The following is a 71,258-nucleotide window of genomic DNA, read 5'->3' as shown; positions in this document are numbered from 1 at the left end:
TATGGTCCCTCCTATTGTTCCTGCTATGGTCCCTCCTATGGTCCCTCCTATGGTCCCTCCTATGGTTCCTCCTATGGTCCCTCCTATGGTCCCTCCTTTGGTCCCTCCTTTGGTCCCTCCTATGATCCCTCCTATGGTTCCTCCTATGATTCCTCCTATGGTTCCTCCTATGGTTCCTCCTATGGTCTCTCATATGGTTCCTCTTATGGTCCCTCCTATGGTCCCTCCTTTGGTCCCTCCTTTGGTCCCTCCTATGGTCCCTCGTATGGTTCCTCCTATGATTCCTCCTATGGTTCCTCCTATGGTCCCTCCTATGGTCCTTCCTATGGTTCCTTCTATGGTCCCTCCTATGGTCCCTCCTTTGGTCCCTCCTTTGGTCCCTCCTATGGTCCCTCCTATGGTTCCTCCTATGATTCCTCCTATGGTTCCTCCTATGGTTCCTCCTATGGCCCCTCCTATGATTCCTCCTATGGTCCCTCCTATGGTCCTTCCTATGGTCCCTCCTTTGGTCCCTCCTATGGTCCCTCCTATGGTCCCTCCTATGATTCCTCCTATGGTTCCTCCTATGGTTCCTCCTATGATTCCTCCTATGATTCCTCCTATGGTCCCTCCTATGGTCCCTCCTATGGTCCTTCCTATGGTCCCTCCTATGGTCCCTCCTATGGTCCCTCCTATGGTCCCTCCTATGATTCCTCCTATGGTCCCTCCTATGGTCCCTCCTTTTGTCCCTCCTTTGGTCCCTCCTATGGTCCCTCCTATGGTTCCTCCTATGATTCCTCCTATGGTTCCTCCTATGGTCCCTCCTATGGCCCCTCCTATGATTCCTCCTATGGTCCCACCTATGGTCCTTCCTATGGTCCCTCCTTTGGTCCCTCCTTTGGTCCCTCCTATGGTCCCTCCTATGGTCCCTCCTATGATTCCTCCTATGGTTCCTCGTATGGTTCCTCCTATGATTCCTCCTATGATTCCTCCTATGGTCCCTCCTATGGTCCCTCCTATGGTCCTTCCTATGGTCCCTCCTATGGTCCCTCCTATGGTCCCTCCTATGGTCCCTCTTATGATTCCTCCTATGGTCCCTCCTATGGTCCCTCCTTTGGTCCCTCCTATGGTCCCTCCTATGGCCCCTCCTATGATTCCTCCTATGGCCCCTCCTATGATTCCTCCTATGGTCCCTCTTATGGTCCTTCCTATGGTCCCTCCTATGGTCCTCCTATGGTCCCTCCTATGGTTCCTCCTATGGTCCCTCCTATGGCCCCTCCTATGATTCCTCCTATGGTCCCTCCTATGATTCCTCCTATGGTCCCTCCTATGGTCCTTCCTATGGTCCCTCCTATGGTCCTCCTATGGTCCCTCCTATGGTCCTCCTATGGTCCTTCCTATGGTCCCTCCTATTGTCCCTCCTATGGTCCCTCCTATGGTTCCTCCTATGGTCCCTCCTATGGCCCTTCCTATGATTCCTCCTATGGTCCCTCCTATGATTCCTCCTATGGTCCCTCCTATGGTCCTTCCTATGGTCCCTCCTATGGTCCTCCTATGGTCCCTCCTATGGTCCTCCTATGGTCCTTCCTATCGTCCCTCCTATGGTCCCTCCTATGGTCCCTCCTATGGTTCCTCCTATGGTCCCTCCTATGGCCCCTCCTATGATTCCTCCTATGGTCCATCCTATGATTCCTCCTATGGTTCCTCCTATGGTCCCTCCTATGATTCCTCCTATGTTTCCTCCTATGATTCCTCCTATGGTTCCTCCTATGGTCCTTCCTATGATTCCCCCTATGGTCCTTCCTATGGTCCCTCCTATGGTCCCTCCTATGGTCCCTCCTATGGTCCCTCCTATGGTCCCTCCTATGGTCCCTCCTATGGTTCCTCCTATGGTCCTTCCTATGGTTCCTCCTATGGTTCCTCCTATGGTCCCTCCTATGATTCCTCCTATGGTTCCTCGTATGGTTCCTCCTATGATTCCTCCTATGATTCCTCCTATGGTCCCTCCTATGGTCCCTCCTATGGTCCCTCCTTTGGTCCCTCCTTTGGTCCCTCCTATGATCCCTCCTATGGTCCCTCCTATGATTCCTCCTATGGTTCCTCCTATGGTTCCTCCTATGATTCCTCCTATGATTCCTCCTTTGGTCCCTCCTATGGTTCCTCCTATGGTCCCTCCTATGGTTCCTCCTATGGTTCCTCCTATGGTCCTCCTATGGTCCCTCCTATGGTCCCTCCTATGGTCCCTCCTATGGTCCTCCTATGGTCCTTCCTATGATTCCTCCTATGGTCCCTCCTATGGTCCTCCTATGGTCCCTCCTATGATTCCTCCTATGGTTCCTCCTATGGTCCCTCCTATGGTCCTCCTATGGTCCCTCCTATGATTCCTCCTATGGTCCCTCCTATGGTTCCTCCTATGGTCCCTCCTATGGTCCTCCTATGGTTCCTCCTATGGTTCCTCCTATGGTTCCTCCTATGGTCCCTCCTATGGTCCCTCCTATGGTCCCTCCTATGGTCCTTCCTATGGTCCCTCCTATGGTCTCTCCTATGGTCCCTCCTATGTTTCCTCCTATGGTCCCTCCTATGGTCCCTCCTTTGGTCCCTTCTTTGGTCCCTCCTATGGTCCCTCCTATGGTCCCTCCTATGGTTCCTCCTATGGTCCCTCCTATGGCCCCTCCTATGATTCCTCCTATGGCCTCTCCTATGATTCCTCCTGTGGTCCCTCCTATGGTCCTTCCTATGGTCCCTCCTATGGTCCTCCTATGGTCCCTCCTATGGTTCCTCCTATGGTCCCTCCTATGGCCCCTCCTATGATTCCTCCTATGGTCCCTCCTATGATTCCTCCTATGGTCCCTCCTATGGTCCCTCCTATGGTCCCTCCTATGGTCCTTCCTATGGTCCCTCCTATGGTCCCTCCTATGGCCCCTCCTATGATTCCTCCTATGGTCCCTCCTATGATTCCTCCTATGGTCCCTCCTATGGTCCTTCCTATGGTCCCTCCTATGGTCCCTCCTATGGTCCTCCTATGGTCCTTCCTATGGTCCCTCCTATGGTCCCTCCTTTGGTCCTCCTATGGTCCTTCCTATCGTCCCTCCTTGGTCCCTCCTATGGTCCTTCCTATGGTCCCTCCTATGGTTCCTCCTATGGTCCCTCCTATGGTCCCTCCTATGGTCCCTCTTATGGTTCCTCCTATGGTCCTTCCTATGGTCCCTCCTATGGTTCCTCCTATGGTCCTCCTATGGTCCCTCCTATGGTCCTCCTATGGCCCCTCCTATGGTTTCTCCTATGGTCCTTCCTATGGTCCCTCCTATGGTTCCTCCTATGGTCCTCCTATGGTCCCTCCTATGGTCCTCCTATGGCCCTTCCTATGGTCCCTCCTATGGCCCCTCCTATGGTTCCTCCTATGGTTCCTCCTGTGGTTCCTCCTATGGTCCCTCCTATGGTCCCTCCTATGGTTCCTCCTATGGTCCCTCCTATGGTTCCTCCTATGGTTCCTCCTATGGTCCCTCCTATGGTCCTCCTATGGTCCCTCCTATGGTTCCTCCTATGGTCCCTCCTATGGTCCTTCTTATGGTCCCTCCTATGGTCCTTCCTATGGTCCCTCCTATGGTTCCTCCTATGGTTCCTCCTATGGTTCCTCCTATGTCCCTCCTATGGTTCCTCCTATGGTCCCTCCTATGGTTCCTCCTATGGTTCCTCCTATGGTCCCACCTATGGTCCCTCCTATGGTCCTCCTTTGGTCCCTCCTATGGTTCCTCCTATGGTCCCTCCTATGTTCCTTCCTATGGTCCCTCCTATGGTCCTTCCTATGGTCCCTCCTATGGTTCCTCCTATTGTCCCTCCTATGGTCCCTCCTATGGTTCCTCCTATGGTCCCTCCTATGGTTCCTCCTATGTTTCCTCCTATGGTCCCTCCTATGATTCCTCCTATGGTCCCTCCTATGGTCCCTCCTATGGTTCCTCCTATGGTCCCTCCTATGGTCCCTCCTATGGTCCTTCCTATGGTCCCTCCTATGATCCTTCCTATGGTCCCTCCTATGGTTCCTCCTATGATCCCTCCTATGGTCCCTCCTATGGTTCCTCCTATGGTCCCTCCTATGGTTCCTCCTATGGTCCCTCCTATGGCCCCTCCTATGGTTCCTCCTATGGTTCCTCCTATGGTTCCTCCTATGGTCCCTCCTATGGTCCCTCCTATGGTTCCTCCTATGGTCCCTCCTATGGTTCCTCCTATGGTTCCTCCTATGGTCCCTCCTATGGTCCCTCCTATGGTCCTCCTATGGTCCCTCCTATGGTTCCTCCTATGGTCCCTCCTATGGTCCTTCTTATGGTCCCTCATATGGTCCTTCCTATGTTCCCTCCTATGGTTCCTCCTATGGTCCCTCCTATGGTCCCTCCTATGGTTCCTCCTATGGTCCCTCCTATGGTTCCTCCTATGGTTCCTCCTATGGTCCCTCCTATGGTTCCTCCTATGGTTCCTCCTATGGTTCTTCCTATGGTCCCTCCTATGGTTCCTCCTATGGTCCCTCCTATGGTTCCTCCTATGGTTCCTCCTATGGTCCCTCCTATGGTCCCTCCTATGGTCCTCCTATGGTCCCTCCTATGGTTCCTCCTATGGTCCCTCCTATGGTCCTTCCTATGGTCCCTCCTATGGTCCTTCCTATGGTCCCTCCTATGGTTCCTCCTATGGTCCCTCCTATGGTCCCTCCTATGGTTCCTCCTATGGTCCCTCCTATGGTTCCTCCTATGGTTCCTCCTATGGTCCCTCCTATGGTTCCTCCTATGGTCCCTCCTATGGTCCCTCCTATGGTTCCTCCTATGGTCCCTGCTATGGTCCCTCCTATGGTCCTTCCTATGGTCCCTCCTATGGTCCTTCCTATGGTCCCTCCTATGGTTCCTCCTATGATCCCTCCTATGGTCCCTCCTATGGTTCCTCCTATGGTCCCTCCTATGGTTCCTCCTATGGTCCCTCCTATGGTCCCTCCTATGGTCCTTCCTATGGTCCTTCCTATGGTCCCTCCTATGGTCCTCCTATGGTCCTTCCTATGGTCCCTCCTATGGTCCCTCCTATCGTCCCTCCTATGGTTCCTCCTATGGTTCCTCCTATGCGCAGTCGCAGAGCTCCCTCCACATTTCCCTTCACTTCCTGGATCATCCCCTTTTCAGAATCTGAGGTCGATGTAACCACTGCTTTGGGTAACTTCTTTTACTCCAGTTCTTTCTTTGATTCTTTTTTGTCCGGCTCATTTCTTGGTTTATCTTCTTCCTTGTGGCCCTTGTCCATCTTCCCAGTTACTTTTTAGCTTGTTCCTCCTCTCTCCTTACTTCTCTCGTTTGGTTCCCATGTCCCTCGGAAGCCCCAGGTTGCTCTATGGTTTGGAATCGTGACTCCCGGCTGCAGGCCGCCTCTTTGGGGATTTCCTTTTAGATCAACAGATGCTGGTGCTTTTGCCACAACTCCAGTCTCCACGGTGTCTCTTGGTTTTCCTGCTTTTATCTTTTCTCCCTCTTCTGCAATATCAGACTTTTTTCAGCAATTGTTTGAGTCACGTCTTCATTGCTGGTGTTTTCTCCACAGTCAGAAACGTTCTTCGAAAAACTAACTTCTTTTTCTTCACTTTGAACATCAGATGATGTATTGCATTGCTTAGCTCAGGTCTCTTGACTTGAACATTTCACTTTGGGATCGTTATCTATCAAGTGCAAATCTTCAGCAAACCACTTCGTTTATTTGGCTGGCCATATTTTCCCTTATCCCCGGAGGCAGGAAATAGATCCTTTGGTCCTAAACATGCGGTCTCACGAGTGCCAATAACATAAAATAAAACTTGTGTGTTTTTGGTAGGTAGCTTCACAGTTCCATCAGGAACTTCATCTACTCGAGCTGGCGAATGAGGATCCCCTTTTTTCTTGGTTACAATTAGGTCTCCTGGTTTGAAATATTGGTAGGGAAAGGGGCAGTACATTGGGAATTGGGAGCTCAGAGAGCAGTCACAGCAGGTGGGAGTCCACAAGGTGAGAGTCCAGGCGCATCCCTGTAAGAGGAGGGGATGTCTTGGGGCATCTGGGAGCCTGCCAGGGGCCACAGGCACTGATGGAGGGGGCGGGTAGAGGGGGTGAGGGGGTGGAGGGTGGCGGGCTCGTGTACATCAGACCTCATCAGACACCTACCTCAGAAGCGTCTCAATCTCTGGAATCTCACCCACCTCTGCCTTTGATGCTTTCCCCTTCCAACTTTGTTTTTCCACCTTCTTTACTTTGGATCATTGCCTGCTCGTAATCAGAACTGGAGAGTTAGTGTGGAATCTGGCTATCCACCGGAGGGCGCAGCGTTCGTTCCTCGGTTCGTTCCTTGTATGAATTGCTTGGCTGCAGCCCGTGGCATTTTGCAGTGCTTCCACAAGCATCAGGCTCCAGACGGTGCGCAGCTGTCCTGTCTCCCAAGACACTGTGCTCCTTTGTGAGCAGAGCCAGCAGGGAAAGGAAGATCTCTGCTTGCCCAGTCACTAAAGACTGATAGTCCCGCTCTATATAGCTGCTCCAGGTAATAAAGGTCCGTTGAATTGCTCTAATAAAAATTGTTGTTGTGGTGATTAAGATATCATAAAACCGGTTATGACTCATCATGGCCCTATGCCTGGGCCGGATGTCCTCACAACTCTTTCTTTGTTTGAGCCCATTGTTGCAGCGACTGTCATTTGCTGAGGTCTTCCTTTTGGCTGCTGACACTGTACTTTACTAATGATGTCCTTCTCCAGGAATTGGTCTTTTCTGATCACACATCCAAAGTGAGTCATATCTCTCCATCATCATCACTTACAAGGAGCATTCTGGCTGTGCTTCTTCCAAGACAGATTTAGCTGTTCTTTCGGCAGTCTATGGTACTTTAAATAGTTTTCGTCAGCAACATAATTCAAATGCATCAATTCATCTGAGGTCTTCCTTATTCAATGTCCAACTGTCACATGCAGATGAGACACGCTTTAGCTGTCGAAGTGACGTCTTTGTTCTTTGATACGTTAAAGAAGTCTTGGGCAGCAGATAAAGATTAGAACCAAGCTGACAGTATGAGGCAGCTGTACTCTGTCACATGGGGTCACTGTGCTCCGAAATCTTCTCCACAACACCGGACAGCGTCTCTGTCGGGTCTGGCCAGTGTTTGGGGACCGCTCCTTTTTCTCAGGCAGCTGACAAGTTGCTGGGGTCGCCTTTGGGTCTGAAAGAGTCTTTGCTGTTTCTCAATGTTCTTGTAGAGAGGTTGGAAAGTTCACTCTTCTTAGCAACTGCCCAGAAGTCCCTCATTCATTCTTCATAGGGACTGCATGCTTTTTTATGATATGAATGTGCCACAATTTTTCAGCGGTCATCACATTGAATGTTGCCAGTATTTGAACAAACAAACACAAAACACACCCATGTACACATGTCCTTTATATTCATTTCTATGAGAAGCTTTCCCAGTGTGGAATTTATGAGGAAAAAGGCAAACATTTGTTTTGTGTTTTTTTTCTTTTAAGTTTTATTGATTGATTGATTGATTATATTGGGGAATCTTAAAGATACTGTAACAATCCATAAATCAATTACATCGGGCAAACTTGTACAGATGCTTCGATCATCATTTTCAAAACATTTCTTTCTACTTGAGCTCCTTGATATCAGCTCCTCTTTATTTCCTCCCTCCCCCACACTACCACCCTTGTGAACCCTTAATAAATTATATATTTATGTATTATATATATATTCATGTCTTACATCATCTGATGCAACATTCACCCAAAGTTATGTTATTTGTCTCCCTGGAGGGGGGTTATACATACATCATTGCTATCATTTCCCCTTACCCCCATTCCACATTTCCCCTCCTTCCTGTACCCTCACAGAATCATTACACTCATTACTGCTTCGGAGGGGTTTATCTATGCTGGATTCCATGTATCGAAAGCTCTTATCTGTACCATCTTATCTGGTGTGCTTCTTCCATGTGGACTTTGTTGCTTCCCTGATAGAAGGCCACTTATTTAACTTCAAGCCTTTAAGACCCCAGATGAGATATCTTTTGACAGCTGGGCACCATCAGCCTTCTTTACCACATTTGCTTATGTACCCATTTTGTCTTTAGCAACCATGTCAGGAAGGTGAGTATCATACAGTGCCATGCTATTAAAACAAAGTGGTCTTGTGTTGAGAGAAGCCTTAAGTACATGCCCCAAATCTGTCTGCTACTTTAGTGCTTTGCCATATAAATATATATACATAGCCCAATATTCCTATCTTTATATATCTATATATATACATATCTATATTTATACCTCTCTATAGCTTTTACCTCCCAGTTGAAAGGCAAAGAACCCTTAAATGTAATCTATTTCATTCCCCCAAAAGAAATAAAACTTCACATTCCTACCAGCAATTCACAAAGATTTCCTTTTTAATGCATCGACTACACCGTTAGATTTTTAAGAATTGTATAAAGTCTGATGGGCATTAATGTATGTTGTTGTTCCTTTTTTATTCCCCATGGATCATGGTTAGTTATTGTTGACAATAGATTCTCCAATATATTATAAAGGTTTGTAAAGGTTTGTTATGACTGAGGTAAGCTGACAACCTGGAAGCATTTCCGCAGTTACAGACAACTGAAGGAAATCCATTCCCCATCAAAAGAACCCCGTCTAGGGCTCTAGCACGAGCATTCACCCCCTACAACAGGGCTTGAACCTTGTTTGTCTTGAGAAAGAGAAGTTACCTTACATGGAATCATCACAGAGTCTGAGATGCAAGCCTGGCTTAATTGCATTCCTGAGTCTCAATATCAGCTGGTTGCCTTCCCCGCTTGCTTTCTTTGTTCCGTGGTCGAGGAAGCCTCTAGGCTGCAATCTTGGTCCACCTGCAGTCACAGACTTCATCCTGAAGTCTCCGCACAACACCGCTCTCCACGTGGGAAACGCCGCTCGTACATAATGGTCATGGCAACCTGGCCTATGGCGCTTGATCCAGACTGCTCCTTTCACTAGTGAACCTTACGATTGCATATTATGCCAACTGCAAAAATACTCCAGGCATTTTCATATTTGTGCATTCATCGCGACCTATAATACCTTTATTACAGATTAATTATAAAGTCTCAAAAGAACTTAAGAGAAAAAAAAACCTTAGCTTTGAATATACATCAAATCCAGAGAGTTGTTAAATATTTGCCATGGCCAGAGGTTCCCAGAGGGGGGGCAGGTATGTGGGGAAGTTTTTCTAGCCCCTGAATTCCACGTGAACACACTGGAGGAGGGATCTGAAGCTAGAGCTGGTGGCTCGAGGGGCCCTTTCAGTATTGAGAGAGAAGTCAATTGCACCTTGGTTTCCTACTGCAGTCTTGGTTATTATTCAAGATTGGGCGTATTGGTTACTGAAAGGAGGTACATTTACCACTATATATGAGCTGAGGATTTTGTCTCCCCGAGGATGACCAGGAAAGTTTTCATGCAAGGAAGAAATAGTGAACAGACTCAACGTCTTGAGTTTGCTCAAATTGATCAAAAAATGAAGAAGATGCGACATTATCACTGCTCCTGACGAGGCCTGCTTTTTACACGCCAGTCACCTAGAAAGTTGAACCTTCTAAAAAGGGAGATTAACTAGGCCTGAATCATCAATAGCATTCAACACAATTTAGGCTCCAGGAAATGTCTAAAGCAGTTGTAAAGAGAGCTGGACCAGTTGTCTATGCGGCTTAAGATGGGTTGGAGAATAACAGTTGAAGTCAGCTGCCAGGCATAAAACTGGTTATAAACTGATTAATAAAATGTTCTGTAAAGTATTTCTTATTGAATTGATATGATTGACTACATTCAATCATGTGGGTTGTCCACAGTGCTGAAACAAATCTCATGCTAGAAAATATAATTGTGAACAATCTTTGCCTCTTAGCCCTGTATCTCATTGCTTTCCCTCCTGGATATTTATGCATTCTCTTTAGATACTGAATGTTTCCCCAGGAGCTTCCGAAGAGCTGCTACTATGTCCTTGTTTCTGAGGCTATAGATGACAGGGTTTAACATGGGTGTGAGAACAGTGCAAAACACAGACACAGCCTGCTCCTGCTCAGGGGTGTGAGCGGAACCTGGTGTCATATACATATAAACACACGGTCCCAGATAAAGACTTACCACTGTAAGATGGGAGGAGCAAGTGGCCGAGGCCTTGTTCCTGCCTTGGGGAGAGTTCATACGAAGGACAGTGAGGAAGATGAGGGTGTAAGAAGTCAGGATAAGTCCAAAGGGGATGATGAGAAAAATGACACCCATCACAAAGACCACCAGCTCATATTTGGACGTGTCTTTGCAAGAAATCTTCATAATTGCTGGCATCTCACAGTAGAAATGGTGGATTTCTCTGGATCCACAGATCGGCAGGCTCATGGTGTAGGATGTGTGAGCTGTGGCCGCGAGGATGCCGCCAATCCACGACACTACGGCCATTTGTAGACAGACCCCATGGTTCATGATAGCTGCATACCTCAGGGGATTACAGACAGCTACATAACGGTCATAGGCCATAAGGGTCAAGAGGATGCATTCAGCACCTCCCAACGTAAAGAAGAAGAATATTTGGGTTCCACAGGCAAACCGGGTGATGCTCTTGGTTCCAGAGAAAAAGTTGATGGCCATCTTTGGAACAGTGCTACTAATGAGGGCCAGGTCGACAAGAGAGAGCTGACTGAGCAGGAAGTACATTGGGGTGTGCAGCCTCAAGTCCATCCATGTGAGGAGGAGCAGGATGAAGTTCCCTGTGACTGCAACAACATAGATGAAGATAATAGTGTATATAAGGAAAGTGACATACTTCATATTGGGGAAGAGTCCTGTGAGAATAAAATCTGTTGTTAATGTCTCATTTCCTCCTTCCATGGCTGTCACTGATCTGGCTGAATGAACAGAGGTGGGGGGGGGGGGGGAGAAAAGAAAGACAAAAGTCAAGTGAAATAACGTGTGACCTTTTCAAATCCTTGTATTGGCTGACTATGGGAGTCCCTAAGTGGCGCAAAGATTTAAGAGCTTGGTTACGAATCAAAGGACTGTTGGTTCAGAGCTATCCTGAGACACCTCAGGGAAAAAATGGTCTGCATGTCTACTTCCTACAGATCACGGCCATTGAAAGCCCCGCGAGGTACAATTCTACTCAGAAACAATGGAGGTTGCTATCATCAGAAGCAGCTGAATGCAATCGGCTTGTTTGCTTTTTCCCAGCACTGCAACAATGCTGTGCTGCAAACAACTTCTCATATCTCAGTGACTTAGGACAAAATTATTTCTTTTTCTTGCTCCTAGGTCTGCGAACAGCTGGGGCACTTTTCTTGTAGGCTGCTTGGCCAGGTGTTGGTATTTGCTACCTGTATCTCATTCTGATCTCAGTAGTTACCTAAGGCTGGCTCTTTTGATGGAGGGTAGCAGAAGCTAAAAAAGGGGTGAGAGGACCATGTAAAGTCTCTTAAGTCCTGAACTAGACCTGACACTGCCACTTCCACCCATACCCCATTGGCTAAAGCAAGTTACAGGTAGAGGCCCAACATCATTGTGAAGTGGAACTAAACCCACCTATGGTGAAGTATAATAAGCCTGGGAATGGAAGAGATAACTGGAAGCAACTAACATGATCTACTATAATGTTTCTCAAAGTTCCTGCCACCAATCTCTTCAATTTCATAGTGGGTCTTCAGATATTTCATGATCTGCATTCCTAACCCCCTGTTTAATGTATTCTGTTAAGCCTAAATAATGAAGACAATGTGTTTCATGCAGCTACAAATGTCCACTGTGGTCACCGATTTGAAGCTATGCATAGTCATTGAATTATATTTATAAACATATAATCAATATATACATTCTTATCTTATACGGGCTTTTTCCTATGATCTGATTTTGAGTACTCATGGAGGATATGAACCATAGATGAGCATAAAACGTAATACAGTAATAAAAGCCCATGATTCCTGTAAAAGAGTGTATCCTCAAAGGTCATAATCAGTGTTTTCAATTCATTGAATATAGTCATAGCAACCTAATGATGAACCACATCAAGATAAATTCAGAAATTTTTAATTGTCTTCCTTACACTGTGGATGAGAAATTAAACTGAATCACTGAACAAGTATAAGAATACCATTATCACCACCATCCACCATCAAAAAAATAATAAAGAGAAAAGTGTAAATGGAGAATTTTCTACTCTAAGTCATTCGTGGCAACCTGGAAGGAATTGAACCTGTTACTTACGCATTTAGGAAAAATTAACACAAACAAATGTGAAGGTTATAAGAATGCAGGGGAGAGGTGGGGTAGAAAACTTTGAACAGGATACGAAGAGAGCAGCAAATTGTTCTTATTGTTACAAGCCAAACTGCCACAGTGGTGCTTCCCGGGAGTACCGGGGATGGTGTGAAATTACAAATGCAACATGAAGACAAACTACGACTCTACTCTCAATGTTACTTACGATTTATTTAGTTAACTACACTCCCAAATGGGGCCCCCAAATGTTATCTTCCCACTTAGTGACTACTGTATTTTAAAATACAGGACATAGAAAATTCCCAGAGACAAAGAGGGAGACCTTAAAGGAAAACAAAACAAAACTCTATTAAAGAAGATTTATGCCCTTGGTTGGTCCAGGAGCTTATTTTATTTCAGTAGTGATATTCTTAATGCTAGCCCCATATATTTGAAATTACATAGCACACCCAATTGTGTTTATAAATATAAATATTTTCCCGTCTTCTCAAGTTTCTATAGCCGTTCTGTTAAGGTAAAAAAGTGCAGGGCAGAAGAGTAAAGGAGTACCTATGTACTTGAGTATAAGCCAACCCGAATATCAGCCAAGGCAACTAATTTTACCACAAAAACTGCATTTAAAAATGTGCCGGAAAAACTCAGCTTATACACGAATATATAGGGTAGATGTAATTACCGAAAGCCAGGTCTGCTTCTTTCGTATATTACCTGTGCTCATGTACCTAAGCAACTAGATGTTCGTCAGCACATCCTGTTTTCCAAGTAGTGGTGTCCCAGGTTACTTCCAAAGGAGAGAGAGTGTTGGTAGACTCAAGCATTTTTGGTTCTGAGCGCAGACTGAGTCTATCCGAGACAATGTGGGCACATGACAAGGACTCATGAAAACAACAAGCGTGCAGAAGATCCTTGAGGGAAACAGGAAACCACGGAGGAAGTGCGTCCCCTGACATCTACTACTTAACGTATTTGGCTTTATTGCACTGAACGTTCCTCAAAACAAGACTCTCTGGGGAAAACGACCCTGTTTACCCAAAATTCTATCCTCCTGGGTTGCTTGATGATGTGCCATATTTTGGCCTCTCTTGGATTCCTATTTCCTTGGGATTGAATTTCAAACAAATCAACAACAGAGCACATTATTTGTGAACTCTTCCTAAATATCTGTGAAGATGAGAAATTTCATGGTTCTTTTCCCCCAGTAGTGGGAACATATGGAAGGAATTCTTTCTTCTTAGTCTAAAAAAAGAACAGCATTGTCCTGCAAGACAAATAAAACTATTAACTACCAAATAACCGGCCATTTTGTTTTTCAGTGAAATTTAAATAGTTCACATAAACAATATATTAATTTACTACCAGTGGGATACAAGGTTGTTTTTCATATACAATTGCTAGTAATATTATGTGAAAGTCACTTTTTTTCTGTTTTAATAATGCTAATGGTTCCCATCCCTTTCCCTGGAGATATTTATAGGTTGAAAAGAGCATTTATCTTTGTACTATTTTTCTACCTAATGTACAAATACATTTATGTTTTTATTTTGTTCCTGCAATCTTTGAAAATAAACTTTATTTTGGAATTATTTACACTTACACAGAAGTTGGAGGATAGCAAGAGAATGTCCATATAGTCTTCTTTCAAACTAAAAGCAAGAGAACCCCGAAGCTCACGGCCATCAAGTCAATCCGACTCACAGTGCCCCAGAGGAGACTGAAAGTCGTTACAGATGTAGATAACCTCATTTCCTCCACAAAGCAGCTGGTGCGATTATGCCGCTGGCCTTGCGGTTGGCAGGTCAATGCGTAGCCCACTCTTAGCGTTTCCTAATGCTAACCTTGGTACACTTGCCAATAAGGAAGAAGGCAGCTCCGGTACATGACCATTAAGTAAGCTCCAGGTTTTATTTGAACGGCTTTTCCATTAACGTCCTTTTTGTTGGTATGGCTCTGAGATTGAATTCTGGATACCACATTTCTTTTTTTGTTCTTAGATGCCATTGCATTGGCGCTGAATGATAGTCGCCAAGCCTATGTTCAAGAGAGCACACAATCGCCCTGTCCTGCGCCCTCTTCAAAGTTCTCATGCTAAACTCCACTGTTGCAGCCACTGTGTCAGTCTTTCTTCCTGAGGGTCTTCCTCTCCTGAACCCGACCTGAAATTCTGGCAATTCCTTATCAACGCACTGCTGCAACTGTTGTTGGAGGATCTTCAGCTAAATGATCCTTGTGTCGTATATTAGTGATAATGCTCTATAGTTTGGGCATTCTGTTGGGTCACCTTTCTTTGGAAAAGGTACAAATATGGATATCTTCCCATAAATTAGCCAAGTAGCTGTCTTCTGAATTTCTAGGCATACATGAATGAGTGTTTCCAGTGCTGCTTCAGCTTCTGAAACATTTCAGTTAGTATTCCATAAATCTCCGAGGCCTTGTTTTTGGCTAATGCTCATTGGTTCTTGCTCATATGCCACCTTTTGAAATGGTGGCATGTCTACTAGTTCTCTTTGGGACAGTGGCTCGGTGTATTCTTTCCACCTTCTCTCGATGCTTCCTGCATCATTTAATATTTTGCCTGTAGAATTTTTCAAAATTTCTCTCGCTAGCATTGGACTCATGCACTCGATTTGGACTGGGCTAGGATGCCTTCCTGATATAAAGTTTTCTACATATCCATATGTATACAGATGTCACTGGTTTTGTTTCTTTAAACAATCCAATCTAACACAGATAACAATTGAAATCTTTTGACAAGCTGATGAAGCACCGGAAACACTTACTAGTCGATATCAAGAAATTAGGAAGACAGGTACTGGAAAACGGATGGGAAGAGATTCCTATTTGTGCCCATTCCTAAGAAAAGTGGCACAACAGAATGTTGGAGTTATTGAACAATATCACGTGCAAATAAAATATTGCTGAAGCTCACTCAGAATGATTACAGTGACATATTGGTAGGGAGCTGGCAGAAATTCCAGCTAGATTCCGAAGTGAATGTGGCACCATGCATATCTGATGTGAGCTGGATCTTGGCTGAAAGCAGAAGATAATAGAAAGATTTTTACTCATGTTCTACTAACTGTGCAAAAGCATTCAATTGTGTGAATCATAATAAACTACGGATAATACTGAGCAGTATGACCATTTTAGAAGACTTCATTGTGCTCATGCAGAGACTCCACAGAGACCAAGAGACAATCATTCAAAGTGAGCCAGGAAATACTTATAATTTCCAACCAGGAAAAGTGTGTATCAGGGTGGTATCATTTCACACACACACTGAGTAAACAATCCGAGAAGCTGAAGAAGAACTCAGAATGAGGATCGGAGAAAGGTTTATTGATAAATAACATGCACTGTGCAGATGATGCAAATTTGCTTGCTGAAAGCAAGGAACATTTGAAGCCTTTGCTGGTGAAAATCAGTATCATCTTCAGGATGGTTTGCAATTCAATGTAAAGCAAACAAAACTCCTCACAACGGAACCAAAAGACAGCATCATAATAAATGGAGAAAAGATTTAAGTTTTCAAGGATTTCATTTTGGCTGACTCCACCACAATCAGGGAAGCAGCAGTCAAGAGATCAAATCATGTACTGCATGGGGCAAATCTGCGGCACAAGACCTCATTAAAGTATTGAAAAGCAAGAATGCCAGTTTGAGAATGCATGCCTAACCTAAACCTGACTGTTTTCACCCAACTCATAGGCATGTAGCAGGAGAGGTGCCCTAGGGGCGTCATAGTTACACTTTGGGCTGCTAACCCAAAGGTCAACAGCTCAAAACCACTGACTACTCTGAGGGAGAAAGACTAGGCTTCCTTTCTACTCTGAGGAAGAGTTACCGTCTCAGACAACTACCGGGACTATTGTGCCGTGCCCTGTAGAGCAATTGTGAGTTGGAATAGTCTAGATCTTAGGGAGTTTGAGTCCTATGCATATAGAAGTTAGACAGTGATGCATTTCAATCATGGTGCTGGCAAAGAATATTGAAAGTACCATGGGCTACCAAAAGGACAAACGAATCCGTCTGAAGGAAGTACAGCCAGAATACTCCTTGGAAACCAAGACAGCAAGACTTCATCTCACGTACTGTGGGCGTGTTATCAGGGAGACCAGTCCTTGAAGAGGTACCTCACACTTAGCAAAGCAGAAGGTCTATGAACAAGACCCTCCCTTTGCTGGATCGACACAGGGCTGCAACAACACACTCAGACATAACAATTGTGAGCACGGCTCAGGACCAGGCAGCGCTTTGCTCTGTTGTACATAATGAGTCTATGAGTGAAAACGGATTTGAAGGCACTGACCAGCAACAACAGCAGGAACCTTTAGTCCTGGTCTTGAGACCCAGAAGACCTCAGGTCTATCCTCTGAGACCCCAGACATCATGGAAGTGACTTTGCTTCCTGAGCTTCATGTCTCTCAGCTTCTGCTTCCTGGTCCCTTAGCTTCTGTAGGCCCATCCCCTGCCTTGCTTGAGCAAGTGTTATGAAGTTATGTAGCCCAACATACAAGTTCCCAGAGGCACCCACCCCGCCAAGAATCCTTCTGCCCGAAGGCACTCAGCTCTCTTGTTCCATTGCTCAGTGCCTTCACCAACTTGCATGGGGCCTTCTACTGTCATGTTTCTGCTGTCGCTACTCATCATCTGTGTCAATTCTGATGTTACACATTTCCCCTCACTTCCTGCGGAACCTTCACCTGAATTGCCTTTGGGATCGATACTTCCACTAATAGTGTTTTCAAGGCAATCTAAGATTGTATTAAAACGAAATGATTCCAACTATCAAAACAAAATCGCCGTTGAGTTGATTCCGACTCATAGCCACCCTGTAAGGATGGATCAGAATTGCTCCTGAGGGTGTGTGAGACTGTGTAACTTTAGGGTGCACGCAGTTTCATCATTTTCCCAGAGAGTAGCTGGTGATTTTGAACCACCGACCCTGCCGTCAATTTAACCCACTGGACCACGAGTGCTCTTTCGCTATTCTGCACCTCAATACTCTTCCGGTCTCTACTTTTTGTCACTCAATTCTAAAACCACGTCCACAGTTTAGGCATCTATTACAGCAGCACCCCACCCTTCTGGTTTCAAATTCTGTCTTAGTTATCTAATATTGCTATAACAGAAATGCCACAAATGAATGATTTTAACAAGGAAAATGTAATCCAGTTTAACTGTTTTCTGAGAGAACAGAAACAAAGGGTCTTTTTGTCACTTCAAGTCAAGTGTATCCCATCATGATAATGTCTCATTGCTGATGTTGATCTTGAGCACCTGCCGGAGGCGGTGCTTGTCGACTGGCTTGCTCCACCGTAAAGGCAGTTTCCATTCACTACACCCTGGAAGGAAGTAGGTGCAACATACACCTAGGCAGAGTACCTGCGCATGTTGTTTGACATTTTCTTGCACAGGATATTTTCTCATCTGTTTATTCATTCAATCACTTGTTATGCCAGGATAGTGTTTCATTCTCATCTCGGTTTCCTCTTATTGCCAGCTTATCCACTTTCTTTAATTACAGCTACAAGGTCATGACTCTCAACATATTCCCAGCTGCTAAAGTTCTCTGTTCTCCAAGCCTGTATGTCCAGCTGCCTCCTGCCAATTGAAAAACAAAAAGCAACCAAACTCACTGCTGTCCAGTCTATTCCAATTCACAACAACCCTGCAGGACAGAGTCTAGCTGCTCGTGTGGGTCTCCAAGACTGCAAGTCTTTACCGGAATGAAAGCCTCCTTTCTCTCCAGCGGAGCAGCTGATGGTTTCAAAGGCTGACCTTGCAGCCCAAGCAGTAACCCTCTAAAAAACACCAGGGCATCAAATTCAGCACGTCCCACACTGAACTTGCACTGTTACCTTCTTCCACAAGATGTCACCCTTGTGTTCATAACAGAAACTGAGACGTCTGTACTCTGCGTTTAGCGCTGCTAAGCTGTTGCAGGCTAGCATCGCACTTGCCCTGTCGCAACAGCCTTGTCACTCATAGCCCTCCCCTCCGCTTCCTCCACCCCCCCCCCCCGTCTGACTTTCATGAAAGCCACTTATCATGGAGAGGCTCCGGACCTGAGGCCCAAGGGAAACGAACCCGTTATATTTTCGGTCTACTGTTAACCTATGGCACTTATTACAACAATAATTGGAAACTCAATTGTGTGGCTTATAATTTAGTGCATTTAATTATTTGCTTAATCACCAGCCACCCAAGTGCATGGCCCCAGGCCCTAGTCACAGAGTCTGGATTTGAATCTTGGGTCAGGGGTGTTCCTAAGCAAATTCCTTAACCCTCTGTGCTACCTCTGTGAAACGAGTGTCATGACTGTATCCACTTTGCAGAGTTAGCATGATTTGGCGTTTCCAACGCTCTGCTATCCTGGAATCCCCGTGTGTGGTAAACAAGCTTCTGTCTCAAAGTGATGGAAAGTACGAGCAGTTTCTCCTGAGGCGTCTCTGCCCCGCGTCTGCCAGGATGAGGACCAGGCTGAATGTTGCTTGCACAGACGGACTTTTCTTGTCAGTGACATTGACCATCAACCTGGTGCCCAAACATACGCAGCCGAGCTAGTTCCCCGCTTTGCAGGAAGCTCGCATTTCTTTCCCTTGTGACTCAGCCAGGGCCTGCCTGCCATGGTTCTCCTTTCCCGAGTCAGCCACTGAGCTTAGAGCAGTTCCGTGTCTCAAAGGGATCCCCTAAGAACAATCTTCAAATCCGTATTCGAACGCAGCTCTCGCCCCTAAGTTTTCCCTGGTGTGTTGAAATGCCTCCACGGGAAAGACAGAGGCAGACAAAGTTGGGAGGCCGGGCATGAGATTAGAGTGGGAGAAGTGGAAAATCTCTACGACATCTGCCACGATTCAGAATCCATTTGATGACAGGGAGCTTGGTGGAATTCGGGAGATATCTGCCGATGCGGGTCAAATATTGGAGCCCTCTCTATGGATTGCAACTCAATGTAAAGAAGACAAAAATCCGCACTACTGGGTCGTTTTAAGTAGGTGCCATTGTGATAACAGGAGAAAAGATTGAAATTGTCAAGGATTTCGTCTTGTTTGGATGCACCATCCATGCCCGTGGAAGCAACTGGTAAGAGAGCAAAGGATCCATTGCTTTAGGTAAATCTGCTGCACGAGGCCTGGTTAAAGTGCTGAAAAGCCAGACTTCATTTTGTGGAATTAGGCGTGCCTCACCCAAGCTGAGCTTGGACTGCAGCAAATGCTAATGGAAACGTATGTACAAATGTGCTTAATCTAATTGAATGCTAGATTATCATAAGATTTCTAAGAGCCCCCCTCCCACCCAATAACGACTAAGAAAAATAAAAATAAAGAATATGCTATAGTGCAGATGAACATTAAGAAAGTAAAATTGTGATTTCCACCTTGGGGGGCTACCCAGCAGCCCACCTTAGCGAGAACCCTGATTACTGGGGCCATTTGAACCACTGAACTCACCCGAAAGTTAGGCATGGGTTCTCAAACAATGGTGAGGATGGCTCCAGACAGGGTGGTGTTTCGTTCGGTTGTGCACAGGGCTGCTCTGAGTTGGAAAGGACTTGAAAGCATGTAACGGCGACAACAACAACAAACACCAACAACAGCGAAATATCAGCAGACAGAGGCAAAAGTCACGTAGGAGATCAGTCCTACTAGCAAGTCAACAGCCAAGAGAGAAAGGGCACCGTGGGCACACGTACTGGAAAGAGATCTCTGCCTGCACACTTGATGTAGTCCAATGGTCCGGCACCGTCAGAGAAAGGTCGCGTGACAGAAAGGTGGGCTCTGACCCGCCTGGTGGCTCCCAGGAGTTAAGGTGGATCTATGGACTCTCCAAACTAAGTCAGCCAAGCTAAGGCAAGGTGCCCTTGGCGAAGTCCTTGGATGATGGGGGAAAACTGCAGTGTCTCTGAGTAATGGAGAGGTCTGGGCAGTGAGCATAATAATACTTAAGCATTTCCAGGTAAAACAAGTCTTTTCCCTCTGAAGACTTACCTCTCTTGTCCTATTTCAAAGTTGAGTGGGAAATAAAATGAATTCATTTATAATTCAAATCCAACACCAATTGTATTCGCATCACTTCCTCCGACCCTGGCCACCAGGACTTGGTTTGTGGCTGTTCGGTACTGGAGGGTCAGTTCTAACTCACAGAATGAAACACTGCCCAGTCCTACAGCATCCTTACAACTGCTATTTTGTTTTAACCCATTGTTGCCCCCAAAGTGTGGCATTTACAATTGACCAGGGGGTCTTGATGATTTGTAGTAGTAGAGATCGTGTGTTTTTTGGGGGTGAGAGAGATGGAGGGTACCAGAGCCACCTTCTCAGTCTGCCTTCCTGCTTCTCCCTAGGTGGATTTGGAAAAGCTTCTCAGAGGATGCAGCTGTTGAGGAGGAGCAGGGCTGCTGAATGGGGAATGGTTGATGCCAAGGGTAGGAGTAGGACGATGGGAGATGGGGACAGAAGAAAATTCCTACCCAAGGCCACTATGAGCCAGAAAAAAATAGCAATGACAGTGGGTTTGGGTATCTAATTTGATAAACAGACATGCCCTGTGCTTAGACCAAGCTCTGCTTTTGGCAGAGTAAGAAAACCATGTCACGGGTGAGAAGTAACTTGGCTCACAGCTCTGAAAGCTGGAATTTGAGTCATGGGGCTGGTTTAGTTCCTCCGTCGACTCCATTGTGGGACTGAGGAGGGATCTTTTCACCATGCATGCTCTTTAAAAAAAAAGTTTCATTGAGAATGAGTTGGAAAAGTGGGGGAGCTATAAAAATGGCCAGGGGTCAATCTTGGCCCCACCCCAACTCTAAGAGAAGTGCTCTCCCTTCTAGGGAAACGCTGGATCACATGACCAGACTGCACATTTTAAAAATCTCAAAAGACAATGTGTGTAACCGAACCGTGGGGGAGACAGTCGTTGGTGTAAGATATGAAAATAATTTATAATTTATCAAGGGGTCACAAGGGTGGTGGGGGAGGGAGGGAAAAAAGAGGAGCTGATACCAAGGGTCCAATACAAAGTAAATGTTTTGAAAATGATGGTAACATATGAACAAGCGTGCTTGGCACAATGGATGTGTGTATGGATTGTGATAAGAGCTGTAAGAGCTCCCAACAAAATGACCTTTTAATTAAAAAAACTAAAGACAATGTGTGCAATCCAGAGGAGCAGCTGGGCCTCAACCTTCCTGATCAGCTGCGCTCTGTCACACTTTAACAATCACAATGACAAATCTAAAGCTAATGTTAACTCCTTGTTAATTCCATATCACGCACCTGGAGATTTGTGGAAACAGACCTGGAGAAGGGAATGAGGGGTTTCTCAGATGTGGTTGACTAAACCTCCAGGGCAAGGTAGAGAAGTCCCAACCCTGTGATGATGGGACAGGGAGGGAAGAATCAAGTGGCCGGGCCAGATTCCAGAGAGCAGTATTTGCTTTGGAGCAGTGGTGGAACTTTCCCCAGAGAAGACGCCTCTTGTATTTGGGTTTAAATTCTGAGTACTGTTTGCAAAAGGCTACGGTTTACAGCAGAAGCCCCAAATCCATTTTTAGTCTCGACAGATTCAATTTCCTACTTGTTCTGACCAGCAACGTGAACAGCTTACCGCCACTCACCAGCCCTGGGAGAGGCAGACTTAGCTTCAGGGACCTGCTTGGTGGACCATTGATGGAAAGGGCCACAGTCCAGGGTCACACCCTGACTGCCTTTGTCAAGGGCCCCGAGCCAATTTTACAAACATTTCTAACCTGTAAACCATGTTCCCTTCCCCCACCGGTGGCTTTTCCTAATGTTCTATTTCAGTGGTCAGTGTCTGGGACTTCTTGGCATCATGCTGATGGTCTCCTTCATCCGGATGCTTTGTCTTGATCCTATTGAAGACTTAATTTTTCTCTATGAATTAATCTAATTTGAAGTTTTCTCTTATCATGTGAATAATTGGGATCAGAACTACATATTCAGGTGTTTCTATATGTAAAGGCAATTTAAAAAGTATCACACGAAACTTCAGACTAATTCGGTACTGTGGCTTTCTGTTAGGTCAACTTTAGATCAACGAACAGGGAGCCTATCCCAGAACATTTGGTGGGACTCCGAGACACTTTAATTTCAGTGCCTTTACTAACATTTCCTTTTATCTCAGATCGTACTTTCCATGTAAAACGCAGTGACAAGTAGACAATGGCCCTCTCTCAGGACCATCAGTTGAGGGAATGAGGGTCATTCTCCCCAGGGACATGGAGGCAGTAGGATCCACAGAACACATGACATGGATGGGGAAGTGCAGAGAACCTTGCTTCTAATTAAAGTTTTTCTTTCCTTTGGCAGTCGAGTGTTCTCCCACTTTTAGGCAGACCAATAAAAGAAGCAAACTCTTTAGAAACTCAGCACCCCAATAGTTTATTTCATGTTTAAAGACTGACCAATGGTTTTATTGCATTTACTGTTTCTGTGTATATAGGCACAAATACACAACAGCAAGTATATTTATAAAACTCCTTCATTAGGGTTAGGGCAGGGGCTTCTGGGAATTTTAGTTGTAAAAATCTGTGGATGACACAGAGTCAAAGACCACCTCACACTCCACTTCCTATCTTTACTGTTCATGGAAAAGATTTGATACACAAATAATACAAAAATCCTTGCTTTGTTACTGGCTTTCAAATCCAGTTACAGCGACCCATGCTACAATCCCGATGGTTTTTCATCCCTGAGCCTAGTTCGGTAGATCCACTCTCAGGAACTGTCACTTGCCATGGAGCCCATTCTAACGCAAGGTGACCCCAGGTATGCACTGTACTGTGCTCCAAAGGGTTTTCCAAACTGTTCCCTTTTGGAAGCAGACAAGGCCTATCTTCCACGGTGCTTTTGGATGGGTTAGAACCACTAACCTTCCAGCTAGTAGCTGTCAAGCACTTGACATTTCCATCCAACAGGAACTCCCCTAGGAAACAGGAAGGCAATGTCTTGAACGAGGTGGCATGACTGCTTAAAATTTCATTGTAAATGGTCATTCCCAGTCCACAACTTTAAGTTCTGAATTTTAGAGGCTAATGTTTGTGATTCGTCCATGCAGAGCTGAAGCACTGTTCTCTTTAAGAGCGAGCTCTGTGGGATCAAGGGACAGTAGCCGTAAGGAGTGGATAGGAACTTCAGGGAGGGCTAAGTTCATGTCAACTGGGGAGGAACAACTTAGAAAATAAGGGTGAGGATGGTTGCCCAACCTAAATGCAATCTGTGTCACTAGACTGTCAACGTGGAAACAATTCATTGGTGTTTTGCTGTGCATATTCTCAAAAACAACAAAAAAATTCATTTGTGCAGAGGACATAAGGCCCTGCAAGCAGATATAAGAGCTACAATCCAGGGTTCCAAAGTAGTCATGGGATAACCAAAGTTATTGACTATGAATCGGGGCGAACAGTAACAGACTATGTAGCAGGTGGTTACTACCCAGGTAAGTAAAATATGACTCCCATGGAATATTCTCCTCTTTGGGGAGATCTGCTCAGCTCATCCTGACCAAAGACCCGCCTCAGCATTAGCTGATTCTTAGGACAGAGGGAAAGGAAATGGAGGATCTTAAGTACCTTTAAAGGACGACAGCACAGCTTGATTCCCATTCCCTAAACATTTACCAAGGGCTGTGGGATTCAGGAGACGTGGTCGTGTGGTGAGTTACACACTGGGCTGCTAACAGCAAAGTCTACTCCCAAATGATTCCCAGCCTCAGAAATCCAAAGGGGCTGTTCTTGCTACTCTGTCCGCCAGGGTCACTATGAGTCAGTATGGACTCAGTGGCAGTGAGCTGTTTATATTTCGGGGGTGGGGGTAGGGTGTAGAGGTGGGTTTCAGATAAAAGGCATTTTGGGGAAGGTGTGCTACATAAAGTTTAAAATGTGGGCTTCATCCTTGAGGACCTCATGATCCCTACGAACTGGCTGTCAGGACAAATCACAAGGTCCCTATGGTTTCTATTCTGCAAGAGGCTCTAGTGCCCACAACTAAGGCCTGCCTGCCACATGGGTCACCTGGTAACTGTGAGGTCTTTGGGGGTGTCTGGGTGGGGTGGTGCACACAGGGCACAAAGGGATCAATTTCATTCTGGAGCTTAGACTACAGATGACACTGCTCTCCTCGCCCTGTCTCCTTCAAGTCTCTCCTCTGCATTAATTACTGTCTTCTTTCTAACCCACTACCCAGCAGACAGCGTTTCAATGTCAGATACAAACTTATAGCCACCCTCAGAACCTCAGGATCTGGGGGACTCAAAGGATGATGGGAGGTAGTGTATCACGAGTTAGCTGGCAAAGGCCAGGCATCAGGGGTGGGGGATTGGCATGGCAGGGGAGCTCACTATGAAGGGGGCCTGCCCAGTTCACCCCACTAGCTCTGTGCACTGGACGGGAGCTGTAAGATTGATAGTTAATACTGGGCTTGTTCAGCCACTTTGTCAGTGAAGCTGATGGTGACATGCCTTCCGTGCTTTTTGGCACCGGAGGCAGAACACATACTCAGCCGGCTACTCTCTCATTACCTGGGAGACTGTGGCGGCATCAGGCAAAAGGTGGACACGACCTGAGAGCAAAGGGCATGAGGTGATCTCCATCCTTGGGGAGGTGTGTCGTGGGGGCAAGGGGCTATTCAGTACCACGGTTAGTGAGTGGGATGTGCTGTCTGGAGCAGGGCAGACAGGGAGGGGATGCACCAAAGGAGGAATAAGAGGGAAGAATCAGTAGGAGTTCAAAGCCTGCTTAGAGCGCCTCTTCATGTGCAACCGCTCGTGGCGGATGAGGTCGTAATTTTGCAGGAAACGTTTGACGCAATAGCGACACTGAAAGGTTCTGGCCTTGTCCTTAGTGTGGATGCTGCTCTTGTGCCGGGCCAGGTGATCGTGTCGCTGGAAAGCCTTCCCACAGTCACAGCACTTGAAGCTCAGCTTGCCCTTGTTCTTTTCCAGCAGGGAGTTGGGGCTGCTGCCCTTTTGTTCCGACGGCCCTGGCTCTTTCTCCTCCGTGGGCTCAAGTCCGTCTGGCTGCAGGTGTATCCGCATGTGGGAAAGTAGGTGCGAGTTGAGGCGGAAGCTCTTCCCGCAGACTTTGCAAGTGTAAGGTTTCTGGGCCTCGTGGGTTTCCAGGTGCCCGTCCAGGTCCTCACTGTCGCTGAACACCTCTCCGCAGACGGAGCATTCGTGCGATTGCTCCTGTTCCTTGCGACTCCGAAGGTGCCTGATGAAGTTGACTCTCCAGCGGAAGATCTTCCCACAGTTGGGGCAGACATAGGACTTCTTGGAGGAGGCCTGCACCTCATCCCCCATCCCTGTGAAGCCCACGGAGCTGCTCCTGTGCGTGGTGGGGAGGACATGCTGCTTCTCTGCGGCATCCTGCAGCTCGTCAGGGCAGTATGGGCTGTGCTGGGACTCCTCTTCGCCTGAGCTGGACAGGACAATCTCAATGGATACCTCCTCATCGAGACCATTCTCCGGGGACAGCACACCGCCACCTGCTAAAGGAAAATCAGCACTGAGATCTGAGGTGCCAGACCAGGCAACCACCCCACCCACCCCTGAGATCCTACCGAGTAGACTTGGCTTGGGGTCTAGAAATCTCCATCCTTAGAATACTCTCCAGGAGGAGAGAGTGAAATGTAAATGTTTTGCAGATCAAACATTTAAAGAAGTTCAGAGAGGACCCTGGTCTGGACTGAGAAGCAGCCCTTCCAAGGGCTGGAGTGGTCACCTGATCTACCTTTCTTCTCCCTCTTCCCTGCCGCCTTTTCTGAAGCCCCAACCCACGCCTTTGTTCTTGTCACTGAAACCCCATCAAGTGCTGCATCTGTATTTAAGTGTTTAAAGGCCTGGTGAATTGCATGTAACTTATCAATAGTTTATTTGACCAAGCTTAGCAAGAATTCTGGTTTTTCCCATGAAAGAACTTGCAGAGAAAAACCCAATTCAGTCCACTGTCATTGAGTCAAGGCCAATCCATAGTGGCCCTAATAGGACAGAACAGAACTGAATTTCTGACACCGCATATCTTTAAGGAAGCTGACAGATAGTCTGGTGGACTTGAACCATCAACCTTGCAGTCAGCCTAAGGCTAAACCTGCTACCAGGGGTCCTTGTCTTGGGAGAGAGAAAAAAGCAAGCTCATTGCAGTGTGGTTGATGGCAATTCATTGGGACCTTACAAACATAGTAGAACTACTGTTCTGGTTAGGGCTTCTGAGGCTGTAAATCTTTATGGGAGAGCCCATGGAGCTGAAGGCCAACAAGAATCACCAATCTTGTTATACTGATTGATCCACTGCACCACCAAGGCCCCTGGACTTGGGGGAGCAGGAGGGCTTATTGTATAAACAGTTCCACAAAGGCGCCAGTTACTACGGGCTGAACGCATCCACTCTCCAGGAACCGGGCAAACCTTGTCAGCTGCACAGCCCTCTCTGCTCTGACAAGTTATCTGCTGCATTGCACTCAGAAGCAAGCCAAGGCAACGTGCCCAAGGTCACTGAGTAGAAGCAGGACTCTGGCCCAAAGACGTTCAATGGTCCCTGGCTGCATCCATCAAGATCTCTCCGCACACCTGATGCCCACCAATAGCCGCCAACGGGCCTGTGGACGCAGATGTTTTGGACTGTGGAGCTTAGGCGGGTTACTGAGGGCAACTCCCACTTACAAAGCAGCTTGCTCGATGTTTCGAGAATGATGAGGGCAAAGAATGTACAGATGTGCTTTGCACAATTGATATATGTATGGATTGTGATAAGAGTTGTATGAGGCCCTAAAAAAACAATTAAACAAAACAAAACAAAGCAGCTTGCTCAATGCACCTTGTTTGTGCCGTGCGAAAAAGAGTACCACAGAGAAGGCACAGGTGGCAAAGGAGGAGGGGCACTGAGGTTTCGGTGCAGCTCAAGACCAACACACACTTTTCAATTTTAAAAGATCTTGGCCTCAAGACTCAGACAAAATAGGGCTGAAAGGTCTTGCTCTGTGAAGCATTAGCTAGTCACAGGGTGAGTCGGGGCGTGATTACGGAAGCAAGATTTCAGGCTGGGCGGAGAAATGGAGCGCGTGCACTGACTGGCCCCGGGCAACACAGCAATCCAGAGGGCAGGGCGAGAGATGAGAGGGCTGGGAAGATCAGACGCACTGTGGTTTTTTGGGGGTGGGGAGGATAGGGATAATGTGAGGGAGGGATAAAGCAACAATCATGCTGCTGTGTACCATCAACACAACAATATGAGGCAGTCCTTGACGAGGCAAGGTATATGAGAGGTATACCTAAAACATCACAGACGGAAAATATGTCACACTGATGCTGTTTGTGCTTTTACAAATATTACTAAATTATTTAAGGCTCAACAATAACTCTGTAAAATGCAGCTGTAATGGCTATCCTTGTTTTTTCGGTTTTTAAAAAACTAATTCCACAAATGTTTATTGAATGCCCATGGTGTGTGGGCACTGGAGCTGAGCCAGTGGTTGGCCTGGTTCCCAAGAACCTCACAGCACCCCAACCCACCCCCTCTAGTGTCTGGTTTTGCAGCCTGGCTGTGTCTGCCAGCAGCCACAGGAGACAACGCAGGGCAGGTGATCCTACTGAACATGGACAGCCAGGAGGTGCGTGCTCGGGGTCCCCGCCTGCCCACCTGCACCCTTGGCTCTGCCTGAACCTAGCCTTTTCTGCAGGACTATCCTTGTTTTACAGAAAAATGTTTGAAGATAAGAGAAAGAGTCATCCAAGATCTTGAGACAATTGAGCCCAACCAGGGAGGTTAACAGAGCCTGTGACTGTGCTCTGCCATCTCCTAGCAGGAACAAGCCACTAGCGACGGGCTGGACTGCTGCCTACAGACAAGAGCAATGGCTCAAGGCCAGGCTGGAGGCTAAAGCCCCAAAAGTGCACCCTCTGGGCTGGGGATGATTAGCTCCTCCTATGTTCACGACACTGAGGAGAGAAGCAAGGCTTGGGGCCACGGGAAAGGGTCAAACACTCAATGTGAAAGCAAAACAAACAAAAATACACAATCTTCTAGCTTCAGGTAGACTTTCTTAGGAAAGACACAAACCAAAATGGAGACGATGACTGAGTTAAACATTTGGGTGCTGAAAGGCACATGGAGAGCATTTTGAAAATGGGGAAATTACATGCAAAGCTAGACGGGAAGGGTAACAATGAATAACTGAGAGTTTCTAGACATCAGTTTTAGAAAAAATAAAAACACGTCCATAATATGAAGGGGTGGAAAATAACAAGGATTTCAGGGCCGACCTCCTGGGTTCAAATCCTGGCTCTGCCCCTTACAACCTGTAAATGTGTGGCCTTGGACAAGCCACTAGAGCGCTGAGCCTCAGTTGCCCCATGCAAAATGGACACTGAATAGCACCTTGTCACATAGTTGACACAGAATGCAAGGCATGAAGCCCTGTGAAGTGCTTCCCCTAGTGTGGTGCTGGGGGCAAAAACAGAGCTTAATAATTTTGAAGGGAGAAAATCAGATGAAATAAAAAGGAAAGATTATTAACAGGCAGTTCATAGGGAAAGCACAATGGAACACAAGAAGAGGTTCGATCCCCGAGGCAGATGATACAATACCCTCATCAGCTAGGCACCAACTGCACAGGCGGGAAACATCTACGAACACAGATGTGGAGAAGCAGGCATCTCACATGCTGTGAGTGTGGGCTCGTGAAAAGGCATTTCTGGAAGGCAATTTGGCAGCCGCAAAATAGATGAAAGACAAAGAAAAAAAGACTGCTCTCCTGGCCTCATCATTTATTTTTCTTCAGGTAGATTTTAGCTTCTTGCCACTTTGGAGCAGACTCAGTAAAGGGGAACTGAGCTGAAAACGTCCCTTTGTCCATGAGCACTCCCTTCCACAAATAGGCTGAAGGTCCAGAAGGCAGGCCACAGACAGTCAGCAGTCAGAGGATTTAAAACAATTCCTGTCACCAAGAATTCATACAAACTCAGAGCTGGCTAAATAAGAATGACTACTGCTATGCAGAAGGAATGTTTTAGGACCCAAGAGTGAATTCAGGCTTACAGGGGCAGCACTCGGAAGTTCACCCTTCTGTAGGCAGCTTACTACACTGTGCCATTCCTTGTCCACCCATTTCGCCAGGGGAGCACCCACAGCGAGGGGAGTGCACAGTGCCAGGTGGAAATAACTCACAAATCTTGCCTCCAAAAGGCACCAGTGAAAGCGACAAGGACGCTGTCGGGCCACAGAAGCTGTCTAGAACCAATGACACAGTGAGTTCAATCAAATGAGAAGTAGAGTCCTGAGTCACTCAGAGGAGAAATTCAGAAGCAGGGCTGCAATTTTGTTTGGTCTGTTTTTGCCTCTGGAGGTGGCAAGATGCCAAGAAGATGCGAATTGAAAAGGTAGCCACTCCCTGGGGACAGTAATGGAATATTCACTCTCAAATTCCCTTTCAATTTGGCATTCCAGGAATTCTTTAACTTAGTCCTAGGAATCTGACCTTCCTTGCTCAGGGGAAAGAAGAAAATATACCCAGTATACAGCAAATAGTATTCTGCCTCAAGGTTCAGAGGAAAGGCAAAGAGGGAAAGGTCTTTGATCTTGTGCTAATGGTTGGGAGAGAGAGCCTAACAAAAGAAACTGTCATTGTTGATATTGTCAACAGACAAGAGCTTACTAAGGGTTTGTAGACTCTTTAGAGTTAATGTTCTACCACCCTCACCCCACCCCCACCCCCACCTCACTCCCTCAAGGTACCTGTGGTGGTGCTTTGATAAAGCGCTCCTTGCTGGCAGGCCTGCAGCTCAGTTTTCCTTCTTTCTTCTACCTGGAACGGCTGGAGAGTCTGAAAGTCTTTTCAGAGGGGGGAAATGAGGAAATGATCTGTCCTGAACTGTGACAGCATTACCCAGGGGAACCGTCATCATGAAGCCTAGGCAGTGATTTGAAAAGAGGCATGGTGCTCGCAGGGCCTGGCAGCCCATCACTCAGTGGAGTGTGTTGAGTGAGTAAGCTCACAAGATGAATGAACGGCTCTGCAGCCGGAAACCTGCGTACATCTCGGTTTTGCCATGCCTGTTAATCTCACCACCTGTGCCTCCTGGGCAGAGGCTAATGTACTAGAGGGGCTCCAGGCTGCACTTTCCTTCAAGGTCACGGAGAGTGTGCCCAAACCCGGTCCACCGCATTCCAGCTTCAGGTGCCCAAATGGCAAGAGGCACGGGCGCGCTGCGGACCTGTGCACACAAAGCTATTTCCTACGAAGGTGCAAGGATTTCAAGGTACTGCTATGATGGCTGCACACACAAGAATGTCTGCGGTGAGGCCTGGGTCTGGGGGGGCTGAGCAATGTGGGGCCAGGCAAGCTCCAGCACCTCCCAGCAGCACCTGCTGTGTGATGGGTGCAAGAAGAGGTGCCCAGAGTGTGGGGGAGGCAAGCCCTTTGCCACATTTGTGTTTCACTCATGCAGGAATCACTGGATCCTTAGCCAGAGCTAGGTGAGAAAAGGTATCCCCATTATCTCCTAGTCCCTGGTCGAGAGAGTAAAATCCCCACCCCTGGCAAAATGAGGCCCTCACATTCCTTCTGCTAGGAGTCAAGGTTAAGGTAAGACATGTTCCATCATGATAAAGCTCAGTTGGTTTGAAGGCCTCTCTGTTAGGGAGAGCAGGGAGCGGGCCTGCCTCCACCAAAGCCGACACCATGCCCCACTCTAGCTCCCACCACTGTTCACCAACTCACCCAGGTAGGACACTTGGGGCAAGTCTTTCCCTTGGAGGTCCTGAAGCTCTGGAACTCGGGGCTCATTCTCCTCCCCCTGGAAGAGACTGGGCTGGGCGGCTGGGTCATCTGCTCACAGAAAGGGGGAGAACAGGGGCGACCACACATGTATCAATAGTCTCCTCTCATAGGCACCTAGGGTGGACTGAGTACAGCAACTTCCCATCAGGTCCAGCAGAGAGAAGGTGGAGGCAGATACCACAGGTCATGGCAAACAAGTGTCAAGCTGGACCAGAGAAAACTGAGAAGGGTGAAGCAAGACAGGAGGGGCTGCAGTGAGCATGGGGTGTCTCTCTCGGACAAATGGATGCGAGGAACACATCTCCCATTTGGCTCTGTGTGCAGGCAAGCCTGACCCAATCAGGTGGGGAAGACAGTAGGCTGTGGCCAATCCACAAAGTGCCCATGGACTGTCAGGCCCTGATCTTCTCCATTAGCACGGGAGGACAACAGCTGGAGAAGGGACACTCAGGTTCCTGGTCTTGGGTGCGGGGAGAGCAAGGTTACCCCACTATCCAAGGAGCACACTGACACCCTGTCCCAGCTCCTGCAATCCCCCCCACCCCCACCATTCTCTGATCTTGGGAACTGATCTTCAACTTGGAAGGGTGGAGACCCTCAGACAGAGAGAGGCCCTCCCACCCCCAGCTCCCTGGTCTGGGTGAGGGGGAGTTAACTCTTACTTGGAGGTAGTGAGACCCCACAATCCTCCCCTATAATGAATTCTCCATAGAAGCCAGTTTGGGCTGGATCCAGAAGAGACCAGTCCTCTTCAGAGAAGCAGAAGATCATGTCCTTGAATGGAGAAACCCGATTCTGAAAGCAAAGGAGAAACAACAGGCATTCCTCAGTGCAGTGATGGCTGGAGAGGGTGCTCCAGACAAAGGAGTGGGGTCGACATGGAGCTGGGAGCACAGCTTCCAGCAGCGTGTGCCATGGGAGGAGGGGAGGAGAAAGCAAACGGATCTATCCAGGAGAACCACCTTGTACCATCTCATGTGGAAGGATCCGACGAATGGTGGATGCCTGCTGGCGGCCACAGATGTAGAGAAACGGGCCCTCCCAAAAGTGCCGCACACCCACGCAACTCCACATGGGGAAATCGCCAATGTGCTTATCCCGAGACCAACAGTCTACTTCCAGCATTTACTTGCAGATGTACATGCAGGTCATACGAGTTTCTTCATTGAAGCATTAGTGCCAAGAGTTTTAAGATTAAAAAACCAGAACTAAATAAAACAAACCCCTCTGTGCCCACAGCAAAGATCTAATTAAGTACACTATGTATGAAACATCCTACAGATAATAACCTATGCAATTCTGCAGCCTTAGAAGGTTCTTTCTGCACCGAAGGGAAATTCCTCCAAGGGGTTGTAAAGAAAAACACCTGTGCACAAGTGTGTCTGCAGTGCCACCATGTGTATAAGAATGCCAGGGTTCCTAGAAACCTGTAGTATCAAGTGATCTCACGAGGAAGCAGGTGTTACTTATGCTAAGGAGTACATCTTGAACCTTGGATTATGACAATGTCTCAAAAATACTCTTCAAGTTAAAAATGATGGACCCCCCCCCCAATTTTTTTTTAATTAAAAAAAAAAGATGGGCCCAAACCCCAAACCCACTGCCATCGAGTTGATGCTGATAGGTTTCCCACAGCTGTAAATCTTTCCAGGGACAGGTTGTCACATCTTTCTCCTAACGAGCAGCTAACGGTTTTGAACCACTGACCTTGTGGTCAGAGGTCTAATGCACCACCATGGTACCTTAAATGACGATGTTACACCATAAAAAGAAAGTAATTCCTCAAATAGTTCATTGAAAAGGGCCCCAAAATAGAATTGTGGAAAAAGAAAGGCAAGTTAAGAATCCGATGTGTATAAAAGCATTATCTGCAAGGGAAAGAAAAAAGCGTGACAAATACGTTTTTAAACGTGCAGGCCTCTGGAATAACACTGGCACTGCCGCATGGTCCTCGTGGGGCATGCCCCAGGCATGGAGGGGATAGGAACAAGATGTCCGGTGGACAGGGTTAGGAAGGATTTGCAAGTAATTTCCTCTAGTACCCTTGCACACCCACATACACACCTCCCAATCCTAAAAAAACACATCTAAGGTAAAATGGTGAAGTCTCTAGCTCTAATTCGCCACCCAACAAAAAGTATTGAGAAGTAAATGTAAACTGTTAGAGCCAACTTTGCCAGGATTCTGGAAAACACCAAGGTCTTCAATAGCCAAGTGATGGCAAATGAAGAAAAAGCCAAATTTAAGACAAAAGCTTTTGTGTCCTTGCTCCACCCCCTCTCCTAGGCTCAACAGCAGCCTGTATTCCCAGTGTAGGGTCCTTGTTCCTGGTCCCCAGTGGAGCAAAACAGAACTTATTTTTCAAGTCACGGTGTATGTCTACTTGAACCTGTCTAGCGGCTACCTGAAGGTCTGACGCACAGTATCTGCTGCTGTGTCAATGGACTCACAACTTAGTCCGGCCAGAAGCAGCAGCTGACAATGCTCCCAACACTGCAAGGTAAGCACACAAGGTGCAGATACCTGGGACAACAGGTTACAGTTGGAACAATAGCAGGTAAGTTCGAGGAGGAAAGCTGGGTAGTTTCTGTGGGAAATCAGTGCGTTCAAAAGTACGTGTGTGAAAAGGGGAATTTTTGAAAGCCACACACATGCCAGGGGAAGTACGTACAATCAGAAATAACTGAGGAAGACCTGAGCTTTCACCACAGATTAACTGATTTCAGGGGTCAGTGTATGTTTGGCTAAGTGTAAAAGGGTGGGAAAAAATTATTCTATGTAAAAAGTAACCAAAAGAGAGCGAAAATTCATATATACTAATAACACACACAAACCTCCCCTAACAGACTTTAAGTAAAATAAACGGTCACAAAAGGTAAAGAACATCTTATAATAGGAGGGCCAGCTCATAAGATATAACAACTCTAAAAGCCGATGCAACTAATAGAGCCTCAAAATAAACGAAGCAAACGCTGACAAACTGGAACGCAAATACTCTTCAAAACATCAGTTCCAGTAATAGATAGGACATCTAGATAGATCAAAAAAGTCGAACAATACTATCCTCTATTCAGTAGGAGCAGAATACACATCTTCCTCAAGGACACAGATTTTTCCAGGAAAGACCTTGTGGTGGATCACAAAACAAGTATCATATCAATAAATTTAAAAAGATATAAATTGTGCAAACTATCTTCTTCAGCCAAAATGGAACAAAGCTGTAAATTAATGACCGAAAGAAAATTGAAAATCCACAAATATGTGGAACTTGAAAAAAACAATTTTAAATAAGCAATGGCTCAAAGGGGGAAAATCACAATGAATATTAAAAACAAAAGCACAACATGAAAATAAAATCACAATACACCAAAATTTGCATAGCGTGGACAGTACTCTGGGAAATGTCTAGCTCTAAACACCTCCATTTTAATAAAGAATTTCAAATCAATAACCTTACATCCTGAAGAATCTGAAGAAAAAAATGAAACCTCAAATTGGTGGAAGTAAGGAAAGAATAAAAATTAGCCAAAACAGTCTTGAAAAAGAAGAACATAGCAGAAGGACTCGGACATTTGAGGTTTTAAAACTTACAATGAACCTATAGTGAGCAAAGCAGCATGGTACTTGCACCTAAGGAGCAAAAGTGAGACTCCAGAAATAAAGGGGCACAGATCGAAGGTCGACTATTAGCATGATGCCAAATCCACTTCACAGGGAAAGCATATTTTCTTCAACAGACGGTGCCACCCCAACCTGCATGACACATACCTATTATGGTTAGCAGTCCCACAGGTGACCCCGACAGCCCCAGAGCTTCGTGTGCATGTATACCTGGACACACACACACACACACACACACACACACACACACACACACACACACGAGATAGAGATTTTAATCGTAAGAAAAGAAAAAAACAAATCAGACAGTGCACGGAGTTGGTAAAGATGTACGGCATCTGGAACTCTCATTCACTGCTGCAGGGAGTACAAAAGCAGTCTCTGTAGCAAACAGCAACTTCTCATCTCGGTACTTACTGGCTAGCAACGTCTCGCCTACGTAATTACCCAAGAGACATAAAGGTGTATGTCCACAATGACACTTGGTCCATAGAAGCTTCATTGATAAAACTAGAATAGGGATGTCAACCAATGGGCACAAATTGTGATCCCCCATGTACAATAACATACTACTCAGCATTAGCGAGGAACTAGTGTTACAACATTAAGGAAACTCGAGTCCCTGTGCTGAGCTAGAGAAGCCTGCCAGACGCAAAACCCACAGACTGCATGAATCAGTGACTTACAAGGAGGCCAGTCATTGCCTGTGGCTGGGGATAGGGCTTCAACTGCAAAGGAATACAATGGAACTACACGGGTGAAGGAGATGTTCGTAATCTTAATTGAGGTAGTAATTGTATGAGTGTATACATTTGTTAAAAACCGTCTAAGTCCACGTGGAAGCACACCACCAGCCCGTGTGATTCGAGAAAGGTGAATAACATAATCCAAATTAAAAGGAAGGAATGGTATCAAATTAAATTGGGAACAGCTGGCTAGCAGAAGGCTACAGATGACAGTGGAAGGCCAGAATCCCAAAGCAGGGCACACACACACATTACGCCTCCTGTGAATTCCTCTGACCACTGAAAAGGGACGTGAACAGTCTTGGTAGCAGGCAAAGATATAGACAGTTACATTAAAAAGTAATATCTTATTTGATCCCCCTTTAAATTCTTTATCAGTTAAATAAAAAGTGAAGGGGAAACGTGTGAATTCGGCCAGGGGTGTGACTAGCCGGGCTTCAGGCAGTGTGCGCTGGAAAGTGGGTGATGAGACATAGCTAGGTTAAAATTTAACACCTTATCATTGGATCTCCCTTTTGACCCTTTCAAAAGTTGTTCTAGTTCTTAATATTTCTGCTTTCTTTTTGACTGAAGTTGTTCTCAATTTTGTCATTGTTGTTAGCTTTTTGGTATATGAAATCCAGGATGGGCGAATCTTTGAAGCTAGTAACTGGATTAACGGTTCCTTGGGGGGTTGGGGTGGGGGTGGGGTGGGGTTGAGAGGAAATGGGAAAATAACAAGAAGTACAAGAAAGAAAACAATGTCCGAAAATTGACTGTAGCGATCATCGTACCTCTCCTCTCTTCCCGATAGGACTGAAAGTTGAATTGTATGATATGTGGATTATGTCCCAATAAAACGGTTTTTAAAAAATCATCTAAAAGTTTGCATTTAACACTGTTGTTGGGAGGGGGCAGTGAGCACTGGAAGTGATTGTGATGATGTACATACATGTCTTCTTAAAAGCGATTTAACCAGGGAAGTGTATGGTATGTGAATACTCTATCAAGGAAACAACTAAAAGAAACAGAAAAAAGAAACCAAACTTGACCAATGGTTAGCATGGGAAAGGACAAAGAGTTGTTGCTTAGGGGCATCGAGTTTATGGTAATGATAAAGGAATGATTTGGAAAGCTTATCAATAATAGTTGAACAACATGAAGCGCATAATCAGTGACACTGACTTAGACCTGTAGAAGTTGTGGACTTGGGAATATTTTGTTGTGTAGATTTTTGCCACTATTAGAAAAAAATTACACGAACAACAGTAAGTACAAGTAAAAAGAAAGTGTTCTACATTTGAATGGTGACAATTATATAACCCTTGTTTATATGATTAAATTATTGAATTGTTTGATATGTGGATGAAGTGCTAATGAAACTGTTAAGAAAAAAAAGCATAAAATAAATAAATAAACCCGCTGTTGGTTGCTGTCATGTTGATGATTACAAATGGCGACCCTCATGTGCGGAGCAGCACTTGGCTCCAGGAGGTTTTCAGCTGTGATCTTGTAGAAGCAGACTGCCAGCCCTGCGTTCTGAAGCAACGCTAGGTGGGGCCTAATACCATGTTGGGCTCTTAATTGAGCGGTCAACCTTTGTGCTACCGAGAAAATCTCGCACTTAACATAGGTGTCCAGCTTCTGAAGCAAACACTGAAGCTCAAAAACATATATATCTACACACACACATATAATGGTAGAGACAATTTTCAATTGTTTTGAAGAAAATTAAAAATAATGTTATTTTAAAACAAAATTATTGCATGATTATGCATAAAATTGTCATGTCATAAGTCACCTAAAAATTAATACTGGGATGAATACTGGGGCTCTGAAAGTTAGGGAAGGCCTATACTATTCTTCCAGTTTTCTCCAAGTTTGAAATTAATGCCAAATAAAAAAATTGAACAAATAAAATACTTCAAAAATTTGAAAGTTGAACAGGGGTTTAGAATAAGGTTTCTCAAATTCACCTGTACACTGGACTCATTTGAGCATCTTGTTAAAATGTAAAATCTGATCCAGAGGTCTGAGATGGGGGCCTGAGGGTCTGTATTTAAATAAGACTTAAATATAAAATATAATATTTTAAGAAAACCCAGACAACATCTAAGTACCTAGGAATAAACAATGAGCTGTTGGACTTGACCTCAAAAGCATGATCCTTAAAAGGAAAAAGTACCAAAGTGGACAAAATCTAAATCTAAAACTTTTGTTCTGTTGGAGACTCTTTTAAGAGGATCATTTACGGAGTACAGAGAAATATCTGCAAACCATAACAAGAAATAGGTAGCTAGACTATGAAAACAATTCTTAAGTTTAACAATAAAAAGGTCAAATGTCCCAACAGTGTTCACAAAATCCATGAAGAAATATTTCATCAAAGTACATACATAAGTGGCAAATGACCCCACAATGCTCACAACTATTAGTCATCAGGTAAATGCTAATTTAAACCATAATAAAGCATCACTGCTCGACTATCAAAATGGCCATTAAAAACAAAAAAAGGCTAATAAAATACAGTGATGCAGATTAAGAATTCATTATCTATTACTGCTGGAAATGCACAATGGTACAGCCACTCTGTACAAGGGGAGAGCTGATGTCAAGCGCCATCGTCAGTTCTGAATTGCCCCCCTGCACCACCCTCACAATCATTCCTATGCCTAAGCCCACTGTTGAATCCGCTCTTATCAATCCATTTCATTGACAGGCTTCCTTTTTCTCAGTGCATCCCCACTGTACCAAGCATGATGTCCGTTTCCAGGGGCTGGTCTTTCCGGACATGTCCAAAGTACGTACGATGAAGCCTGGCCACCCTTGCTTCTAAGGAGCTGGCTGGCTGTACTCCTTCAAAGACAGATCAGTTTGTCCTTTTAGCATAGCACTCTATGGCACTTTCAATAGTCATCGGCACAATTCAAATGCAGATGCATGTTCGGTCTTCCTTATTCAATGTCCAACTTTCCTATGCAAACTAGGCACATGAAAATACCGCGGCTTTGCGCAGGTGCAGTTTACGTCTTCAAAAGAACACCCTGGCTCTTTCTACTACTCTCAAGAGGTCTCGTGTAGCAGATTTACCTAACGCAATGTCTTTTGATCTCTAGATTGCATTTATTATGGAACCAAGAAAGATGAAATCCTTGACAATTCCAACATTTTCTCCATTTCTCATGCTACCTGGTAGTCCAGTTGCGAGGACTTTGGTCTTTACATTGTCCACATCCATGCTGAAGCTGCGATCACTAATCTTCAGCAAGTGCTTTAAGCTCCCCTCCCTTTTACCAAGCCAGGTTGTGTCATCTACATATTCCAGGTTAATCAGCCTTCTTCTAATCCTGAAGCCACATGCTTCTTCATATAACCCAGCTTCTCTGGATGATTTGCATAGTACACAAATTGAATAATTACGTAAGAGGATACAGGTCTGAGATTCACCTTTCCTGATTTTAAATCATGTAGCATTTCCTTTTCTGTTCACATAGCTGCCTGTCATGTACAAGTTCCACATGAGCACAATGAAGTGTTCTGGAATTCCCATTCTTCTCAAGGTCATCCACAGTTTGTTAGACTGCACATAGGTGAATGTTCTGGTATAGTCAATGACACACAAGTAAACATCTTGGTATTCTCCCTTAAGCCTAGATCCATCTGACATCAACAATGTTGTTCCTTCTTCTAAGTCCTGTTCTGAATTGGGCCCAAACCTCTGCTACCTCCCTGCCAATGTACTTCTGCAACCGTTGTTGGATGATCTTTTGAAAAATTTCCTTGCACATGGTCTCAGTGATATTGTTCTATAGTTTGAGCATCTGCGGGGTCATCTTTCTTTGGAAAAAGTACAAATAATGGATATTCTTCGTTCATAAGACATGAAGAAATAGATAATCAAAGTGGGTACACAGATGACAAATCAACCCACAAACAATGCTCCACACCATTAGCCATCACTGTTCGGCTACCAAAATGGCTAACATAAAAATTTTAAAAAAAGTTAATAAAAAATCGTGATGCAGACATTGAGACTCATTCATCTATGTGAGAATTGTACAACGAATGTATGGCACAGCCACTTTAGAAAAGGATGTACCATATATACTCAAGTATAAGCTGATCCTATCATCAGCCGAGGCACCGAATTTTACCACAAAAACTGCATAAAAATGTGTTGAAAAAAACGGCTTATACACGAGTATACATAGTAGGTGCTTCTTACAAAATGATGTGTTCACCATATCATCCAACAATTGCACTCTGGAAATTTCTCTCAGATAAATGAGACTTATGTTCACACAGAAACCTTTACAGAAATGTTTATAGCAAGTTTATTCATAAATGCCTGCAAACTGTGAACAACCCAGATGCCCTTGGGTGAATGGTTAACTGACGACACAAGAAGATACATGCCGTACGGTTCTTTCATCTAACATTCTTGAAATGACAACATCATGGAGAACAGATTGATGCTTGTCAGACATAAGGACCAAGGATTGGGGGAGGAGACGTGGGTGTGGGTACAAAAGGGTAAGGAGGAGCTTCTGGTGAAGCAAGTATGTGCCATGTCTGGACTATCAATGCCAAAATCTCGGTTGTGACATTGTATTAATTTTACAAGATGGTGCCCTTGAGGAAAACTACATAAAGAGGGCAAGAGATCTTTGTGGAATATTTCTTACAGCTGTGTGAATCTTCACTTACTTAAAATAGAAGAACTAATTTAAAAATAAACTTAAATTTAAAAAATCTTCTCGAGGACAACTTTTTATGTATTGGGCAGAAACTGCAGCAGCAGCAGGACAAAATGGCATTAATTCATTACAATGTATGTACTCTCTGAGGAGCACTGGTGGCAGTTCTACACCAAGTTACAATCCCTTCTGTAAAGAGTCCAAGTCTGGGGAACCCACAGGGATAGGATGTACTCCCTATGGGCAGGGCATTTACCAGGGAGCTGAAAGACTGAAGACCAAACCTGACACACAACTAGAATTTCAGCATCCCCTTGCATGTTGTACTGGTTAAAGGTCTTACTTTTTATTAAGAAAAACAAGTGCTTCTGTCCTTCAGACATTAGGGTTCAGTAATCACCACAGAACAATCACAGCACACACCACGCACTGTAGACGCTGAAACACACGTGCATGGGTGTGTGCTGGTTTTCTCTTGGAAATGAAGGCAGGGAACAAGACGCCGCCTCCCACCTCATAAATCCAGCTGATTCCTTCTCATGCCTAATCCTACCCAGCTCCCCAGGTTTAACGTCCTGTGAAACCATGGGCTACCAGCAAACAGTTCCTTTTCCTAATTCTCTGAGCTTGGTTTTAAAGTGTCTCCTATGCTTCAAGTTCATCTTGTCTGTTGAGTAGAACAATGAACAAAAATCCATGCCACCATGAAGTTCGTTTTGTAGTGGGGGGAGATATGGCTTGGACCAGGCAGTGGACTGTGTTCAGGAGAAACAGGCCTGGGGCGTGCCGGAGAAAGTCGGGGCAAAGGCAGCACCTAGAAGCAGGTGAGTGAGAGCACCTGCAAGTAGCAGCTCACCATCCCCCCCAGCTGAAAAGTAAACAGCAAAAATGCTAAGGAAATTTTCAAAATTCCACTAGTAGTGTATGTGACAGTGAAATTATTTCCCCTAACATTTCTGAAATAGCATTCTCACTAGAAAGTAATCGTGAAATTAGAAGAATGAAGAAGTTTCCATTTTTGCAAGATCTGTGGGCTGCGAAGATGCTGGTCCAGAGGGCCTCCTGAGCTGTAAAACCGGATGTGGGCATTTGCTTTCTCCAGTGATTTTCTTTGCCCAAAGCCGAAGAGGTAGAAGTATGGATTAGAAAGGAAGGAGGGGGTATCTCAAAAGCACACATCCTTTCATTTTCCTCGGCTGAGGCTGGACAACCTGTGTGATCAAGCGACCAAGTGCAAGCTGGGCCAGGCTCCTGGGAAAGATGCTCTGTAGGGAGGTATGAGGGTTTAGGCAAAGACAAACACGGGGTTTTCCAGGGCTCTTGCAGAATGTGCTCACCTGAGGCAGCTGGAAGCTGGTCACCTGCTGTGCGTCACTCATACTCTCTTCTTGAAGAACGGAAAGGTCTTGGGAATCTGAAAGAGATGGGAAAAAGTTGTTCCAAGGGGGTGAGGCCTTGCCGTGGCACCTCTCTACCCCTGCAGGATCCTTGGCAGTTCAGTTTTGTTGGGTGAAGGGACTCACACGCAATGAGCCAACAGCCGCCATTTCTCGGACCACTCCAAAACCCCTACGTCTTTTCTCACCTATAAAATGAGGATTCTGAGATAATGCAGGTGAAAAGCATTTCACAACCACAAGAGTTACTGGTCTTTCAGAGAAAGCAGAGCAGGCTTTTGTAAGGAATGAGCTCCTGAATTGTCGCTGTTGTCAGTTGCTATCCATGGAGCCCAGTCAGACGTGAACCTTCTGACGCAGATGGTCACCAGGCTTGTCTTCTGAAGGACCTCTGGGCTGCTAACTGCCAGCCGAGAGTCAAGCACTAACGGTTTCCGCCATGCAGTGACGCTTGAAAAGAGAATACCCAGGTCAAATTGGCTTTGCCCCTAATTAGCTATGTGACTATCTGCAGGCCCAGGGAACTACTTTACCATCTGCAATGCGAGGGTTATAGAATTCAAAACTATGGATATGACAAAATAATAATTTGTAAATTATCAAGGGTTCATGAGGGAAGGAGGAGCGGGGAGGGGAAAAATGAGGAGCGGATGCCAGGGGCTTGTGTGGAGAGCAAATGTTTTGAGACTGATGAAGGCAATGAATGTACAACTGTGCTTTATACAATTGATGTAGGTATGGATTGTGATATGAGTTGTATGAACCCCCAATAAAACGGTTAAATTTTTTAAAAAAACTTCAGAACTATGGCCTTGAGGTCAGAGGGTTGCTGTCAGAGAGGGTTAGTGTGAAATGTTGTCAGTGGCATATGAGTTTCTGTATCGCAAAACTCCACAAAAGGCTGATACATAGAAACTATTTTAAAATTGATGGTGGTGATAATTGTACAAGTCTTAAGAGGACTGAACTATTGAATTTAGGATTTGTGAATTATATGCCAACGAAACTGTTAAAAAAAGGCAACACAAATAGGAAAAAAAGAGACTGATATCATTATTAGGACATCTGGAAAATCATTTGGTTTAGCACCCTAAGTCCCAACACACAACACTTGACAGAGTATGGCTGTGGGACCATCTCACCCACTTTATTTTTAGCTCCCGAACACTCTCCTAAGGGCATGCCGAGCCGCTGCCGTGCTCTGTGATCTCTCTCCCATTGGGCAATGGTGGCTTGCTTGGACAGCAGCTCCGCCACACAGGCTTCCAGTACATCCATGTGAGAATCAGCCCTGCCTTTCAAAGAAGAAAAGTTGGAAAGCTGCACTCTAATGTCTCTGCTTAGAGCAAATTCCAAGGACGGGTGTCACACTGGTGCCCAAACTGAGAGATGTCCGTATCCCTGACCTTTCTGTAGCAGGAGCAAAGCCCTTAGGAAGCAACAGGTGCCAGTGAAGCTATCTGGAGCAAGAGGCTGGGCCCAGGAGCTGGCACAGCTGGCAGTGCCGTGCCCGGGAGGGCCACGAGAGGTGACCTCTTCCTTCTGCTACTCAAAGTGCAGGCTGGGGAGAGGGGCTTTTCATTATGCCCTCTGACACCTCACTACCTTCTGGAAGCTGAGCTGTAGTCCCACCCCATCTCCCGTCACGGAACACTTAGCAGATCACTTTGGCAAGCTTTCAGGCCTTAAACGAAATCACTTAAGAATGTAGTCTATTCGTTAGTTTCGGGAGGTGGGAGATGTTTCAGATTAGAAATTCTACTGTTTTTATGTGGCTCCTTCAAATAACAGCCATCATAATGGCATTAGAATTTTTTTTATATCTGATTCCTGTCATGTCTACTTTGCCCATTTATTAGAGCTCAAGGCAATGAAAAGGCGTATGGCCTTTTCTTGTGGTGGCTGGCTTGGTTTACAGCAGCACTAGGCCACTACACAGACAGGCTTTCCCCAGTACTTCCCCTGGCCTCGCGGTGGGCCCTCACAGCCTGCCCATCCAGTGTCGCCCAGAATGGACCACTCATACCTGCCGACGCTTTTCCTACTTGCATGGGTTACATCCCTTATGCAAACCGTGGTTTTTAAACAAGAAGTTGAAGTCCAAGTTGAGTTAACTTGGACAGAGGTTAGACAAAGAAACGTAACAAGTACTTTCTTTGTAAAAATTTACATATTAAAAAATTAATATGATTGCGAAGTGAGTCACAAGAATAAACTGGTGACTCCACACACTCTTCCACCCCTCCCCCCAATCTAGAATTACAGTGAAATGTGGACGCTCACTCTGATCACTCACAGATGTCACAGCCTTTCTGTGACCTGCAGGCACCCACCTCCCCATGAAAACTATATCAACTAAAAACTTTGTACTGAAGGAAAAGTGCTGTTGTGTAGGGGACATTGAGTTTATGTCAATGGCAGAATAATTAACACTTGTACAACATGAAGGGTATAATCAGTGGCACAGAATTACACAACTAGAAGTTGTGGAAATGGAGAATGTTCTGGTGTGTGTATTTTTGCCACAATTAGAAAAAAATACATGAATAACAATGACTAGCAGGAAGAAAATGTTCTAGAATGGAATATGGTGATGATTGTACAACTCTTCTTGATTATGACTGAAGTATTGAATTTTATGGCATGTAGATGAGATGCTAATAAAACTGTTTAAAAACATTTTTTAACTGTTAAAAAGTATGTACTAGAGGGAAAAAAGAAAAGAATTTATAGCTCAGTGCTACATCTTATTCTTATTTCAGCTCATGTCATTCTCAAAACACCAATATGAATGACTAGGGGCTAAGACTTAAAGAGTTTTTAAATAAGCCCAGGATTGTAGAAGATGAAAAAAAAACCCCAGAAAACAAAATAAAACAAAACTCAGTGCCATCAAGTCGATGCTGACTTACAACAACCAGAATGGACTAGGTAGAACTGCCCCGTGTTTCTGAAACTGTCTTTCTCCTGTGAGGCGGCTGGTGGTTTTGAACTGTTAACCTTGCAGATCGCAGCCCAACACAAAACAATCACATTACCATGGCGCTTCAGAAGATTCAAAACCAGTGCAATTTGCATCAATCTTCAAACCTCATGGCCTTTACCCTGGAGAGACCACCTCTTGGAAGCATTTGGTGTGTTATGTTTGCTTCCGTACATTCCCTAGCTGACAATGTGGGCAGGGCTTGCAGCACTGGGGAAAGTGCGGCTCCAAGAGACAAGTAGGCATGTTCCTGGCCAACAACCCCCCCCCGCCCCCCAACAGTGATCTTATTCACAGAAAGAACTTCCTGGAGGACATCTGATTCCAGTGCTCTCTGTGAAGAGCAGATTTTGATCATGGTTCAAATACAAGACTAGGGATCCAAACTGTTACCTCCATGACATCATCCAGAACACCGCTGCTCCCCCAAGGGTTCCACTGAGAGCTGGGTGCTTCCTAGCCCACAGCTCACGACACTCCCATGGACTCTGTACCTGGGTCCCCGCTGAGCTGCCCTGGCGATTGGCTTGAGAACCCTGGATTTTCTGCCAGGGGCATGGGATGGGCCTCCTGGCTCTTTGCAAGGTCATCTTGGGGCTCTGTGGGTAGTCGATCCTGCTCTTGATCTGCATGGCCATCCCCATCATCGATCACCACAGGGTCTTCACAGTGCTTGAGCTACAATCCCAGAAAAGAGTTTTCAGGTGGAGTGGGCCTTGGGTAACTTTGGACTGGCTCTGCCCTACAAGCGCTGGGCAAGCTCTCTCCCTCCCTCCCCTGGGCTTGTTGACTCTGACCTATAGCTGATGGGCAGAGGCTATGAATAGGGCTACAAAGGGAGAAGATGTAATCAGGCACTACATTAGGACACTTGGGGGAAGAAACCTGCCTTCTGGAGAAGGAGTGGTCTCATCTGGACCTAATGTAGGTATAGTTTTAGACAAAATTCCACAGCCTGGGAAGGGAACCGTTAATCCCATGAGCATGCTTACTCCCAGACCCACTGCCCAATCTAGACAACCCCCTCCACTCACCCACTGCCAGGGTCTCCCGGGCTCTCGCTCCAGTGTCTCCACTGCGGCCACAGCCTGCTCACCATTCTCAGGCTCCTGGGCCCGCACCCAGCTCTGAATCTCCCGGGGCAGGATGGCCAGAAACTGCTCCAGCACCAGAAGTTCCAGGATCTGCTCCTTGGTGTGCCTCTCAGGCCGCAGCCAACCTCGGCACAGGTCCCAGAGGCGGTGCAGGGCCTCGCGAGGACCTGCTGCCTCCTGGTAGCGGAAACGGCGGAAAAGGCGACGGGAGGACTCTGGACTGGGGAGCTCTCCTTGGGGGCTAGGTTTTTCTCCAGGTGGGCTCCTCATTTTCTTGGGCTCCTCACTTTCCTTCGGAGCCAAGACTCGGGGACACAGGGCTGTGGGCATGATGGGATTTGATGGGGGTCAGCAGCAGAAGACGACCCTATTTCCAAACAGAAATTGCTGGCTTCAATGTTCTGGTCCTCTGCATTTGTTTTTTGGGGGTACTGATGGGAAAACTGATAGAGCTCATACAGATCAGCCCTTTGGAGAAACCCTTTTGCATGAATGTTCCTTACACACAAAGATAGAGAGAATCCCCTCCTCCGAGACCCATCACAGTGCCATTGTGTAGATGACCAGTGCAATAAGGCAAGGAGCCTGGCCTTCCAAGCATCCCGAGCATCCCAGAGGGCTGACAGGGCTACATGCAGGAGAGAGGCGTTAACTAAGGCTCTCTGGTACCTTCGATGGTCAGGTCCTCTTGCAGAGGACCCAAGAGAGATGTGTCTGAGCAGGATGATATCTTGAGGCTTTGGGACAGATGTCACTGTTCTTGGTCTGAAGACCTGTACAAACTGAGCTGAAAAGACATGGGCAGATGTACCAGGGAAGAGCTTTGAAAGCACATCAAGGTTCAGAGTCCACCCTGCTGAAAGATGAGGACCCGGCAGCCATGCTCAATGATGGGCACACCCATAGCCAGAATGGGCTGCCCCCAGTGAAGCGTGCACTGGCACACAGGGCCAATCAAGCAGGCAGCCAAGAAGATGCCCACATGAGAGCATTAAGACTGCACTTACCCGAGAGAAATGCCACTGTCAGACCAGTTGGATGTCCAACTCATTTGAGTGTCTCATAGGAAACTTTGTCAGATATTGAAAGGTGCTCCGTCATTCAACTTTGCCACCACATCTTTCTCAACGCTCATCATCACCCAACCATGCTCAAGGCAACTGCACAATCTTCAAAGTGTTTTGTTTGGTAGATGGAGTGAGCTGCTCTGGCCACACCTCAAATCCCAGCTCCCAGCCTATCATGGCCCACACCCACACTCACACCTCAGGACACAGGCGTTCCCCAGACCTCCTAACACAGACGGGAGGGTATTGGGCATGTTGACCTAGTGAATCTACAGGAGGTAACCACAGAGGTCGTTCGTTACCTGTGACACTCAGTCACCAGCCCAGACTACAGGTACAAGATGTCTGAGGAACAAGCTATGTGGGCCCAAGAGAAGGTTCAGAGTCAGCGGGCAACCACTTAAGGGAGTGAGCTTTCTCGGGTGGGTGCACAAGATACAAGGAGAACCAAGGACAAATGGAAACACACACCCCCTCTATGCCTACACCTGTGCGAGGCCCCCTGGTGCCCACAGCACCTTAATATCCAGCCTCTCACACTGACTCCCTCCCCAGTCTCATGGTGGGGGTGAGACACACTTCACTGCCTTTTACAGGAAGACGAGCAAGGGCAGAAGAGTAACAAAACATTGAGTGGCAGTTAGAAATGCCTAGTCTCTGGACCCTCTTGTTTTCCGAACTGAAAAAAAAGCGCACGGTGTGTGAAAGGGCTCAAAGGGCCTCTGGCTGGGCACAGTAGCAGCTCACCCTACAGCTGCATCCCTTAGTCTGGCGCCCAATCTGGTCCCCACATCTGCTAAAGAGCAGCCCTTCTACCCCAACTCAGGTGGGTCCCCACCCTCAGGGAACCCAATGCCCTCCCATCAGCACTCCAGTCCTCGCTGTGCGGCTGCCCGTGCTCTGCGGACCTTCTCTGGAACCAGACAGCTTGTTGTACCTTTTGGTCACCCTGCACCTGGCCTGTAGGAGACTCAATGAACTCAGGTTAATGGGGGAGGGGTCCTGGCCTGGGTGTGTTTAAATCAGCTCTTAGAGGAGGGACAGACCCTGCATTAGCAGAAAGGTAAGGGGAGTGCATTTTAGGCCAAAGAAAGAAGAAAGCGTTTATGTCCCTCCCTCTCACCCACCGTCTTTTACACACACACACACACACACACACACACACACACCGTCTTTTACACACACACCCCGTCTTTTACACACACACACACACACACACACACACACACACACACACACACACACACACCACACACGCGGTGAAGGGAAAACGGATTTACCTCACAGCCTGGAACTCCTTCCCAGTTTCGAACTCAGATCCCTCCTGCTGCGGTGCAAGTCCGCGGTGGCAGCTCCTCATCCTTCCAGCTCGATCTCCCAGGTGTCCTCCTTCGGGCGGCTTCTCGCCGGGGGCCCCACTCCTTCCCGAGGCGGCCACAAGTCCCTCTCGGGCGCCTCCAGAGAGCCAGCGCTCCGTTGGGGAGGGAAAGGGCGAGAGGAAGTGGAGGCGCCTGAAAAACAAAATCGTGCTGGCTTCGGTCCCCGCCCGCAGACCCCACGACCCAGCGCGCCGAGCTGGGGCGGCTCTGGCGGAGGCCCGGGCGCAGGAAGGGGGCGCGCCGGGCCGGCGCGGGCGCGGGGACGCGGGGGAAGTGGCGGGGCCCGCGCGGACGCACTCACCGAGGCGCGTCCCCGGGCCAGAGGCGCGCAGGCCTGGCCGTCGCCGGAGCCCGCAGGACGCGGAGGAAAGGAAAGGCCAGAGCCCGCCGGCTCCCTCCCCTGGGACACTTCCTGCACCGCTCTAGGACCGCGGAGGTCTTCGCATCTCAGTGGTTCGTTCCCCCGCCCCCCGGCCGAGGTGTGCGCGGGGGGTGACATCCGACACCCCCGGCCCGGGCCCGCCGTCCGCGCGCCCCGCCCCGCCCCGCGCGCGCGCCGCTGGCCTCGGCGCCCGGCCCGGGGGCTTTGTCCGCTCGCTCGGCCGCCCGCCCGCCCGCCGGGCCCGGGGGTCGCGCGCCAACGGGGGCGGGAGAGGCCGAGGGCACCGCGGAGGACCGCGCACGCCGGCCGGGCACGGCCGTCCGCCGGAGGGCTGGCGCCGGAGGCTCTTCCCGCGGGCAGGCTCCTCTGCAAAGGCCGAGCCGGCGTAACTGTCGGTGCTGCGCTGTCCGCGCTGCACCCGGCTCCGCTTCCCCGGGGCTCGGGCGTCGGCGTCCGGGAGGGCCGATGGTTGGATGCTGGAATTGATGGGCGCACGGGGGAAGGAGGTGCCTTCTCTGGCTCGGCGGCGGCATTCCCGGGTTTTAATCCCCCTCTGGGATTCTGGGACGCCCTCGCGCAGCCCACCCACCGCACACCCTGCAAGCCTAACCCTCTCCCCAGTTGCAGTCCCTCCCGAAAACCTCATCCTACCGCGGCTGGCACGGGGAGCCGGGAAACGCCGAGCCTCTCCCCGGCCCCCACCTTCTTCCACAGTGGACACGGCCGCCTCACGTTCCCGCCCGGGTCTTTCTGGACGTGCACAAACGGCTAACGTTTTACGCTCGAGGGGCTTGCAGTTTAAGGAAGGCCGTGCAAACATGGCCCTCGCGAACATCAGAGAAACCTGGGGGGCCGGCAAGCGGAGCTGCTGTGATTGCTGGCCCACGACGGTCCTTCCTGAAGGAGGGAGGGTTACGGATATTTAAACGCAAAGAAACAGGGGCTCTGCCGCCAGGCGGGTGGTGGGTGAGCTGTTTGCCATCACCCCTTGCTGGATGTAACTCACAGGTTCAGGGGAGTCTTCCTGGGGTCATCTCTAATTTTCCAGACTGAAGTGTGGAAGAAATTTTGTCTCAGGCCCATGAGCAGATGTGAGTCCCAGGATGCAGAAGAGTACGGTACTTCCTCATCTCTTCTATCCCTGCCCCACGCTAAAGTTGAGCTCCCGTAAAAGGAAAGCAGAGAAGAGTCTGTAGCTGCCAGAGAGAGAAGGGGCTGAGGTGAGTTCTGGTCTTCAGACCCTGTTTCAAAGTCAAGCAGATCAAAGTTCTCCAAATGGACGTGGCATTGGCTATGGAGGCACCAGATTCTTTATGGCTGTTCACAAGTCCTTAATCCTAGCACCTCTTATTTCTCTCTCTGTATGAATTCTGACCAGCACAGTTATGAGGTCTCTGGGTTGTCGGTTGCCTAACATTGAGGTTAGCAGGAGATGTACTGAAATAGGAATGAAGCCCTTGCTGGTGAACAGCGATGCCAGAGAAGACGATCCAAAAGGCTTCCAGAGATCTTACTTGAAGTTTGCAGCCCCCTCCCCACCTTCTGGTTTAATTGAACTTTGCTTTTAACCGTGTCAGAAGATTTCATGGTGCTGCCTTAAAGAACTCATTTGCTAACCCACAGGTTAGTGGGTTGAACCTTATCAGCTGCATTGAGGAAGAAAGATTAGTAGTCTGCATTTGTAAAGATTACAATTTATGAAACCTTACAGGGCAGGGCAGCTCCATCCTATAGACTCTAAATGAGAAGTCTGGGTCTGGCAGGAGCTCCGGTTAGGCCCATGGCCTGGAGGAGAAGACGGGGTAGGACCCAAAGAGCTCCATGTGTTTGCCGTAAACTGAGGCTGGGTTTAGATGCTTTAGCAAATAGCCCATCTGACATTCTAGAGGTTCGAAATATAGGAGCTGTCCAGGCAGCCTTTGCTGTAACTCCTAACCTATTATCTTTCTGGGCACCAGCTCTGGGGTGTTTGGGGATCGGACACACATAGCTCTGTCCATTGGAGCCCTAAAGCAGACGAAATACAGACCCAGAGATTGCTGGCGTACAACACTGGCTCACTGTCTACTTCCCAGGTTAGCCGTGCCTTTCCCCGTGTGAATCCTTTGGAGTTCGAATTTGCCCTTGCATTTCTCCTGCGTTTATCTCAACACCTTGATGAAGATTCTGAATTCTGGAATCAGGTCACCTGGATTCAAATTTTGTCTTGCCACTTCTTATCCAAGTGACCTCTGGCCTAATCTTTCTGCACCTCCATTTCCTCATCCAGAAAACAGGGATGATACCTGCCTCACTGGATAGGTGTGGGGGAGCAGTCAGTGATTCAGCAACCATGCATTAGACATCTACTAAGTGAAAACTTGTGAGTTTGTTTTTGTCTTTAAACATTTCTAGTGCTAGGTATTGGTGTTTGTGGTACTTCCATGAAAACAACTGTCTAGCATGGAAGGTAGAAGGGTCAATATTGCAAAATTGATAATGGGATCTGTGATGTTTGATTCCTGATGGGAGGCCTGGAGAGGGGTTGGTGGTAGACAGTATTACAGCGGTCACAGCAGGTTTCATGAGAAAGTGGCATTTGAGATGGGGCAGTGACATAGATCAATAGCTGGGACAAGTGTCCCAGATGGAAGCCACAGTGACAGCACAGGTGCTGAGTTGAGTCAGGTATGATGGACAGTGAGCAAGGGGAAAGGACTTCACAGAGCTTGGGGTGAGGGCACTGGAAGGCCTGGGGAGGTTTTTTTGTGTTCAGAAAACTTCAAACTCACTGCCACCAAGTTGATTCTGACTCACAACTCTAGGACAGGGTTGAAGTGTCCCTGTGGGTTTCCAAGATGGTGGCTCTTTAATGGAGTAGAGCACTCCATCTTTCTCCCTTCGTCTGTGCTAGAGAGCATCCAATCAGGTATCAGGGATAAAGCACCATTGAGAACTGTCCCTCATCACATTCCAGGTTTATGTTTTCAGTCGGCTTTTATCATTGTTGATGATGTATATTTTTATGAAATGCTATTGTGAGCCAACGATGGTGTGGAACACAGAAGAAAGGTTCTGGTTTCAAGATCTGGAAGGGGAATAGGTAATTAGCAAGTAATTATATATCATAATGCCACTGAGTGATACTATGAGTGTGTTAGGCCAGGTTGACTACAGAAACAAATCTAAAGACACTCGTGTGTAAGAGAGAACTTTGTATCAAGAAGTAGTTACACACCAATCAAACAGCCCAGCCCAGTCCAGATCAAGTCCATAAGTATGATATTGGCTCATGCATTCCTCTTCAGACAGGCTGGTGGGTGGAAAGTCACGTGGCATCAGTAGTGGTGGAAGCCTCTCCAGGGGGCTGCATTCAGTGTGGCTCCATTTTGCTTGTCAACAGGAATGTGAAGCAGAGGGAGAGTGTCCTGCCTCCAGGGAGGAAGAGAGGCATCAAAGGCCATTGCCCATAAGGAGGCATCAGGTTGTGATCTGACTGAGACAAGCTAGACTCTACCCATTCATTCTTATTTATCAACTTGACATGACATTGTGTAACTGCCACAATGGGTTAATATAAAATAACGAGGAGGAGAGTGTTGGGTGGTCAGGTAAGGCTGAGGTGAAGTGGGAACATTTCAGTAGAGCTAAGTCATGCCATTTGTGGAAGAAAATTTAGCAAAGGGAGAAGCAGGTATAAAGATGGTGGAGCAAGAGTGTTCAGCAAGGCCAAATAACAGGCAAGATGGTGGGAAGGCTGGAATGGGGTGATAAGTGGCAGGAGTGGGGTTTGGGGAGGGGAGAATAACTGGATTTTATACCTAGAAGGTTTCAAGGAGGGACAGTGGCCAGGTGAAATGTTCATTTAACCTGATTGTTGTGGGGTACAATGTGAAGGAACCCCAGTAAAAGCAGTTGCCTCTATCTGCTGCTGCAGAGGTTCAGGCAAGAGATGGTAGTGACTACCGTGTTGAAGACAGAGCAGAGATTTCCTGACAGATTACTGTGAGGAGTAAAGCCAAAATCCAAAGTTAGTGCGATTGAGTCGGAATTGTCCAACTCTAAGTGACCCTATACGACAGAGTAGAACTGTCCCTGTGCGTTTCCAGACCTGCGAGCCTTTACGGGAGAGCAGAGTGGAGGAGGAGCCCTGAGGAGAGTGAAAATGGAGGCCCTGGAACCTAAGGAGCACTAGCACGGTCTCAAGGAAAAGGGAAGAGTCTATGATGCCCATTGTTGCCACAAAGTCAAATTAGATGAGGAAGGAAAATAGACCATTGGCTCCTGCAAGGAGAGGCTTCTGAAACAAAGCCGAGGGTGTGGAGTGCGAGGTAGGTTCTAGAGAGAAAGATGTGAGGAAGTAGAAAAAAGAAGAATGACATTATCCAAATGGAGGATGTGTGAGGTAGTTAGTTTATTGTGCCAGCCTGGCCGATAAACATGTGGGATTAATTGAAAGGCACAGAGATAAATGGCTCTGCGAGCCTCGTCTTTCTTGTCTCTTGCTCTTTGATCACCAGACCTTGCTTGTTCTGTGCCTCAATTTTCAAGCGACACTACCTGTGGAACACCTAACCCGTGGACTGTGTCACTGTAATCTGAGGTTCCTTTAAGACCTGCTTTGCCACACCATTGGAATGTACATCACTTGAGCTGGGGACTGTTGGACCCCGTCATCTGGCTGACTGTTGGTGACCTGCCTTCTGTTTGCTGCCTGTGGCCGGATAGCCTGAATTGCTCTACAGAGGACTACCCTGAGGCCCTCAAAACTTGAAGGTCTGCCAGTGTCTCACAACTGTCTCATGGGAGTGAGTTGCACTGAGCCATTGGTATTGTTTTATAATTTAATTAACTTTATTTCTTATGTTATCTATCTATCTATATGTATATATATAATTAATAGTGTTCTGGTTTTGTTTCTCTAGAGAACCCTGTCTAACACAGTGTGGTAGTCATATCATTTCATGTCAACTTGAAGATATATAAAAGTATAGGGGATGTATTCAACCTGTCAGGTCACAGCCTGATGGTGCCTCCTTGTGAGCATGACCTTCCCATAAAGGAGGGCCCTGGGAACACCCTCCACCTTCCCCCTCTCTGCCTTCCCCTTCCTGCTGGTGGTCACTCTGAGACCTGACAGGTCCCTGGAGATGTGTTCACCACCATTTGACCCTCAAGACTTTGCACCCACTGGCCTGTGATCTTCCTGCATTCTATATCATTCCATGTGACTGTGTGAGTCTGAAGAGGGACTTGTGGACTAGTATTGGACTTATGGACTAGGGTTGGACTGGGCAGGGATTTAAAAAAAATTTTATTAGGGGCTCATACAAGTTTTATCGCAGTCCATACATACATCAATTGTGTAAAGCACATTTGTACATTCATTGCCCTCATCATTCTCAAAACATTTGCTCTCCATCTAAGCCCCTGGCATCTGCTCCTCATTTTTTCCCTCCCTCATGAACCCTTGGTAATTTATAAATTGTTATTTTGTCATATCTTGCACTGCCTGATGTCTCCCTTCACCCACTTTTCTGTTGTCCGTCCCCCAAGGAGGAGGTCACATGTAGATCCTTGTAATCGGTTCCCACTTTCCAACCTACCCTCCCTTCATCCTCCCAGTTTTACCACTCACACCACTGGTCCTGAAGGGATCATCAGCCTGGATTCCCTGTGTTTCCAGTTCCTATCTGTACCAGTGTACATCCTCTGGTCTAGTCAGCTTTATAAGGTAGAAATGGGATCATGAGAGTGGGCACCGGGAGGAAGCATTTAGGAACTAGTGGAAAGTTGTATGTTTCATTGTTGCTACATCACACCCTGATTGGTTCATCTCCTCCCTAGACCCTTCTGTAAGGGGATGCCTGTGGCCTACAAATGGGGTTTGGGTCTTCACTCCACACTCCCCCCTCATTCACAATGATATGATTTTTTGTTCTGATGATGCCTGATACCTGATTCCTTTGGCACCTTGTGATTGCACAGACTGGTGTGCTTCTTCCATGTGGGCTTTGTTGCTTCTGAGCTAGATGGCCGCTTGTTAAGCCTTTAAGACCCGAGATGCTATATCTTTTGATAGCCAGGCACCATCAGCTTTCTTCACCACATTTGCTTATTCACCCGCTTTGTCTTCAGCAATTGTGTTAGGGAAGGTGAGCATCATAGAATGCTAGTTTAATAGAACAAAGTATTCTGGCATTGAGGGAGTACTTGAGTGGAGGCCCAATGTTCATCTGCTACCTTAATACTAAACATAAATATATATGCATAGATCGATTTCCCCATCCTCATATGTAAATATATTTACATATGTACATGTCTTTATTTAGACCTCTATATATGCCCTTTGCCTCCTAGCTCTGTTCTCTATTTCCTTTTACTTTCCTCTTTTTTTCTACTATTATGCTCAGTCTTCTTTTGGGTTTCAGGAATTCCTCTTGGTTATTTTACCCTTGATCATTCCCTACCAGGCCTCCTACACTCTCCTCACCACCGATTTGGATCACTTGTTCCCTTGTCCCTGAGTTTGTTAACACCACTACCTTTGCCCCCAGCTCCCGCTCTCCCATGTCCCCCCAGAACTGTTGGACCTGTTGTTTTCTCCTCTAGATTGTTCATCCAGTCTATCTTATTTAGACAGACCTGCAGTGATAATAACATGCTCAAAAACAAGACCGAGCAAAACCTGGCAACAATATACAACAAAACAACAACAAACAAATGACAAACAAAACAACAGCAAGAAAGAAAAGCTTGTAGTTAGTTCAAGGACTGTTTGTTGGCCTTTTGGAGTGTTTTCCAGTTCAGTCTATTGGGGCACCAATGGGCTGGGATGTTTTATTGATGCGTAGTTACTTCTTGATATAAAACTCTTCTTACACATGTATGAGTGTCACGGGATTTGTTTCCCTAGTAAACCTGGCCTAACACAGAGGTATGGGATCTCCTCTTTAAAGATGTGAAGAATTTCAGTGCTTGCTTGGCCTGGTTGAAAACAGAGACTGGGCAAGAGTCAAGGCTAGAACATACTGGGATAGATAGGTTCTAATATCCATAAGAGTGCTGACTCACAGGGAGAAGAGTGGGGAAGACAGAGACTAGGCATGGAGGAATCTCAGCGGAAGCTAGCACTGTGGGAATCAGCGGCCAGATTCTCGGGACTGTTAGTGAGAGCAGGAGTGAGATCTTAATCTGTGAAGCAGGACAGTTATAGCCATGGGGAGATAGTGGCAGCGCCAGCGTGAAGTGTGAAGCAGTCAGTCATCTTGCAGAGTAGCAAGGTGAATAGACTGCAGCAAAAGTAATGAACTAGTAATGATTGAACACATACATAATGAATGTATGTGTCATCAATGCCAGCAGGGTCACCCAAAGGGAACAGGTTTCGGCAGAGCTTCCAGTCTAAGAATAGACTACTAAGAAGGAGTAGACTCCCACAGAGGACTCAGCCACTGGAAATCTTATGGGTAGCATCGAAACATTGTCAAATACTGAATACTTCATACATAGCAGCAGAACATCGTCAGAAATAATGTCAGAAGATGAGCCCCTCAGGTCTAAAGGCACTCAAAATATGACTGCCTTCTCAAAACAGAGCTGACCATAAGGACACAAAAGCAGTGAAGACTTTGAGAACTGTATTTGCTAGTGGAACACGACTCCAGAAGAAAGAGGTACAAACATCGATTAATAATCACAACTTGGAATGTAAAAAAGTATGAATTTAGGTTAATTGGAAGTTGTCAAACATGAAATGGAATGCATAAAGACCACTATCTAGGTGTTAGTGAACTGAAATGGACTGGTATTGGCTATTTTGAATCAGTAAGTTACAGGTTTTGTGTTAGACTGGGTTAGCTAGAGAAACAAATTCAATGACACTTATATGTGTAAAAAAGAGCGTTATATCAACAAGTAACTAATAAAACATTCCAGCATCAATAAACATCCCAGCTCAGACCAACTCAAGTCCCTAAGTCCAATACTAGTCTGCAAGTCTCACTGCATACTCACAAGCCACATGTAATGATGCAGAATGCAGGAACATCACCAGCCAGTGCGTGCAAAATCTCTGGGTCCAATGGCAGTGGACACATATCCAGGGCTCTGGCAAGTCACCTAATGTCTCACCAGGAGGAAGGTGAAGGGAGAGAGAGAGAGAGAGAGAGAGAGAGAGAGAGAGAGAGAGAGAGAGAGAGAGAGAGAGAGAGAGTTCCCCAGACCCTCCTTATGAGAAGGCTACACACCATGAGACACCATCAGGTGCTGAACTGATTGACAGGCTAGACTCCACCCCTATACTTTATCAAGTTGACATGAAACTATGTAACTACCACAGGTTTACTCTGCTGGGAATAACAGACATCAAAGGAGACATTTCAAGCTCTATCTTGAAGTTCAGTACTGTCTATGACATAGTAATATCAATCTTCACTCAAAGAAATCTAATCAATACAGCTATTATTCAAATTTATGCATCAACCACTAAAGCTAATGATGAAGAGATTGAAGAATTCTAACATCTTCAATCTGAAATTGCAATCAAGATACAATGATAATTATTAGCAATAGGGATGCAAAAGTTAGAAACAAAGAAGAAGGAAGAGTACTTAGAAAATATGATCTTAATAATACAAACGAAGCTGGAGATCAAATGACAGAATTTTGCAAGACCAATGACTTATTCATAGCAAATACCCTTTGTAGTAGTTAACGTAATCTGGTGTCAATTTGAGGATTAAGAGTGTAGGAGCGGAGTCTTGCCTGTCAATCAAGGTATAGCCAATGAGGCCTCTGGGTGGGCATGTCCTCCTGAGGATTCTGGGAACTCCTGTCTTCCTCCTTGCAGGCAGGCGACACTCTCTCTTGTCTCACTGCCTGTGACATGTCCCTGTGGAGAAGCCACATAGGGAGAGGCTGATGAAGCCAGACCTCTGGAGCCGGAGAAGCCACATTGAGACCCCTGCCAGCATAGGAGATGCTTACATCCCCACTGGATCCACAAGACTTACCACCCACTGGCCAGTGATATTCTGCCTTCAGAGTCATTGCTTGTTTTTTGTGAGTCTGAAGAGGACTTTATAAATTGGTATCAGACATATGGGCTACTATCAGACTTATGGACTTGATCTGGACTGGGGTGGGATGTTTCCTCAATATCCAACTGTCCTTATATATAAAGCACTTTCCTATACACATATGAGTCTCCCTGGACATGTTTCTCTAGTCTACACAGACTAACACACCCTTTACAACAATACAAAAGAGCCCTGGGCTCATCAGAACAGTTGCAACAACATCAAGAACTTCATCCATAAAGACAGCAAAAGATCATTTTAAAGAAAGAAAAGATCCAGGTCAATGCCAGAAGAGATTCTGAAACTCACCCTTAATTTTAGAGTAGCTAAAGCAAATGGAAAAAAATAACAAAGTCAAATAGCCGAACAAAAAAATTCAAAGGGCAGCTCAAAAAGACAAAATAAATTATTGCAATGAAATGTCCAAAGGCCTAGAGTTAGAAGACCAAAAAAGAACACATACTGCATATCTTAAATTGAAAGAATTAAAGAAAAAATTCAAATGTTGAGTAGCAATATTAAAAGATTCTACAGGCAACATGTTGAGTGATTCCAGAAATATCAAAAAGAAGATGGAAAAGCTACACAATCATTATACTAAAATGAACTAGTTGACATCCCACCATTTCAGGAGGTAGGTAGCATTGGATCAAGAACTAATGGTAGTGAAGGAAGAAGTTCAAGGTGCACTGAACGCATTAGCCAAAACAAGGCTCCAGGGATTGATGGAATTCCAACGGAAATATTTCAATAAGCTGCTGAAGCATTGAAAGCACTCAGCTCATCTATGCCAAGGATCTTTAGAAGACAGTTACCTGGCCAAGTGACTGGAGAGTTCCATATTTTTACCCATTCCAAAGAAAGGTGTACCAGCAAAATATTCAAATTGTAGAATAATAATATTGAAATCACATGCCGGAAATTTTGCTGAAGGTCATCGAACAATGGTGGTAGCAGTACATTGACAGAGATCTGCCAGAGGGTCAGGTTGAACTCAAAAGAGGCCATGGAAAAGGAATATCATTGCTGATGTCAGATCTTGGCTCAAAGCAGACAGTTCGAGAAAGATGCTTACTTCAGTTGCATTGACTATGCTGAGGCATTCACCTGTGTGGATCAAAACAAGCTTTGGATAGCCTTGAGAAGAGTGAGCATTTCAGAACACTTCATTGTGCGCAGCAGATCCTGTGCATGGATCAGGAGACCATTGTGTGAACACAACATGGGATTGCTATTGGGTTTTAATTCAAGAATGGTGTGCAGCATGGTTGTCCCCTCTTGCTGAGAACATACGCAGAGAAGCTGAACTACATGAAGGAAAATGTGGCATCAAGATAGGAGGAAGGCTTATTAACAAACTGTGATATACATAAAACACAACCTTGCTTGATGAAAGTGAGGAGGACTTGAAGCACTTGCTGATGAAGGTCTAGGATTTCAGGCTTTGGCATGGATTACAATGCAATATAAAGAAAACAAAAAATGCTTACAGTTGGGGTAACATCATGATAAATGAAGAAAAGATTGAGGTTTTCAAGAATTTTGTCTTGCTTGGATCCATAGTGCTCACGGAAGCAGCCATCAAGAGACCTAAGGATGCATTGCACTGGTAAATCTGCACAGCTCCTCTTTAAAGTGTTGAAAAGTAAGGATGTTACTTTAAGGACTAAGGTGCACCTAGCTCAAGCCATAGTTTTTGTCAATGGTTTCATTCAACTGATAGTGAATAAGGAGGACTGAAGAAGAATTGATGAACCTGAATTATGATGCTGGCGAAGAATATTGAAAATATCAACTACGAAAAGAACCAAGCTTATCTTGGAAGAAGTACAACCAGAATGCTCTTTAGAGGCAAGGATGGCCAAACTTAATCCCTTGTTCTTTGCTCATGTTGTCAGGAGCGACCAGTTCCTGGAGAAGGACATCGTGGTTGGCAGAGAGTGGTCAAAAGGGGGAAGGCTTCTGACAAGACAGATTGACACAGTGGTTGCAATGATGGCTCACACATAGGAACAATAGTGAGAAGGGTGCAGGAGCGGGTAGTGTTTCATTCTGCAAATACAGTTGCTATGAACTGGAACCAACTCGATGGCACCTAACAACCACATACAACTCCTGTATTGATGTGGGCCATATTTCTAAATTAGGTGTTCAAATGAGACTAGACAAAAAATAAAGGTGTGCAAAGACACAAACCTTTCTGTCCAGGCGCTGAACCAGCATCATCTGGAAGCTAGATAGAAATAAAACTGAAAATTGTCTGTCCATGCCTAGAGCCTGTTTGTTTAACTGGAAGCTGAGACATTTGCAAGCTCTGAAGGTTGAGAAGTTCTGTTGTAAAGCAAAGTAGCCCAGGGCCTGGCGATAATAGACGCTTAGTTAGGGGCAGCTTTGCTACAGCACTAGGTATAGAAATGGTGGTTATTCTCGATTGCTGTTCACAGGTTTCCAGGGGTCACGGACAGCAAGCCATTGATCTGGGTATCCTGCTCTTCAGCAGAGGCAATGGCCTGCGGAAAGACCTCAGTGAATATTCACTGAGTGAAAGAGCTTTGGCGGGCTTGCGTTTTCTCCTTCTACAGGCTTCATATCTATCACTGGAGGACTTTCTACATCTACACACACACACACACACACACACACTTTTCCCTCTTTTTACTGAAAACCATCACAGCATCAAATATTGCAACTCAACATTTGAATTTTTCTTTAATTCTTTCAATTTAAGACATGCAGTATGTGTTCTTTTTTGGTCTTCTAACTCTAGGCCTTTGGACATTTCATTGCAATAATTTATTTTGTCTTTTTGAGCTGCCCTTTGAATTTTTTTGTTCAGCTGTTGTGCTTTTTGTAATCATGAACAGAGGGCCGCAATCAAGACATCAAACCGGAGACACCGAGCTATCTGGGGGTCTGAAAGATCCGAGCGGTGTTCTGCACACCGTAGTGTTAGCACCTACAACGGCCCCTAAGGACAAGCCTGTACTGGGACACATTCCGATCTACTAGGTCAATCAGATCTCGTTGTCCTGAGAGAGGAGGGGAAGGTGCCCAAGGAGCTTGGCATGCAGCTTGAAAAGAGAAGGGCTCTTTGAGGAAGATGCGGCTGGCCGTCGTCCTGCCATGCTCCGTCCCCCGCTCCCATTCCTGACACTGTTGTTCGCTCTCATCAAGGAATAAGTCGGTCAGGAAGCGCCCTGCCGCCATGGCATTTAAGGACACCAGAAAGACACCTGTGGAACCAGAGGTGGCCATTCACCGAATCAGAATGACTCTGACCAGCCGCAACGTGACATCCCTGGAGAAAGTGTGTCCTGACTTGATCAGAGGGGCTAAGGAGAAGACCCTGAACGTGAAGGGACCAGTTAGGATGCCTACCAGGACTCTGAGAATCACGACCAGGAAAACTCCCTGTAGGGAAGGTTCTAAGACCTGGGATCGATTCCAGATGAGGATCCACAAGCGTCTCATTGACATGCGCAGTCCATCTGAGATAGTGAAGCAGATCACTTCCATCAGTACTGAGCCTGGAGTAGAGGTTGAAGTCACCGTTGCAGATGCTTAAATCAACTATTTTAATAAATCGATTTATCTGTTGGTTAAAAAAAAAAAGAGATGGGACATGTCTTCTATAAGGATTGAGTGCCTTCTAGAGGATTCTGAGAAGGCTTTAGGAGAAATCGGGTCACTTTGCGATTGCCTACTGTTCCTGTGAAAGAGGGCCATTGCCCGAGAGACGTGCAGCGTGCTTGCTCAGAGCAGGCTGGGGTCTCTGGGAAGAGCAGCAGTCACTCCCGAAGGGGCTTGTTTGAACATCTCCCAGCTGCTGCCTGACCTTTTAGACACAGTTTCCTGTAAACTTGGCGGCTGCCTTTCTGCCTGTCCTCCAGCCTGATTCAAAACAGGGCTGTCTTTTCTCTTCCAGGTATTGATGGCTTTTCACTCCCAGACAGGTTTTCATTCCTTTATGAGGGACACACCTAATCATGCAGTTCTTTAACTGTATTAAAAGGAAAATCTTAACCTTAAATAAAAAAAAAGGAAAAGACAAGATTTTATTATTTTGTGCTTTAATAATTTTGGAAATTGGGACAGTTTTCTCCTTCTGCTAGAGAAAATTCCATGGAGAGAATGATGACTATAAGTTCCCATGGTGATGAAGTACTGCAGAGTTCACTTCGTTAGTGAAGTTAACACTTAAAAATTTGGCCCGCTACTCATTTGTCATTATGAGACCTCTTGAAATTGAAATTAAGAAAGTCCTTTTCATTAAATCTTAAGTTTGTGGGTTTATCATTGACTGCTCAATTCTGCTGGAAGAAACAAAATACCTGAGTTAAATTATGATGCAAATTTAGTAGTCACTTTGAGTGGGGTACAAAAACAATAAGCCAAGGATGGTCCAGGGAGATCAGATTGGGGTTAGGTATTTTTCGACTTGTGGGTAAGAAAAAAAACTTGCAATAAAAGCAAAATATCTATTTTTTAATTTAAAAAAATTCCACAGGTGTTTTCACTCATTTAGTTTGGTCCTTGATTTTGACCCTCCTTGCTGCCCTTTCTCACTCAAACTCACAGCCCTCTGAGGGCACCACATCCCAGCGTCCTAGAAGTTTGAAACTGGAACCAAGACTCATGGAGAGAAAAATGATCAAGGTGTGCCTCTGTGGGGTGTGTGTGTGTGTGTACTGAGGCTCAAATATGTTCGGTACTGTACCTGCATTTCATTATTTGACATAAGTGTCTTCTAGGAAAGCCGAAGTACAGCGTGCCACAGTGTTCTGGGTCTCCTCAATCCCAAATGGGGTATATGGCAGTTGACTAAATAAATGAATGCGATCGACTTGACACTTCCAATCTGTAAACATTCTATATTGACTATTAATGACACACACCTGACAGGAAAGATGGTACATTTTGAGGAAAGAGTACTGTGATAGTTAAGGTTATGTGTCATCTTGGCTGTGCCATGCTTCTCTGTGGTGTCAGTTATGTAATGATGTAATTTGGCAATGTTCCAAGGGAAAAAAAGAGACCCTAAATTCAAATATAATTTACAGAGACCCATTTTTCAATTCTTATACAGGACAAAGTCAAGAGAAAGAGACTCATCCATCAGCATGAGGTCAGCTGGAGGCCTGGGTGACCCGAATTATATAACATTATCCATTCCTTTGTTCTTGTCAAGGACAACTAGAAATTTGGGTAACCCATCCTAAATTGCCTGACATTTTCCATTCCAGAGGTCATGTCAAGGTAACTATCAACACTGCCCCATATGATAATGAACTGCACAAACTGTGGATTACGAGACCAATCACTTTGTTGGAATAAGGGCCAATTGGGATTTAACAAGGTGTGGAACGCAAAGGACACCACCACAAAATCATGATTGGTAACAGATCAATTTAGTACACTCATAGACTGGACTACAAATTAGAACAGTTTGGTTGAGGGCTCTCCAACCTCCTTGACCCAGAGATGCCTCATACCACGTGGCTCTAGTACTCCAATTTCTATCAAGGGCACCCCCAAGCGAGTTTTTAGTTCACTTGCTCTTTCCTGGGCTGGCTAGGGATGTCACAGGAAACATTTTACCCAAGGGCAAAGCTTTTTGTCTATTGCAAATCAATGGTCTGAAAGAACTCAGTGGAGGCTGAATCTGTGTGGAGACTCAAAATAGATTTAGAGCTTCCACGGTAAACCATAGCCTAGCACAAGCCTCTGAAAAACAAAAGTAAACTTGCTGTCATTGAGTTGATTTCTGACTCATAGTTACTTCATAGAGCAGAGTAGCATTGCCCCTTTGGATTTCTAAGACAGCAAATCTTCATACAAGTAGATAGCTGGATCTTTCTCCCTTCAAGTGCTGGTAGGTTCTTATCACTGACTTTAAAGTTAGCAGCCCCCCATGTGTTAGTCTGGGTAGACTAGAGAAACAAATTCATGGACGCTCATGTGTGTATAAGAAAGAGCTTTGTATACAAGAGCAGCTGAATATTGAGAAAACTTCCATCAGCACAAGTACACTGGACCTCACCTCCATACTTCCTTATTTTGATAGAAAACTGACCCTGCTTGAGAGGCCATTTTTATAACCCCTAAAGCCTACATGATTTATTACACAGGGTTTGATGTTGTTACAACAAAAATATATTGTCAATAATAGAAATGAACTGAAGGTAATTTATGATTTTCATATTTGACTAACATTTTAACTTACTGCCATCAAGTCAATTCTGACTCATAAGGCCTCTATAAACAGAGTAGAATTATCTGTTTGAATTTTGAGGCTGTAAATCTTTCAAGCAGAAAACCTCATCTTGCTCCCTCAGAGCAGCTGGTAGATTCAAATTGTTGACCTGTTGGTTAGCAGCCCAACGTGTAACCACTACACCACCAGGCCTTCTTACTTAACACTTCAACTAGAGAGCCACAATGTTCTGAGGGTGAGAGCACCTTGAAACATTCTTACACCAAATCTTATTGGCTTTTCTAGGGAACACAGAGAGAGAACAGAACTGATAGACATGCTTTTGGTTAAGGAGATTTTTCATATAGCATCATCTTGGATAGTAACCAATTTACCTTAAACAGAGATCCCAATCTTTCAGAATCTGTTTCCTTAAACTGATAGAATTCTTCAAAAGCAAACTAAACTTACTGACTTGTTTTTCTGGATGATTGTTTAATTGAAAGGCAACCCTCCAGGAGCCATTTTCTCCAAGGTTTAAAAGAACACTCAAGGTCAGATGGCCTCAATGGGCCTCCAACTCCTTGAACAAAGAAATCTGGATTCCCATTTACAAAATGTTTTCTTAATGCAAAATTTTCCCACCTGATGATTCAAGGAGGTGAGTACTTGGGTATTTTTGTGCCAACCTGGAATGGTATCTCTTTAACCCTGCTAATAAACATTAGGCCTCAGAGGCTGGGGGCCTTAGTTTGGTCCAAGGCCTGTCCATGTCCTCTTCACTTCTAGAGTCCTGGTGCCAGGATGATGACTTAGAGATACCCAAGTAATTTGCACAGATCAGTGTTGCCTGACTATTTTAAGAAAACAAAAGGCACTTTAATTTCTCAAGGATTGTAATGACAATTTTAAACTTTTTAGATATGAGAAACACACACACACCAAGTTCTTTCTTTTTTTAATTAGGGGCTCATACAACTCTTATCACAATCCATACATACATCAATTGTGTAAAGCACATTTGTATATTCATTGCCCTCATCATTCTCAAAACATTTGCTCTTCACCTAAGCCCCTGGCATCAGGTCCTCATTTTTCCCCTCCCTCCCCTCTCCCCCTCCCTCATGAGCCCTTGATAATTTATAAATTATTATGTTGTCATATTTTGCCCTATCTGACATCTCCCTTTACCCACTTTTTTTGTTGTCCATCCCCCAGGGAGGAGATCACATGTAGATCCTTGTAATCGGTTCCCCCTTTCCAACCCTCCCTCCCTCTACACTCCCAGTATCGCCACTCGCACCACTTGTCCTGTAGGGATCATCTGCCATGGATTCCCTGTGTTTCCAGTTCCTGTCTGTACCAGTGTACATCCTCTGGTCTAGCCAGACTTACAAGGGAGAATATTCAGATCATGATAGTGGGGGGACTCACCAAGTTCTTTGTCCCTCAATGAAGAGCATGACGTGTCAGAGTGGAGAGAGAAAACTTTATTCATAATTCTGAAACTTTATGCCCACTATTAGATTTCCCCGGTGGGAAATACATCAGTTCTTGACTTTGCACAAGAAAAAATTCACGCTGATGCCCATTTTGTGATACAAGTGGGTTTTTATAAAGGAGAGAAGCAGTTTCAGGCATTACAGTAAACTGAACACAAGCCAGAAAGAGAGAGGGACCACAGCACAGGTGCGTGGGACTGAGGCCCGGCTGTGCTGAATGGTGTAGGAGCTGCTGGGAGAGTGTGAGAGAGAGAGAGAGAGAGAGAGAGAGAGAGAGAGAGAGTGTCTGGCATGGTCGATGGTACTGGTTGATTTCATTGACTGAATTAAGCTCACCTGACCCAGATGGGGGCTAATCCAGGTGTACCGCCCACCTAGGTGCACCACCCCTTCCTATCTCAGAGCCCAAATCTCTGAGCATGCCCAGTGGACACCCTGGTCCTTGTTCTAACTACCTAACATTTCCCCCCTCAGAAGGTGTGGACCCAAATCTTTAGGGATACTGGGCGTCGACATCTCTGGCTACTTCTTGCTGGCATAAATGGGCATGGAACGGGACTTTGGGTCCACACCCTTGCTACTCTGTTGGAAGGGGTCATCCACTCAGGCCCCCGATGGGTGAGGTTGGGGTGGTCCAGGAACTGGTGGTCCTGAAGCTGGCACAATTGGTTCAGAGACCTTGGTAACCTGAGAACTTCTGGAAGAAACCAACAGGTGGACAGTTTAGGTGAGACAAGAGTAAGGCTGTGAGATGGCAGTGCCCTTGGAGGTGGGGCTTAATGTCATGGGGCATCTAGGAAAGCGGGAAGCTTAGGACTGACAGGCATGGTGCTAGTCCTCTTTAAACACAGTAACGGGGCAAAAGCATTCCCTGGCTTAAAGACTGTGATGGGTCTTAGGCAAAGTTTTCTGTGGAGCCCTTTTCTGTCCTGGGGTGACGGTGAGAGCCCCCCAACAGCTCTCAGGGGTGCTTGTCGGTATGCTCCGCTTCTGAAGCGTCTGGGTGCAACAGCTCCCACAGTTTCACCGAGGTTCCAGACCCGCAGCAACTCTCCTGCTGCTTCGCTGGCCAGGTCGGGCCGATCTTCAATGAGCAGCTGCTCACTGGTCGGCAGGTGCCCTCCCTCTTGGCTACCTGCCGTAGGACAATGGTCACCCTGGTGGCCAGCTTGCTTGCCGGGGTGGCATGGCCCTCGGGCAGGCCTATTCTGGGTAGGGCAGTTCCGTGCCCAGTGGCCCGGTTCCTGACACACATAGCACTTGGCACTTTGGGCACGGGTCTGGGAAACCTGAGGTGGTTGACAGGCAGTTAGCAAGTGCGGCCAGCACTTGGGCATGCCTGATGTCCTTCCTTCTCTCCTGAGCCTGCACCAACTGTTCCCGATTATAAATTGTGGCACTAGCGCCAGCAAGCATCTCTTCTAGGGTAGCTTCTGCACTAACTTTTGGAGATTCTGTTGCTCTAGCCTCTTTGAGTCAAATCTATCCCAATTAGCTAAAATACAGTATAATGCCAAACCCTTGGGACAGCATTACCCATCTAGAACACCAAACAGCAGAAGTCTCGAGATCTCAATGTCTCTCCGTCAGTGACTGCAGTTTCAGCACACGCCACTAGGGTGCGGTGAAACTGGAGCCTTGAGGTGGTGCCCCTGCCGGAGGGAGGGGCCGGGGACACCCCCCCCCCCCCCGGGACACCCCCCCCCCGCCCCCTGCCCCAGTGTATGCCTGCAAACTGGGCCCCAACTTTGTTCTAGACAGGAAACATTGGCTACCAGCTGGGGTGATGTTGCAGGGCTTATGTAAGGCGGGAATTCCCGGCAGGACTAATTCACCCACCTTTAAAGGGGAGACCACTGCTTAGAGTGGCCTCACAGTTAAGACCCAGTAGCCTTCCCAGGCGAATGCTGCAGGAGCTGGCTCTGGAATCTCTGAAGGGGAGGAGTGCTTGCTCAGTAGCTCAGGGAACCTTGTAGGCAAATTGGGATCTTCCACTGGATACACTGTTGCAGCGGAACTGTATCAGGAGCTGTGTTGCTGCAAGGCGAACGTAAACAGTTACTCAGAGGCTTGGCTCCCCAATGCCTTCGCCTTGGCCTTGGCAATGGAAAACCAGGGGGTAGGAAAAGAAACCCCACTAGCACACTAGCAGAACGCGAAAGCAGCTTGTTTGTAAAAGTAAAGGGAAGGCAAGGGGGGAAGGGAAACGTCCCATCCCTGGGACTAGGCAGGGCTAGCTCTGGGGCCCAAGGGGCCCAAGCAGCCAGCCCACTAGGCTAGGCACCGCCTCACCCCTCACGTGTTTGGAACGGTGGGCGCCATCTTGGTCAGGGTCAGGTGCTATTGCCCTGAAGGAAAAATGGCAGAACCTGGATGGCACCATTTCCCTGGGGACAGAGTCACATGGTCAGGAAAGTGGCGGCCTCTGCACATGGCCTAGTTGACTGGCAGGGGAGCAAGAGAGTCTCCAGAGCCTTGCAGAGACCAACAGGGTTTACACATGCTTGCGTTAGCCTGTCTAGCACTCTAGCTGACTGGGATGCAAAGCAAACCAATGAAAATCAAAAAGACATAGAGTTTCCATCCCATCCCATCCCAGGAATCGAGGCTGGGGAGTGCATGAAGCCCCTGGAAACACTGAAAGGCAGACCCGCAGCCTCTCCTAAAAATAAGGAGCACAGACAGAAAGACTGACTCAAAGGGACGGGGCTTCTGCAATACAGCACTAAAGAGCCGGTCCCAGGGACTTCCATGGCGGGATAAACCCGGGCTGGCTTCCTCTCCAAATCTCGTCCAGTGCACTTTTAAAGTCCAGCCAGGCTGCTGTTTCTGTAGCTGTATATACGAGATATGGCCCAGAAATAATGTTAGATCATTTGAGTTAGAAATACATCAGTTCTTGGCTTCTCAAAGCCTGGTTTATGATCCAAGTGGTTTTTTTTTTTACAAAGGATAGAAGCAGTTTCAGGTGATACAGTAAATTGAACACAAGCCAGAGAGACTGCGGCCCAGCTGGGTGGACTCAGGCCCAGCTGCGCTTAACCATGTAGCAGCTGCTGGAAGAGTGAGAGAGTGTGTCTGGCTTTCCAAGGGCCCCATGGGAGGGGTGGTCAATTGTACTGGTTGATCCCATTGGCTGAATTAAGCTCACCTGGCCTAGATGGGGGCCAATCCAGGTGTACTGCCCACCTAGGTGCACCACCCTTCCTGTCTCAGAGCCTGAATCCCTGAGCATGCTCAGTGGACACCCTTGTGCCAACCTGGAATGATATCTCTTTAACCCTGCTAATAAACATTAGGCCTCAAAGGCTGGGGGCCTTAGTTTGGTCCAAGGCCTGTCCATGTCCTCTTCACTTCTAGAGTCCTGGTACCAGGATGGTGACTTAGGGGTACCCAAGTAATTTGCACAGATCAGTGTTGCCTGCCTGTTTTAGAAAAACAAAAGGCACATTGACTTCCCAAGGATTGTAAGTGCAATTTTAAACTTTTTGTGTATGAGAAACATACACACACACACACACACACCCCACCACCACCACCACCACCACCACCACCCCAAGTTCTTTGTCCCTCAATGAAGAGCATGAAGTGTCGGAAGAACCTTCAGCGATGGAGGGGAGAGGGAAAACTTTATTCATAATTCTGAAACTTTATGTCCGCCTGTTCCTCCTTTGCACCTTAAATTGTTATTAGGTGCTATGGGGTCAGTTCCTACTCATAGCAGACCTATGCACAACAGAACCAAAAACTGCCTGATCCTGAGCCAGCCGCACAATTGTTATATTTGAGCTCATTGCTGTAGCAAATGTGTCAATCCATCTCACTGAGTATGGGGTACAGACAGATTTTCCCCAGGTGTCCCCCCATATTGTATGCCAAACCTAAGACACTGCTTGCAATCACACGGCCAAGGTCCGTACACTTGGAGGCCAGCTGCTTAGAGGTTATCTCCCTGAGGGTTATCAGCCATGAGAGCAATCAGACCCTATGGTCTGCCCCACCCTACAAGGGGCCCACTGCCTGCTGGTGAGGATAGTGAATTATTCCCCTGAAGGAGAGCCCAAAGACAAGGTCAAGCCAACTCAAGGAGGGTGAAGGTTAGGCTGCCATCTTGACTTCAGAACCTGCCCATCTTGTCACATGTGAACCCCTAGTGCTCTCCTTTCTATTTCATGTATACCCCTAGCTCGTTCCCCACCCTCTACTGCATGTATGCCTATAGTACAACCCCTTCCTGTTGTGATGTAATTAGGGGGGGAGGCTTGCCCGCCCCTGAAATGTATATAAGCTGTGATTTGAAATCCTTTCACTCTCTCTGCATAGACCTGGCTGCTGAGATCATGGCTGTCCTGTAGGTGAGCAATTGCATGCTTTATCTTGTCTGATGTCTCTTTAATTTTACCCTTCAATTACAAAACCACTCCTTGGACCCATTTGATTGTGGGGGCTGGTACCCCACAATTGAGGGTCTTCTTTTTTGCTGCCCTTTACCAGGCATGATGCCTGCCCTTTTCTAGAGACTTGTTCCTGATTATATGTTCTACAAACATGTCCAAAGTACAAGAGACCAAGTATTTCCATCCTTTCGTCTAAGAAACATTCTGGCTATACGCCTTCCAAAATAGTATTGCATGTTCTTATTGAAAGGTACTTTCAATATTCTTAGCTAACACCATATTTGTTATGCATCAGTTCTTCTGTCTTCCTTTTTAATTGTCCAACTTTCACATGCATGACCTGTGGGTTGGTCAGGTGCACCTTAGTCCTTAAGAGTGACATCCTTGTTCTTCAACATTTTAAAGAAGTCTTGTGTAGCAGATTTGCCCATGAAATAGAAATGTTTAAAAACAAAAAGAAGAAAGAATGTCTAAAACTGAATTCTTAATCTTGTCCTTCCCAACTTATTTGCATCTCATTTTATGTAACACTCTTTATGAAAGTTAAAGTTATCTTTGGCAACTCCTCATTCATGCCCTCACATCTAGTTATTGTCAAGTTCCAGGAAGTTTACCTGCTTCGATCAGGCTCACATTTATCCCCCCGGCCCTCGCAAGCCCGCATCCTCATAAACGCCCTCACACTCGCTTTTTCCTGCAATCGCTAGTGGTAGTAGGGTTATGACATTTCTTCATTCATAGGCTGATAAGAAAAGATTTGCCTCATCTGGGCAAAATGAAATCCTCTTTCTTCTTCCCTAATGGGCAAGTGAACTTTTACATCTCTTTATTTAGCCTGTAGCACCTCTCACTTTCGGGTGACCTCAGGTCACCTTCTTCTTCCATGGACAGTCATCTCATAGCTTTAGCTTGGCTTCTGGCCCTAGGCATTCTGGATTACACATTCATCAAACACTCCAAGCACTTTCAGATGCTTTGATCCTGGCCTGCTCCATTCCTGGAGTCCCATCATTCCTGGAGTGTCTCACTCTTCCTGCCTGCCTCCCAATTCCACTATTAGTAAAGGCAATCTTACACCGGGACCTCCCCAGCCATCGACATCCACTCACTTGGTCTACATGTTAGGGGGCTTACTGAAACCTTATCTGTGTGTCAGTGTAACCCATTATGTTAGTTAATGCATTTAGCCTAAGTTACTTAATTCCGTGCCTGTGGGCTTTTTAATCACTCACTACATTACTCTGGGTAAATGCTTTGGATGTGAATGTCACCTGGAAGGGCCAGATAACTTTGAGAGTCTTCTCTTATTTGCTCAACTGTTAGTGATTAAAAAGCTAAGTAATGCTCTCTGGTTAGTCAACAGAGACATCCTGAGACTGACCGAAGACTAAAGAACCTTTGTTTTCTATTTGCTTGCCCGTAGTCCGCAGTAGTTTGCCACGCTTATCCTGAAACCCGAGTTAATATAAAACATCTTTGCAAGACTCCCCAAAGTATAATTTCCAAAATAAAAGGTACACATTCTCTATGTATTCTGATTTAGAACAGGACACCATCTCCTTGCTAATACCTTCTAATAAACCTTCTCTTTTTCCCTCTAATTGGGAGTGAGTGATCTGAACCAGCAATATTCTACTCCAGGGTCCAAACCTGTTATCCCAGCTACAAGTGAGCCTGCATTAGCAGTAACACTAGTTTTGCAATGATTACCTCCAATT

The 71,258-nt window shown here is 46.2% G+C and overlaps 3 protein-coding genes across 7 annotated transcripts; 1 reads left to right on the top strand and 2 right to left on the bottom strand.

The window, feature by feature from the left end:
• Positions 1–9,928: 9,928 nt before the first annotated feature.
• On the bottom strand, positions 9,929–10,876 carry LOC142441284 (olfactory receptor 2T2-like). The gene has a single exon (XM_075543322.1). The coding sequence runs from the start codon at positions 10,874–10,876 to the stop codon at positions 9,929–9,931; it is 948 nt and encodes a 315-aa protein (XP_075399437.1).
• Positions 10,877–22,628: 11,752 nt separating this feature from the next.
• ZNF496 (zinc finger protein 496) lies at positions 22,629–49,541 on the bottom strand. Of its 5 annotated transcripts, XM_075542143.1 has the most exons (11): positions 49,396–49,541; positions 49,041–49,286; positions 47,909–48,139; positions 46,231–46,348; positions 45,502–45,928; positions 44,962–45,145; positions 41,425–41,501; positions 31,707–31,839; positions 30,985–31,092; positions 30,000–30,095; positions 22,629–25,758 (listed from the first exon to the last, which is right to left on the bottom strand). In XM_075542143.1, exons 5-11 carry the CDS (start codon positions 45,889–45,891, stop codon positions 24,986–24,988), a joined length of 1,761 nt encoding a protein of 586 aa, XP_075398258.1. In that variant the 5' UTR covers positions 45,892–45,928; positions 46,231–46,348; positions 47,909–48,139; positions 49,041–49,286; positions 49,396–49,541; the 3' UTR covers positions 22,629–24,985. The 5 variants fall into 5 exon arrangements, with proteins under 5 accessions (XP_075398258.1, XP_075398260.1, XP_075398261.1 ...); XM_075542145.1 differs by lacking the exons at positions 49,041–49,286; positions 49,396–49,541 and adding an exon at positions 48,309–48,512 and having other exon boundaries at positions 22,629–25,755; XM_075542146.1 differs by lacking the exons at positions 49,041–49,286; positions 49,396–49,541 and adding an exon at positions 48,309–48,512 and having other exon boundaries at positions 45,502–45,881.
• A 10,821-nt stretch (positions 49,542–60,362) lies between these two features.
• On the top strand, positions 60,363–61,149 carry LOC142441283 (small ribosomal subunit protein uS10-like). Its single transcript, XM_075543321.1, has one exon. It carries the CDS (start codon positions 60,654–60,656, stop codon positions 61,011–61,013), a length of 360 nt encoding a protein of 119 aa, XP_075399436.1. The 5' UTR covers positions 60,363–60,653; the 3' UTR covers positions 61,014–61,149.
• Positions 61,150–71,258: the final 10,109 nt, after the last annotated feature.

The sequence above is a fragment of the Tenrec ecaudatus genome, chromosome 2 (genome assembly GCF_050624435.1).
Source record: "Tenrec ecaudatus isolate mTenEca1 chromosome 2, mTenEca1.hap1, whole genome shotgun sequence".
Taxonomy (NCBI): Eukaryota; Metazoa; Chordata; class Mammalia; order Afrosoricida; family Tenrecidae; genus Tenrec; species Tenrec ecaudatus.
This window is presented reverse-complemented; position numbering and strand designations above follow the sequence as displayed.

Coding starts and splice junctions, on each gene's coding strand:
- LOC142441283 (XM_075543321.1), top strand. CDS start 60,654: ATGGCATTTAAGGACACCAGAAAGACACCTGTGGAACCAGAGGTGGCC.
- ZNF496 (XM_075542143.1), bottom strand. CDS start 45,891: ATGCCCACAGCCCTGTGTCCCCGAGTCTTGGCTCCGAAGGAAAGTGAG. Junction 31,840..41,424: donor CCAGCTTCCAGCTGCCTCAG/GTGAGCACATTC, acceptor CTTTGCTTTCAG/AATCGGGTTTCTCCATTCAA. Junction 25,759..29,999: donor TTATCAAAGCACCACCACAG/GTACCTTGAGGG, acceptor ATTTTCCTTTAG/CAGGTGGCGGTGTGCTGTCC.
- LOC142441284 (XM_075543322.1), bottom strand. CDS start 10,876: ATGGAAGGAGGAAATGAGACATTAACAACAGATTTTATTCTCACAGGA.